Consider the following 72089-nt stretch of genomic DNA (forward strand, 5'->3'; position numbering starts at 1 on the left):
TCCTCCAGACGGTTCAGACAATCTAAGCATGGGGTTTAAGAGTGGTATGAGTACGAGCGTACTCAACAAGTTCATTTTAGATAAGAGGTGTTTTATGCACTAGCTACAATACTAGACCAGAAAGTCTAATACCAATGCAAGTTTTGATAAACATTTCTTCAAGAGATTGTTTTTATTTCAAAGAGCTATGTCCGTCAGCCTTCACCGGTTTACTAGAACTTCATGGAGCTCCTTTCCGGCCGCGTTCGCAGCTCCTCAATCCCGAACGAGGGAGTGACAGGTCACAGTTCTTTACACTCTGCAGAGGTGTGTTGCTTTACCCATAAGAGATCTTAACCTTGGTGCCAACCGGGCAGCTTTCCCGTCCACACTTCCTTTGGTGTGAGGCCCGGTATAAGGTCTAGCCAATCATGTTCCTCCGCTACCTCGCACACCCACCCTTTGTTGCATACCCCGACCCTGGGTCCTCGTCGGTCCTCTTATACCACTTAAGGATGGACCCCGACCACGACAACAGTTTGGGACTCGTTAACCAAACTCCTTCGCCGGTAGCTGCAACCCATCATAGACCACTTACCGTGGGGAATTAGAATGGGATCCCCACCCCACCGCTTGCCCAACCTGGGTCAAGTGTCTACGGTAAGCGCATCCGTTGATGTACGAGAGGTGGAAATACTTTTGACTACTCCGTCCCACTCGCATCTTATGGTTAACACGGGTATTACGGCACAAGAATCACTGGCGACATTTGTTGTTTAATCCTAGATGGATATAAACCCGTGCAATGGAACCTCCACCATATCAACACAATCCATGGTTCCATTGCCCACCACATAGTCATATTCATAGTTGTGAAAGTAGTGGTTTTGATTTTTATGCAATAGTGATAACCATAATACTTTGCAAGTAATTTGATAGAAATACTCAAATGACATGAGCAAGTGATGAACTTGCCTGAACACTGCAAAGTTCTCAGCTTGGAAGGTATGGACTGACCCTTGTCCTCTTGTTCTGAAAATAGTATCATTGTCCGATAAGGGCAATGGTTAAAGAAGCAATTATGCATGATTCCATTTTTAGGGTTTGTTCCCCCCTTCCGATATCGTTATTATTTCATGTAAGAGGTTAATACTAAGAATAATTTGGGGATACATGATTTAAAGTAAAATCCAACCTTGAAATGTTGTCAAGGTGTTTTTAGAGTCCAAATGAATTTATGGACTTATTTTCATTATTGAAAATAACATATGTGATTTAAATGATTATTAATTCATCAAATTTGAACTTATTCTAGTTTATCTCCAAAAAATCCATTTCATATTTTATTATGATAGAGAATTTTATTCTGAGTGGTTTTCATATTTTTCATTATTTTTTTAGAGTTGTTAATAATTTGTTATGTATTTTCAAAGTTTCGCCTTATTTGGAATTTGTGAAATTCCCAAAATGTCCCCTGGGCCCAATTGTCGGGTGGCAGGCCGGTTTGGCTAAACCGGCTCGGGTCCAACCGACCCGAGCGGTCGGTCGCACACCCCCGCACCTCGCGCCGCTTCTCCAAACCCTAATCCTCTCCCGTGCTCTCGGCGACCCGTGGTCGCCGCCGCCGCGCCGAATTAATCCGGCCTACTCGGCCACCGCCGGCGGTGAGATGGGTATCAATCGAACCGCCGTTCGACGGCGCTTCGATTGATCCGCGTCGATCTGCTTTTCCCCGCCGCCGCCGTTCTTCCTCAACGCCCCGGTGACATGGCCGCGGGCGAATCGCCGCGCTCTCGTCGTTGCCGACGAGCCTGACGCCTTGGCGTGGCCGTGTGCCCCGCCGTGGTGCTGCTGGGGTCCCCGCGCCCGACGATCGCCTGGCTTGGCCATGGCTCCGGCACCGTCGTTCGCCCGACGCGTGCCGCCGTGGCCGCCATGGCTGCGCTGTTCTCCTCGACTCCGGGTAAGTGCGCCTCCTTTCCTGCTCCTCCCGTGCACGACCTTCTTCCACCTCTAGACCTGCTTTGTGGTGTGCTTGCCTACGCAAGCACCGCTGTGTTCTTCTGCAGCCGCCATGTTTGCCTGCTCTGTTATGCTATGCCGCTGCGCTATGCGTGTGCTACTGCGCAAGATTGCTAAGTCGTATGCCCGTGAAAGCTTGCTTTACTTGCTAGAGTTCTTCCCTGGGCCTCTGCTCTTGGTTCTAGGCTTGCCTGACATCAAATGTGTTCATATATACTACTCTGGCTTGATTGCAGTGTGCAACTCTTGCAAATTTGCAAGAGCCAGTGCACCTGGGTGCTCTTCAGTGTGCTATAATTCATGGACATGCTCCCTTGAGCATGCTTTTGGTCTAGACAGTACCCTCTCTTGATGATAAGTTACTGCATACAATTATTTGTCATATTTTTGATTGTCTGCTATGCCATTGTTCCTGTTCTGTGGCCATTTAATTTATATGGTTAAAGTGTTGATGCTAGGCTTGGTTCTAGCATGCTTGATCAAGTCCTCGATGATCTTATGATCATCGCTGCTTGGTGAATGACTGCTGTTTCTTTCTTGTGTCTAGCTGATGCTCTCCTGATGTCAGTGTAACACAGTGGCTTGTGTTGTACTCCTTGGTGTTTGCTCAAGCCCCTGCTACTATCTGCAATGATCCACTGGATCATCTGCATGGCCTGGTGCATAGCTTACTTCTCTGTTTCATTTATCTGTGTAGCTTTGATTCATTAAGTAGATAAATGATGTGAACTGCTCTGCAGTGATGATCATATGAATGAATTAGTTAAGCTAGAGGGATGCCAATCACATATTGGGGACCCTAGCTTCATTTGAACCCTTCTGGGTAATGATATATGTGCTGGTTTGATGGTTTGATTGCTTAAGTGGTAGAGGTTGCCTCAACAGCCATTCTTGACTGTTCAGGAAGCTCCCACATCTTGTTGGCTTGCTGTGATTACTAGATGCTTACTGGTTGATCCAGATTTGGACTTCCAGTGGCTCTTTGCTGTTGACAAACTTAAATAGACATATATTGTCTATCAGTCTGATGGAATCAATAGCTATAGGTGTTGAGTATGTGGCCAGGCTAATGTGTCTTCATCTGCTGCTGGATTTCTTCAGTTATGCAATAAATGTCATAGCTGTTGTTCCCTTTAGATGCTTAACCAGTGGCCTCTCTACTCTTGCTTGCACCATATGGCTTAGTAGCCAGATGATGACACAAACAGGGTACTCACACCCTTTTGCTTCTGTGTGTTTGATGCACATGCTTATTTATGAACAAAACCATCTGGTTTGTTCATGTTGAGTTATATACCTCACTCCAGCTCCTAGATTTTGATGTTGGTGTAGAGGTTTTTCTTCAGTGTTGATCTGATGTTTGAGTTGCTTGCTCTGCTCCTCCTGATGAGCTTGTGAAGCTTGGTTTATTTTCTGGTGATTGGGAATAGATGAAACAGCTCTAGCTGTTCACCTGTTCTTGGTGTTCTTGGCTGTTCTTGGTGAACTTACCACTGCTGCTGTCGATGGATGAGCAAATGGCTAGGGTTTGAGCATCGAAAAGGTTATATATGGTGCCGCTATGCTCTCCCCGGTCGACAGCTTGTGTCTGGTCACTTTGGTGACTCACTGATGCTGTGTGTGTGTTGTGCCACATGCACAAGCAGTGCCTGGGTGTTGAGCATGCACACCTGATGTGTGTGCTGCTTGGGTGTCTGTGTGAACCAGATCCTGTGCATCTGGCTTGGAAAGGATCAGCTCGGCAGAGTTGATCATATCTGCTCATTTTCCTTTGTTTCTAACCTGCCAAGTGGCTATGCCACTTGGCATAACTCTTCTCTTGTTGTGAATATGTGCAGGGATCATCCATTGAGCAAAATGGACAAGGAATTCATCAAATACAAGATCAAATGAAGATGACCTTGTAGAATTTAGACTAGGATTATTATCTTGTAATTTTTCTTTATTTTCATTTCTTCTATTCTGCCCATTTATGTAATGTGTTGTATTATTCTTTTATTTTACTTATGAATATTGTAATGACATTGTAATTTGTGTGATGATTAATAAAGCTCAAGGTTTCTCTCAAATGAGCTTACTTAGTTGTTATATTCTTAATTATCTTGATTAATGATAATTGTTTATTAAATTATCTCAAGTTTAAATTATGTGATATTCTTTTGAGGTTTGAATTTGAAATTCAAATTCAACTTTGGTTTGAATTTAATGATACAACTTAATTTAGAATTCAATCATGCAACTTAAGTTGTAATGCAATACTCTCCTCTCTTCTCAAAACCCTAATTTAGTTAGGTGCGTTACAAGTTTGTCGCACTCTCGAAACCCTAACCCTGTAAGGTGTCGAGAGAGAAACTTGTCCCCCTTCGATGCAGTTTTTGTTTAAAAGCGCGAAATTTCCCCAGAATTTACTATGCAATGCACATCCCTTTCTAAAATCTACCCCTCGATCGTCTCTAAACCTGGGACATTACAGCGTGCCTCCTTATTTTCCACGGTGTTCTTGTGTGCACAAAATTATCATGAAAGTGATAAAAAAAACCTAACATAAAGACAAATTTAAAATAATTAAATTTCAAATGATTAGTGGTCATACCGGGGAACATAGATGTAAAATAATGGAGAGACGACAGCTTGAACACGACGTTGCACACCAATCTTTCCCTTCATCTTATGCAATGTTATCAAAATAAGATCGCTATGCCCAAATATAGAATAAAAACATTAATAGAGATGGAGTTAACTATGGTTAGATATTGCCACACACACATTAACATATACACGGTACTAAATAGATCAAGCTAGCTAACTGCAATAGATAAATATTATATACACAATAACATATAGATCTAACAATCAAATCTTGGGATACCAAATAACATATAGTTTAAGCTTAAGCTAAGAGTGCTTACACAACATATCTTGACACACGCAACTAACATATACACAATACTATATAGATCAGGCTAGCTAACCGTAATACACTAGCATATACAAAATAATTCTTCTCGATCTTAAACCACTAGCTTGTTTTTTCTAAGTCCTAATCCACGGGATCTCCAATCACAAAGGTAGGATTACTACTATGGTGTAACATCTACGGGTCTTAAACCCATCTTTCTTGATGCATTTTCTATCACATTATATGATAGCCCCTTTGTAAAGGGATATACGTACCAAGTTTTTTCTGAATATACGTAAGAGTTATTACTCCAAAGTTTCGCAATTTGCTGATAGACTTCAAACGTCTCTTTACGTGTCTTGATGACATCGCGTTATCCTTAGAATTATCCACTTTAAAAATTACAGTTTGATTGTCATAATTCAAACTCCAATCACAAACATCTATTAACTTTAGCTTACTCATCACTACCGAATCCTTATGTCTGCGGCCATCACAGCGAGGTGGTGAAATGCGACATGGAATTTGCTTGATTTGGGGGCTGCATAAACTCCCTTGGAGATTCTCTGTCTCGGATGAGGGTGTCCTTGCTTTGAGTTGATTGTTACAACAATGATGGCCGTGAGCCGTGGGTATCTTGTGATCCTGGTCGGTGGTTTGTTCCGTTTTGTGCTCATCCAAAAAAGGGTTCATGGCTTTGGATGGTGACAAGTGATCCGGGTTAAGCCAAACAAATGTTGTTTCGTTTTGTTTAGGAGGAGTGCACTCCAGGTGATAGGGGATGATCATTGCGTGCGTGTGTTTTCGCTTAGTAGTATGATTTTTGGTGATGGGTATTGCTTGATGTGAGTGAGGTGGCCACATGAATGTGTCGCCTTGTCCTATGTGCATGGCACGGCAGGAGGGCATGGTGTGGCATGGGCTGCTCCTCTGCCTGGGGAGCGATGCCGTGCCGTTGTGGAACAGGACGCATGCGGTGACCCAGCATACCACTGCATGTTGTAGTATACAAGTCGTTGATATGATCTTTGCGAAGGGACTTCTTCACAATTTGCCATATCCCTCAGAGTGGTACAACAGAAACATTGCAGGTCATAACACTCCATACTTTATTACAAACATTTTCTTAACAATTTGGTATTCTCACAGGTCCTATGAGAACACCCTAAGATACTACTTAAGTACGATTACAACTCATAACAAATATAAAGAGCTCAACAACTTATTTAGGTAATTCTACGTTGCTCGGCTCTATGATGCTAAGGTATGTCACTACTCCTCCACCTCCGTGTCATCTGGTCCGTAGACTATTCCATAGTCTACGCCTTCCACTCCGTCGGTAAGATCAGGTTCTTCGTAGACCAGCTCGTAACTTCCTTCTGGTGCTCCATCGTTGATAGCCTCCACTTCCGGATTACAGTCTAGCAAGGGTGTCGAAAGAAAGTGAGTACAGAGGTACTCAGCAAGTTCTAAAAGAATAAAAAGGTGTTTGATGCACTAGCTACGACCATTGATCAGGAAATCGCAGGTCAATGCATGTTTTTGAAATCATTTCTTCAAAAGGTTGCTTTTATTATGAAAACTATGCCCGTCAGTCTTCACAGGTTGACCAGAACTTCACGGAGTTCCTTTCCTGCCGCGTTCGCAGTTCCCTTCCCGGAACAAGGAGTGACAGCCACAATTTGATACACTGTGCAGAGGTGCGTTACTTTTCTCACAAGAGATCTCACCCTTTATGCCATCCGCAGGGACTTGCCCCCGTTCACACTTCCTTTGGTGTGAGGCCAGGTATAAAGATCCAAGCCCACACCGCCTTCTCCGCGACTGCAAACCCACCCTTTTGTCCAACCGTACACCTCCAGTAGACTTCCCCCGATAATACGGCTTTACTCATGGTGTACTCCGGACAATCCTTCATAGAAGGTAGAGATTAACATCACTAATGGATGGGGATTTAAAAGGATTTCCCAACCTATTGCGGCAGTGCCTCCAACACCCCACCGTCTCTACCAATCCGTTGGCGTGCAGAAGGGAAAAGATACGACTGGCTTCCCCAGAGCCATTATAGATCTCATGGTTAACGCGGTTTGTACGGCGCTAGAATCACTGGACGGCATTGGTAATTTAATCCTAGGGTGATATAACCCATTGCAATGGAACCTCCACCATATCAACACATACCATGGTTCCATTGCCATCCACATAGTCATATTCATAGTTGGAAAGTAACATTTTATTTGTGATGCAGGAATGATAAGTATATAGCTTTGCATTAAAGTAGTAGAAAATAATCAAGTTGACATGAGCAAGGGTGAACTTGCCTGTGGACTGCGAGATAGTGTAGTTCAATGCAGTTGATGGAACCTGGACCTCGGGTTCTGTAAGAAGCGTCATTGTCCGGTAAGGACAATGTTATAAAATCCAAATAATGCAATCATGGATGATTATTTTATGTTGAATCCCTTTACCCCAATGCGTTATTACAATTTAGGTTGTATTTAAGATTTATGTCTTTGACAGTAATTTACAATTGATTTAAAAGTGTTAATCATTGTAATTCAAAAAAGTACATAATTCAAAGTAAAATCATTTACTTGGTAATTCCTTTGATCATTCCAAAAATAAATGAATATTATAGAGTTACCTCTATAGTTTTTGGAATAAAAGGGAATATAGTATTTTTCTGAGAAAAATACCTTTTTTCAAAAGAAATGACTTGGATTAGTAGAATTTTATTTTGAAATGTTTGAAAATAAGTATTTGAACTTATTTGAGATTTTTCCTTGAATTTTAATTACAAGGAAATAATAATTTTAAATTCCAAGTTATTATTTAAATCCTGAAAATTCATAATTTTGAATTTGTTTCATAAATTCCATTTCATATTTTATTCTTGTTAAGATTTATTTTTCATCCATAAATCCGATTTTTATTGTATTTTTTAGAGTTGTTTATGATTTATTAAAATTTGGTAAAGTTTTGGTCTTTTATTGAATGTAAAAAGACCAAAATACCCCCTGGACTCATATTGGGCTCAGCCCAATAACTTAAACCCAGGGACGGCCCAATAAGGCTGGTCCCCTTTTGGGTTCGGTGGCGCCGAAGCGGCCCACCTCACTCACTCTCACTCGGCCCTCTCACTCACTCGATCTAACCCTAACCTCTGGCGACTCCCGTGGCGATGGCGTCGCCGCCATGGCCGCCGCCCTGCTCCGGCCATCGCCGTGCTCCTCCGCCGTAGCCACCTACCGATCCTGAACCGCCGCGAGCAGATCTATCGATCTGTCCGCGCAGTTTTCCCCTCCTCGTCTTCTCCTGGCGAATCGCCTCCGATCTGGATCTCGGGAAGAATCGCCTCGACGAACTCCGGCGAGATCTCGTCCCCGCCGACGATGGTACGTGCCTGGGGTTGACCTGGCGCGGGTGCTGCTTGCAGTACTCGTGCCGTCGCCTCAGGTGCTGCTACGGTGGTGCTGGTTCGTGTCTGGTTCGCCGGCGTAACGTCGGCGCCTACCCTGGACTTGCAGCTGTTAGGGCCGCGCGAGCACTGCCTCGCCATGCCCTAGCCTCTGCCTCCAGGCGCAAGTAAGTGTTACATCTCCACCTTCTCCTCTGTGCGCCTCCCCTTGTTACTGTGCTTCTTCCTCCTCATGCTATGTTGCTCTCGGGTGGTCTTGTGATCATCTAGAGCCATGTTATGGCTGCGCAATCTCCCTGTGCTTATGTCTACTGCAAGCTCATAGCCCAATTACCATTTACTGGTACTGGCACATGCTGCTTTGCTTGCTGTTCTTGCTGTGCTTGCTTCTCTGCTGCTTCTAGCATGCTCTACACTTGCCATGCCCTGTTGTACTTGCTCCAGAGCTAACTATGCCATGCTATGCTTGGTTATGACTTGCTTATGCTTACTGGTCTATCATGCTTGCTTGTCTAGGTGTACTTGTGATGCATCTGTGACACTTGTGTGTGTGCCAGTGGTGCCTGTGATATGCTTCAGTGCTTACTCTGCAAGCCAATGATCCATTGGATCATTCCTTGCTTGTTGGCTAACTTCCCTGTGTAGCTTGGCTTGCTATAATTGACCCATTTGATCAATTGATTGTTAGTGATAGCTTACTGGCTAATACTGTGGCTAAATGATTCAATTATCTTGTGATGCTGATGCTCAAGCATCACTGTGCTGTTGCTTACTTGTGTTGTTGCTCATCTTAGCTATCTAGACTTGCTCTAGTGGCTATAGATTAACTGTGTTGCTTAATAGTATGCTACTGTCAGTGCTTAACATGGATCTGTGATAAATTCATGTTTGTATTAATTAAATTATGATGAACTGCTTATGTAGTGATGATTGGATTACTTGCTTGTGTCTGAATTTGATATTCATGATTCTTTTGCAAGCAATTACAGTCTGAATCCATTTCTGGATAGTGATGCTTTGTATTTGGCTTTCTCTTAATTGGTGCTAAGTGTGATGTGACCTCAGTAGCCTTGCTACTGACTGGTTGCTCACATGGTTGGTTGGATCTTGTTGGCTACTCATCTTTGCTTGCATATTTGGGAATCATAGTAACTATGAATGCCAATATGCTTGCCTGTGAAGAAATCTAGGGTTTCTGATGGTTGTATGCTTAGGATTTACTGTGTAGTCTTAGCTGCTAATCCTTGCAATCTACTGGTGCTATCTATGCATCAAATCTGGCTAGTGTGTGCATCTGTGCATATGTGCTAGTTTCTGTGTATAAGATCTGTACCTAGATGCCTTCTATTTTAGTGGCTTTTGACTGGCAGTAATCCTTGGTGAAAACCAAGTGATGATCTACCCCTATGAGCATCTGCTCATCCCATGCTTATTTCATGCATATGATGGATTAGATCCATTTGATCTTCTCCAGGAACTAGGTATACCTTGTTCCAGCTCCTAGAAAGAAATGTTTTGTTGATGCAGACTTGTGGTTTGTGTCACAGCCCTTCACCTCCAGATCTTGGATGATCTTCTCAGGTCACCATGATTTCTGGTGGTTAAGTGGGTGTGTGTGTTGGTTCTGTTCTTGCTCAAGAACTGGATGAACTGAGCTTGTTCTTGCTTCACCCTTACCTGGTGAATCTTATCTGGTCGACTGGTTATGATTTCTAGGGTTTGTGTCCCTTTTATATGAACCCTGCTTCTATCCTTGCATTGACACACAAGCCTGGCTTGCTTGGTGACTAAGCTGATGCATTGCCTTGCTGTGGCCTGCCCAGCACACATGAGCTGTGTGCTCTCATATGCTGAAACTTGAGCCCCTGGTGGTGCTCAGGTTTGGTCTCTTCTTGCCCTTATCTTGTCTTGTCCAGGTTTTGGAAAAGCACAAGTGTCTTGTGACAGTTTCTTGTCCAAACTGAACTTTGTGTTATTCTGCTAACTGTCCAAACTGAATATGATTACACTTGTATTCTGGTTAGGATTTGTTCTTTGTTTTGCAGGTTTTGAAGATGAATATGACCATGAAGATATACTCCAAGTCATTTAGTCTAGGTTTTAGTTTAGGAGCAATATTGTAATCTTCATTTATTTCTGTTTATTATTCATCCATTCTTGTATCAAGAATATTGTAAAGACTTTGTAATCTGTGTTGTGATATTAATAAAGCTCAAGTTTTTGTTTATGAGCTTTTACTTTATGTAATATTTATATTCTGAATTAAATATTGTATTTATTATTCACTTTGAAATTCAAAGTTGTTTGAATTCCTAAGTTGTGTTTTAAATTATGAATTCTATTTTTATATTGTTCAATGCTTATTGTTAAATGTATTAACACTTGTCAAATGAAATTAATTCCCCAAATCAACAAGATACAAAAGAGATCATGTCGAAATTTCCCTAACTCACATTGCCTAACCCTAAGTGCAAAATGAGAGAGAACCTCGATCCCTCTTAGGTTTAGTTGCAATAAGGCGCGAAAATTTCCCCCGTTTTGCAATGAAATGCACATCCCATTTCTAAATCTACCCTTCGTTGTTCCTATGTTCTGGGTTATTACAGCCTCTCCCCCTTAATAGAAACTTCGTCCCGAAGTTAAGATTGGTACCTGAACATCTCGGGGTAAGACTTCCTGAGTTCTTCTTCTGTCTCCCAAGTGGCTTCTCGCTCAGGATGATGTTGACATTGCACTTTACAATATTTGATTGCCCTGTTTCTTAACTTCTTCCATTGTACTTCTAAGATCTTTTCAGGCCTTTCCACATATGTTAGATCAGATTGCAATTCTATTTCCTCATATGTGATAGGATCATCTGGTGCTTTCAAACACTTTCTGAGTTGTGATACATGAAATACATTATGAACTTGACTTAGTTGTGCCGGTAACTCCAACTCAAAAGCTCTTCCTCGATTCTGACTAAGTATCTTAAATGGTCCTATATATCGAGGACTTAACTTTCCCTTCACTCCGAACCTCTTAAGTCCTTTCATTGGGCTAACCTTTAAATATACCATGTCTCCCACTTTCGGTTCCCAATCTCCTCTTTAAGTCTGCGTAACTCTTCTAACGACTCTGAGCTATTTTGAGTCTATCCCGGATCACCTCGATGACGTCTTGTCTCCCCTTGATGTAGTCCGGTGTAAACTCCTTGTTTTCTCCGGTTTCAAACCAACAAATTGGTGATCTACACTTCCTCCCGTACAATGCTTCGTACGGTGCCATCTGAATGCTACTCTGATAACTATTGTTATATGAGAACTCTGCTAAAGGTAAATGGTCCTCCCATGAGCCTCCAAAGTTCAGAGCACAAGCTCTAAGCATGTCTTCTAGTATCTGATTGGTTCTTTCGGTTTGTCCTCCGGTTTGTGGATGATATGCTGTACTGAAATCCAACTTGGATCCCAAAGATTCTTGAAGTTGTTTCCAGAATGCTGATGTGAAAATTGAACCTCTATCTGAGACTATCTTCTTTGGTACTCCATGCTTACTCACAATCTCCTTCACATATATATCCACAAGCCTTTCTGCAGTATCTTTTGTGTTTACAGCTATGAAATGAGCACTCTTGGTAAGTCTGTCCACTATTACCCATATCATATCCTTCCTCTTACTAGTCATTGGTAAACCCGTAACAAAATCCATTCCTATTTCATCCCATTTCCATTCCGGTATCTCTAATGGTTTGAGTAATCCCGCAGGACTCTGATGCTCTGCCTTTACTCGTTGACATGTATGACATTCTGAGACATATTGTGCTATTTCTCTTTTCATGTTGTTCCACCAGAACATCTCCTTCAAATCCATATACATCTTAGTACTTCCCGGATGTATTGAATAAGGGGTTTCATGTGCTTCCTTTAATATGATTGACTTCACTTCTGGATCATCTGGTACACAGATCCTTTTCTGGAAGTATAATGAATCAAAATCCCCTAGATGGAATTCAGATGGTCTTCCTTCTCCAATCCTTTTGATTTCCTCTTGGATGAACAAATCATCCGCTTGCTTTTGGATAATCTCATATTTCAAGTCTGAGTATATCTCATCCATAATCCTCATGGTTGCTATACTTCCTTTGGCATCACCTTGAATAAACAGAATCTGAGCATCTTCTAACTCTTTCCGAAGTTCCTTTGGAATTTCCCATTCCGTAGGTTGATTCTCCGTACTCTTCCTACTTAGGGCATCTGCTACAACATTAGCTTTGCCTGGTGTATAGTTGATCTTAAGATCATAATCCTTAATCAACTCTAACCATCTCTTCTGTCTCATGTTTAATTCTTTCTGAGTGAAGAAATATTTCAAACTTTTGTGATCGGTGTATAACTCACACTTGGATCCATATAAAAATTATCTCCAACTCTTCAAAGCATACACAACTGCCGCTAACTCTAGATCATGTACTGGGTAGTTATGTTCATGTGGTTTTAACTGTCTTGATCCATAAGCTATTACCTTCCGATCTTGCATAAGAACACATCCAAGTCCATTCTTGGAAGCATCACAATACACCGTATAATCCTTTCCAGGTTCAGGAACTGCTAACACCGGTGCTGTGGTTAACTTATCTTTGAGTGTTTGGAAACTGGCTTCACACTCATCAGTCCACACAAATGGAGTATTTTTCTTGAGTAACTTGGTCATTGGTCCTGCAATCTTCGAAAATCCCTCTATGAATCTCCGATAGTAGCCAGCCATACCAAGGAATCCTCGTATTTCCTTAGCATTTTTAGGTGATTTCCATTCCAATACGGACTGAACCTTGCTTGGATTCACCGCTATGCCTTCTTTGGTTATGACATGTCCAAGAAATTCAACACTATCTAACCAAAATTTGCACTTGCTGAACTTCGCATATAGCTGATGTTCCCTCAAAGTCTCCAAAACTATCTTCAAATGCTTGGCATGTTCCTCTTTATCTTTGGAATAGATTAGAATATCATCTATGAACACTATCACAAACTTGTCCAAGTACTTCATGAATATCTTGTTCATCAAATTCATGAAAATTGCTGGTGCATTTGTTAGTCCAAATGGTACAACCAAGTATTCATGGTGTCCATACCTGGATACAAACGCTGTTTTTGGTACATCTTCCTTCTTGATCTTGATTTGATGGTATCCCGACCTTAAATCTATCTTCGAGAAGACTCCTGCTCCTTGAACTTGATCAAAAAGATCTTGAATTCTAGGTAAAGGATACTTGTTCTTGATAGTTACATTGTTCAAATTTCTGTAATCTCCACACATTCTCTTTCCTCCATCTCTTTTATCCACGAAAATAACTGGTGTACCCCATGGTGACACACTTTCTTGAATAAATCCCTTCTGTTCCAGCTCATCTATCTGAGCTTTCAGTTCCACTAACTCCTTTGGTCCCATCTTATATGGTGGTTGTGCTATTGGTGCTGTGCCTGGAATCAGATCGATTGTGAATTCTATCTCTCTATCGGGTGGCATTCCAGGTAGTTCCTTAGGAAATACATCCTTAAATTCCTTCACTACAGGAATATCCTCAATTCTTACTTCCTTCAGGCTATTTAGTTCCAATCCGATCTCCAACTCACTGTACTTATCTCCTTGGAACACTATTCGACCACCGATGGAGTTGCGAAGTGATACTGTTTTGTCTCCACAGTTAATCACCGCTCCATTTTCTGTCAACCAATCCATCCCTAGGATGACTGATATGTCCTTCATGGGTATGATGAATAGGTCCGTGAAATACACACAGTCACATATGGTTATGACTTGTGCTTCTTTCACGTGGGTTACTAAGATCGTTCCCCCCGCGGATAGAACAGTTATAGGGGTTTCTAACTTAGAACATCTAAGCCCGAATTTTTCCACAAATTCCAATGCAAGAAATGATGTGGTTGCTCCAGTATCAAATAATACTTTGCCAGGATGAGTAAGAATGCTTAGCGTACCTAAGACTGTTTGATCCGACTCTTCCGCTTGTTCCAAAGATGTGCAATTCAGCTTTCCATAAGGCTTTCCTTTCTTGTTGTTGTAGTTGTAGTTGCGGTTGTTGTTGTTGTTGTTGTTGTTGTTGTTGTTGTTGTTGCGATTGTTGTTGTTGTTGTTTCCACCTCGTCCTCCAGAGCTCTGTCCGCTTCAGGACGCCTTGTTTGGACAATCCGGTTTGATGTGTCCATCCTTCCCACAACCATAACAAATGATTCTGGGTTTCTGACAATCTTTCTGCACATGCCCTCTCAGGCCACAATTGTTGCAGATGATCTGGTTAATTGGGTTCTGATTCTGACCTCCCCGGTTGTATTGATTACCAGTAGTAGGTCGATATCGGGGTTTGAAACTCCGATCAGGTATTGGTTTACTGATTGGGTACTTCCTTGGCTCTATACGAGCCCTCTTCCTCCTGTCCTCCTGGACTTGCCTGTAGTCATCCTCGAAAGTGATTGCCGAGTCAATCAGTTCCTGAAATTCGGCAGTCCGTGCCAACCTCAGTTGCATCTTCATGTATGGATTCATGCCTTTCATGAACCGTTTCTTCCGCTTCTCCTCTGTATCTACATCCTCAGGTGCATACCTGGATAACCTATTGAAATCCCGAACATACTGCATGATTGGTGCAGTATTCTGTCTCAACTCTTCAAACTCCCTCTTCTTCAGCTCCACCACGCTGTCCGGAACATGAGCATCCCGAAACTTCTTCTTGAACTCCTCCCAGGTGAATACCTTATCTGGAGGTTTTACTGCTACAAGGTTCTCCCACCATGATGTTGCTGGTCCTGACAACAGATAAGTGGTATATCTAATCTTCTCCTCATCGTTGCAACCAACGGTCCTCAGCTTCCTTTCCGTATCCATAAGCCAATCCTCAGCATCCATTGGTTCTGGAGCTGATGTAAATGGTAGTGGTCTTGCATTTTGGAAGTCCGATAGTGTTACTCCCTTGCCTTCATTACCCCAATCATTAATGACATGGGTAAAGAAATCTTGCATTTCTTGCTCTGGCTTTCCTGGTAACGCCTCCTATCTTCCTCCATTGACCTCATATACTGTTGGAAGTCTGGGTGCAACATTGGGTGTGGTGGTGGTGGTGCGTTCTCTGCTCTAGCTGCTGCATCTGCCTCCTCTTTCTCTCTGGCTTCCCGCTCTCTGCGAGCCTCTTCGGTTTCTACTAACGCCATTTCCCCCTAGTCCTGTAACAAAGAGCGATTACTCATAATTACACCATGCGAATGTTTTCTGAGCTCAACTCATTGCCCAGAACTAGTCACACAATAAAATCAAGAAGCAAATCCAAAACAAACATTTATTATGTATATACACCGTATAATACATAACACACTCACAAACTTATATTACATGTGGTATATATAAACCACTTATTTGGCTCAAAGCCCAAGCCAACGGGAATTTAAAATACGTTCTATTACAATACCACCTAGATTACTTTATTCTTCCTTGGAGCTCTACTCCTCATCGTCTTCATTCGCCTCCGCATACATTCCTGGGGTCCATCCGGTACAGCGACTTGTCTTTCGGACACCATCCGGAACAAAGGTCCTTCCAGTAGGTATGTAATCTGAATCGGACGAAGTGCCGAGACAGAGATCAGTCATGCCTAAGTAGCTAGACAATGACTCGTACATATCCCCAGTAGGATACATACCTCCTTCTTCCGTCATCCATGAAGGATTTCTATTCACCTGACCTCTCATCTTCTTCTTCTTCTTTTTCTTGGTTCCAGAACTCTCACCTACTTCGTACTGTGATGGTTTAGATAATCCCATCTCCAAATCTAAAGAAATGGAATCAGTACCTTTCTCTTCCTGCCCGTAGTGTTGGTTAACCCCACCACTCTCATCTCCTGTATCACATGGAATTGGCTCCTCCTCATCACCGAAAGGTTCCCCGAAATGCCAACCCGTCGAGTTTTCGATCGGCGACTCCGAGCAATTTATGTTCCATGAGTGGTCTCCCCCATATCCCGTATCATACGATGCTGACACGTGTGGATAGTGCGGGACAAAGTTGGGTGTAAGTGGATCTTTCTTGGGCAACTGGTCACTCAAATCTACATAGCTGTCTAGACTAAAGAACGGTGTAGTATGTTGTGGTTGTGCCCTCAAATCATGCATCCGAGCTTGGACTTTATCAGGGTCCGTGAACTCAGCTAGCATGTGGTCAATCTCACCTCTCATCTTCATGTGTAAAAGGTACATCGTAGTCAATAAAGACTTACAGCTATCCATGTGCTTTGTCTTTGCGGCTTCAGGACTTCGTATTGCTAACACCAAATGATTAAGAGTGGGATCCTCATCTTCCTCGGCATGAGGTATATGAGAAAACTCTGAACATAGGAGTTCTACTGACTTGTGCTGCCTTATCTCAAGGATTGCCTTGAATAGGCCCATATGGTAGGCTGTGGTGATAGTTTTGGCTTCTCCGTATGGCATTATACGACTCATCAGCAGTTTTTCCGGTAGTTGGACCGATACTCTGCACTTGGCTAGGATTTCCCCATCATAGTAGGTATACTTGATAACAGGTATCCGTGGATCACAATGAAGTTCCTTCAGCATCCCACACAGGAGAGCTGTTATTGGTCCATCATAATCACCAAGCCAACCCTCAACCTTCCTCATAGTCCTCTTAGGAAACATGTACGCCATTATGGCTGTATACAAAAGCAGAATATTAGTAGTGATAATGCATCATAATAGCTATAGTAAAGAATTATCGCACTAAAATATATGGTTTTGCTATTCTCAAGTGAATAATCACCATACTTCTAGAGAATCCTTTACTATTTCTACTAGACTCCTACAGGTTTCTTCCCTATACTAGGTTTTTCCAACCTAAGGTCGCAACATTTGCTCTGATACCAGCTGCGGTGACCCAGCATACCACTGCATGTTGTAGTATACAAGTCGTTGATATGATCTTTGCGAAGGGACTTCTTCACAATTTGCCATATCCCTCAGAGTGGTACAACAGAAACATTGCAGGTCATAACACTCCATACTTTATTACAAACATTTTCTTAACAAGTTGGTATTCTCACAGGTCCTATGAGAACACCCTAAGATACTACTTAAGTACGATTACAACTCATAACAAATATAAAGAGCTCAACAACTTATTTAGGTAATTCTACGTTGCTCGGCTCTATGATGCTAAGGTATGTCACTACTCCTCCACCTCCGTGTCATCTGGTCCGTAGACTATTCCATAGTCTACGCCTTCCACTCCGTCGGTAAGATCAGGTTCTTCGTAGACCAGCTCGTAACTTCCTTCTGGTGCTCCATCGTTGATAGCCTCCACTTCCAGATTACAGTCTAGCAAGGGTGTCGAAAGAAAGTGAGTACAGAGGTACTCAGCAAGTTCTAAAAGAATAAAAAGGTGTTTGATGCACTAGCTACGACTATTGATCAGGAAATCGCAGGTCAATGCATGTTTTTGAAATCATTTCTTCAAAAGGTTGCTTTTATTATGAAAACTATGCCCGTCAGTCTTCACAGGTTGACCAGAACTTCACGGAGTTCCTTTCCTGCCGCGTTCGCAGTTCCCTTCCCGGAACAAGGAGTGACAGCCACAATTTGATACACTCTGCAGAGGTGCGTTACTTTTCCCACAAGAGATCTCACCCTTTATGCCATCCGCAGGGACTTGCCCCCGTTCACACTTCCTTTGGTGTGAGGCCAGGTATAAAGATCCAAGCCCACACCGCCTTCTCCGCGACTGCAAACCCACCCTTTTGTCCAACCGTACACCTCCAGTAGACTTCCCCCGATAATACGGCTTTACTCATGGTGTACTCCGGACAATCCTTCATAGATGGTAGAGATTAACATCACTAATGGATGGGGATTTAAAAGGATTTCCCAACCTATTGCGGCAGTGCCTCCAACACCCCACCGTCTCTACCAATCCGTTGGCGTGCAGAAGGGAAAAGATACGACTGGCTTCCCCAGAGCCATTATAGATCTCATGGTCAACGCGGTTTGTACGGCGCTAGAATCACTGGACGGCATTGGTAATTTAATCCTAGGGTGATATAACCCATTGCAATGGAACCTCCACCATATCAACACATACCATGTGACATAGGCATCCCAAATGGGCCTGCCGAAGATGGTACCCGGGGTTTACTGGAGGCCCAATACCCGAAGAATAAGAAGATTCGGGAGCCCAAGATCTATTAAGGAAAGATAGAGTTGTAATAGGAAGTGTTATTTGTAATATGGCGGGATGAGTTAGAAACCGTCCCGGACTCTATAAACTTGTATAGCACGAATCCCTCGGCTCCACCTCCTATATAAAGGGGGAGTCGAGGGACGACGAATCAATCGAATCATTGTCTACAAACCCTAGTTTTCATAATCGTCGAGTACTTTTCGGCTGAAACCTTCGAGATCTACTTACCCTCTACTTCCAACTAAACCCTAGCCTACAATCCATAGGCATTGACAAGTTGATACCTTGTCAATTGGCGCCGTCTGTGGGAACTAGAGGCGTAAGGATCTGATCTCGATGGCACGCTCAAGATCTTTGACATCATCAACCGCAAGCAACACAATGGATCGAGGTAAACAGATCGCTGCTGGTCTTGTCGATTTTGTTCCTCACCCACCCTCCCGTTTGGATGCATATGCGTATCTGGCGGAGCCCATGGAGGTGACGTTCGGAAGGTTCCACTTTCGCGTCGAGAAGGAAGGATCGTATCGTGTCGAGATTCCGATTTCGTCGGGATCGTCGGCGGTCGATTCTGATTTTTTAAGCTATGCATCATCAACCGAGTCAGGAGAAGAAGAAACTTCGGCGACACGATACGTCAGCACCAGAGCAAGAGAGAAGCTCGCCAAGATCTTCAACGACATGTCGTTTGAGTCATCTGCGGACTCATATATAAGCGATGGCTCAAGCGATGTCGACAGTTACGACTTCATCGACAAATCTCTCACAGTGGGCAAGGTCTTCATCAATCTCAACGATGATGTCACCAAACCCAACGTAGATCTGAGTACAAAGTATCATCAGATTTACGCCATTGAAGATCAAGAGGAGACATACGAGGCTTTCGACGATGCCTGGGAAATCCATACGTCGATCCCTCCAATCTGCGACAAGGCCTGGGCAACAAATACGTCGGGCCAGAGCCGCGAGATAGAGTTCAACTTTCACAAGCAGCGTGGGACAGAGCCGCGAGAGCTATGAACGGCACAGAACCAATGGCTACCACAGCCACACCAGAAGAATTGCAAGCATATCAATATAGGCTCGCACGAGCTGCCAGGGAATTGGAAAAACAGACAGCTGAGTTGAACAGGAGGAAGGAGGCAGCTTCTGCATCCAGCAGGAGAAGGGCAGACCTAAGTCGACAATCGAGAACCACGGGTGATAGCCACAGGGAGGCGCGGAACAGAGCAAGATCAAGGCTGCAACATATACCCGAAGCAGAAAGAGAGCACTTGGTCCAAAACCTCGACATGTCCTTTATGTCGATAGATACAAGAGGAAACATCATCCCTAAGACACCAGAGGCTAGGTATATGGCGACACATGCTTTTATCCTTGCATCTAAACCACCTCCAGGTGATCCAAGGGAAACACTATACAATATGGCGGTAGCAGGAGTTGGAGCTATGGGGACAGCGTTTGTATCAACGCCTCCCGAAGGAGCGGCAAGGCAAAATAGTCCACGACCCGTAGCAGCAACAGCGGTAGCACCCGAAGGGCCAAGTGGAGCAAGAGACATAGCAGCACAAGCAAGAGTCGACAGAGCGCGGCAAAGCAGAAGGGATCATCGGCAATCTCCGGAGCTGACCGACGAAGATATGTGTGGCTTGCCATGCTTTACGAGGAGAGTCCGGAAAACTCGAGTCCCCTCAGGATTCAAGTTACCCGATAATTTCAAGAAGTTCGACGGCCTTCAAGATCCAGAGGATTGGCTAGTCGACTATCTGGAGACGGTGAAGCTCACAGGAGGAACTAGGGCAACAGCCATGCAAAGCATCCAGGTGCATTTGAGTGGAGCTGCACGATCTTGGATAAAGATACTCGCTCCAGGGTCCATCGACAGCTGGGAAAGTTTCGAGGATGTGTTCGTCAAGAACTTCAGATCCACGTGCAAAAAACCCGCGTCGTTAGAGGAGTTGAGAGCATGTCGACAAAAGCCAGATGAGCCAATGAGAAAGTACATCCAAAGGTCGAATATCATCAAAAACTCGGCAGAAAATATATCTGACGAGAGAGCAATAGATGCGTTTGTCGCAGGAGTCAGGCGTGGAGATTTTGTCGAGGACTTGGGAAGGACCAATCCAAAGACAGTATCCGCGTTAATGGAGATAGCAAATAAATGGGCAGATGGAGAAGACGCTGTCCACAACAAACGGCACAGGTCGCCAGAGGAGGACCGTGGTCGAAACTATCAACCAAGGCGAAGATTTCCTCGGCAGTACCAGAACTACGACGCTCCAGGACAAATTTCGGCAGGATTTCGGACAAATACAGGAGGAAGCAATAGAGATGATTACCAGAGAAGCAATGAACAGCGAGGTGATAACAGGGATGATTCACGCAACAGGCAAAATAGCGGGCCTAGGTTCCCAAGGCCTTTCGTGTCCCCTGAAGAGATGATGAATGGACCGTGCCAGATGCATTTTTTCCTCGACAGCAACGGTAAAAGACAGTCAGGGCACTTGCAGAAAGACTGTCGAAATTTTCAAGCAATGTTGCGGTATGCAGAGAACGCTAATGCGCGGGCAGCACAGAGAAATCCTCGAGAACCCAGAAGCGAGATTCACTTGCCGCCTCCTCCAGCGATTACAGACGACAATCGGCATCAGCTCAGAATAGCGGTGGCACCTGCACCACCACCTTATGTTGATCCTAACTCCAATGGAGCAGTGTCGATGATTCAGAAAGGAAGGCCGTCCAATAGAGCTCAGAAAGTAATCTCACGACAGGTGTTTATGGCAGAGAAAATGCCTCCACCAACAGTTGAGTACCTTAATTGGTCAGGACAAGATATCGGCTTCACAATAGCAGATCATCCGCAGCAAGTTCCTCGACCAGGGCAGTCAGCACTTATTCTCGCGCGATTATCGCAGGATTTGATGTCTCTCGAGTGTTCATAGACGGCGGCAGCAGCTTAAACCTTATGTACGCAGATACATTGAGGAAGATGAACATATCCTTAGCAAACTTGAAACCAACAGACACAAGGTTCCACGGCATCACACCGGAGAAACCAAGTTATCCACTGGGAAAGATCAATCTCGACGTTCAGTTTGGGACCCGAGAAAATTATAGAATCGAGAGGCTCGAATTTGAAGTCGTGGATTTTCCGTCGCAATACCACGCTCTGTTGGGACGACCAGCATATGCTAGATTTATGGCGGTGCCACACTATACATACCTGTTGTGGAGGATGCCTGGACCAAAGGGACCAATCACAGTCAAAGGAAGCTTTGCCTTAGCCGATAAGTGCGACAAGGATTTTCACCGGTTGTCAGAAACCTTCGGGATGCAAGCTGAGTACTTGGCATCAAAAAGCATGACTGATTACGACGTACTGCCAGACGTTGGAAGGCCAAACAAAGAATCAACTTTCAGTACCGAGAAAAATTCAAAAGAGGTGCAGATTCACCCGATAGACCCGAAAAAGACGACATCTATCGCAAACGACATGGATATCGCATAGGAAAGCGCGCTCGTCGAGTTCCTCCGTGAAACCTTTGGAAAATCTTCGCATGGTGTCCAGCTGACATGCCAGGAGTACCCAGGAACTTGCCGAGCACCACCTAAACTTGGATCCACTAGCGAGACCAATCAAACAACCTTTGCGGCGTTTTGAACCAAACCGCAAAGCCATGTTGTCAGAAATCAATCGACTACAAGAAGCTGGTTTTATCAAAGAGATATTCACAGAAGCCACATGGGTAGCAAATCCTGTCTTTGGTGCCGAAGAAAAACACTAAGGTCCTTCGCATGTGCGTCGACTTTACGTGTCTCAATAAACATTGTCCAAAGGATCACTTTCCCCTCCCGAGGATCGATCAAATTATCGACTCCACGGCTGGATGTGAACGTCTTTCCTTCCTGGATGCATATTCTGGTTATAACCAGATCAGATTGAAAGAAGAAGATGAAGTAAAGACCGCGTTTATTACACCTTACGGCGTGTTTTGCTACAGAACAATGCCCTTTGGTCTAAAAAATGCGGGAGCAACATATCAGAGGATGATGCAGAAGTGTTTGGCGACACAGATTGGGAAGAACGTGCAAGTATACATTGATGATGTCGTCATAACATCAAAAAAGGGGGCAACGCTGATCGAGGATCTCAAGGAAACCTTCGACAACCTTGATAAGTTCTGTCTCAAATTGAACCCGACGAAGTGTTCTTTCGGCGTCCCAGCAGGAGAACTTCTGGGATTCCTAGTCTCAGCAAGAGGGATTGAAGCAAATCCCGATAAAATACAAGCTATCGTAACAATGAGGAAGCCAACAAAGTTGAAAGAAATACAACAGCTAACTGGGCGAGTCGCAGCTTTGAGCAGATTCGTCGCGAGGTTGGGAGAAAAAGCGCTGCCGTTCTACGCTTTGATAAAACAAGGAGATAAATTCCAGTGGAACGAAGAAGCCGACAGAGCTTTCGAGGATTTGAAGCGCACAATTTCGACACCACCAATTTTGGTGGCGCCAAAAGAAAGGGAACCTCTCCTGCTGTATATCGCAGCCACGCCCCAAGTGGTGAGCATGGTGCTAGTTGTCGAAAGGGAAGAAGAAGGAAAACTCCACGGCGTGCAGAGGCCAGTATACTTCGTCAGCGAAGTTTTATCGCCCTCAAAACAAAGGTATCCTCAGTACCAAAACATAGCATATGGAGTGTTCACGACAGCACGAAAATTGCGCCACTATTTTTCGGCACACCCGATCATAGTGGTCAATGAAGCTCCTTTGTCAAATATATTGAACAACCCAGAAGCTACGGGTCGTGTCTCCCTTTGGGGAATAGAACTTTCCCCTCGGGACATCACGTATGAAAAAAGAAAAGCAATCAAGTCGCAAATACTGCCGGACTTCATCGCAGAGTGGATGGAGTTGCAAAACACAGGACCCCCAGACTTATCGAGAACCTGGACCATGAACTTTGATGGGTCCAAGAGACTAGAAGGGGCTGGCGCAGGAGTAGTACTCATATCACCTGAAGGCGACAAGTTGAAGTACATCCTTCGGATGACGTTCCCTAACGCATCTAACAATGAAGCAGAATATGAGGCTCTCATACACGGGATGAAGATGGCGAAAGCCTGCGGTGCAACTCGACTAAAAATCTTTGGCGACTCACAGTTGGTGGCTTAGCAAGTTATGAACCAATGTGATGCAATCAATGATAGCATGATGGCATACAAGGAGGTGTACAACGAGCTCGAGAAGTTGTTCGATGGATGCGAAGTAAATCATATTAGTAGATTGAGCAACGACGAAGCCGACGTTCTTGCAAACATCGGGTCGCAATGCCTTGCAGTCCCGCCAGGTGTATTCTGGGAAGAGATAACAGAAAGATCCACTAAGTCGACAAAATCAAAAAAGAAGGAGAAAAAATCCTCGGGGGCTACCAAGGAAAAGCAAGAGGAAGAAGAAGAAGATCAGGACCTGGTCATGGTGATACAGATACCGTGGATGCAGCCGTACATATCATACATCCTCAGGAAAGAAATACCCGACGATCCAGTCGAGGCAAGGCGAGTAATTCGACGCTCCAAAGCTTTCACGGTGGTCAAGGGAGAATTGTATAAGCGAAGTATTTCAGGCGTCTTGCAAAGGTGCGTCACACCCGAAGAAGGAAGAATAATTCTGAAGGATGTACACGAAGGAATATGTGGCCACCACGCAAGTAGTCGAGCTATCGCAGCCAAGGTCTTTCGGGCAGGATTCTACTGGTTGACAGCAATTGAGGACGCCAAGGACATAGTAAGAACTTGCGACGCGTGTCAAAGGTTTGCCGCAAAACCTCACTCTCCAGCAGCAGAGCTAGCACCAATACCATTGTCATGGCCCTTTGCTCAATGGGGACTTGATATGGTGGGCAAGTTGCACAAATCCTGGCCAGGAGGAAAGGAGTACATGCTGGTAGCTGTCGATAAGTTTACAAAGTGGATAGAAGCGAAGCCGATAAATTCACCAGACGGAGCATCCGCAGTAAAATTCGTAAAAGGCCTCGTCTTCAGATTTGGAGTGCCCCACAGCATCGTCACAGACAACGGCAGTAACTTCACATCCCATGAATTCAAAGATTATTGCGAAGAGGTGGGCATTAAGCTGAACTTTGCGTCAGTTGCACATCCTCAAACCAATGGGCAAGTCGAGAAAGCCAATGGCATCATCTGCAATGGCATCAAGAAGCGCTTGTTAGGACCACTGGAAAAAGCTCGACATACTTGGCCAGAAGAACTACCAAGCGTGTTGTGGAGCATCCGAACAACACCAAACACAGCAACGCAGGAAACTCCATTTTTCCTGGTTCATGGAGCAGAGGCAGTACTACCAATCGAGATAGAGCACAACTCTCCACGTGTCGCTGAATATGATGAAGAAACGTCGAGAAGAGCGCTAGAAGACGACGTCGACGCACTTGATGAAGCTCGAGATGAAGTACTATCTCGGGTAACCAAATATCAACAGGACTTGAAGAATTACCACAGTCGACGTTTGCGGCCAAGATCTTTTCAGGTGGGAGACCTAGTTCTTCGACTCACGCAAAAAAGTCATGAAAAACTCGAGTCACCATGGCTTGGCCCTTACATTGTCACGGAAGTAATCGGAGGAGGAGCATACAGGATAAAGGACAAGAAGACGAGGGTGGAGGAGCCAAACCCTGGAACGTGGCGCAACTTAGGCGGTTCTACGCCTAGAGTCGAAATATAGTCCTTGTAAAACTTCAATGTACTGAAACGCCCGCGAGTTTTCAGACGCACTCTTTTCCTTTTTCGGGGCACCGAGTGGGGCCGGAGAAGGTTTTTAATGAGGCGGGCTCGCGGTGCTGCAATATAATAAAGATAGTGGCAATATAACTTTTCTTCTTTATCGACATTATCAAAGTCTTTGCTCCGACGAATTTCAATATAGTTCATCGACAAAAGAAAAGCCTTGTCTTGGTATTCAAATACCTCGTGAGTCAATAAAAATACAAAATAGTACTCAATAAAAAGCTCGGGGGCTCATATTCGCCATAAATATATAAATGCCTTGGTTCAAAACCTCGCAAATATACAAATACAGTAAAGAGTCACCGAAACACTCGGGGGCTAGACAAACAGAGAAATATAATGATTGCTTTACAATATAATCATGGATTACAAAGAAGAAATATCTACAAGAGGAAAATAACTAGTCTTGATTCAATATGTCATCAAGAGTAACTCTGTTTTCTTCAGGGGCAGCACCAAGAAAATCGGCATAATGGCCATCGGCAAAAAAGTCAGCATCCATCCGAAGAAGGTCCTCAATCATTTCTTCGGCTATAGGCGTAACCTTCGTGTTAATCCTGTCAACACCAACTCTTCGACGTTTTACCTTTTGATGAACTTTCGCGACAACTTGGGTAAGGTCAAGATTCGAGTGACAGATCTGGAGCATGATAAGAGCAAATCTGGCGCCAGCTACCAGTTGAGCTTTGACAAAATCATGGATACTGCGAGCATCCTTGAACCTTTCCATCAATTCAGGAAGAGTTTTTGGTTGGACGTTCCGAGGAAACATGGAGTTGTAAACCATGGACAAGGTCTTGGTACAGAAGTCAAGGAAATCGCGAGTTTGAGAGGTGCGATCTTGAAATCTGACAATTTGGCGAGTCCTCTCTGGGGTAGCCCAAAACAAAGAACCATGGTCCAGGGAAAGATTAACAAGGAGGTTCGTCCTGGCATTTACCCTTTCTTCCTCGGCAGCAGCATCAGTAAAGGCACCTATCAAAACAATGAAGTGGAAACCTTTAAGAGACAATAGCATGAAGATGAAAGATATCAAAGGATGAAACAAGCATACCCGACATATCTGCACTGGCTTCATTCATTAATTCGAGCATGAAATTTTCTCGAATAGTCGCCTTTTCAGCCTCGGAAGCAGCAATTTCCTTAGCAGCCATGGCCTCGCGAGCTTGCTGAAGAGCAACCTTTTCGGCTTCAGATGACTTACGAGATTGCTCCATCATCACAAGTGTTTGCTTCTTCGCATACTGAAGTTGCTGTCGAAGTTCATCCAGTTCTTGCGACAAGGTATCGTCGACAGGTGCAGCATCAGCAAAAGCTCTCCTCGCGCGAGAAGAAGAAGGCGAAACATTGGAAGGAGCGGAAGATGGAGTATAGTTATCAAATATCAACTGAAATTTAAACAAGACAACATCAAACAACAAGCAAAGATAGAGTTTTCATTAATCTCTTGGAATAATTACAAAGGCATTACAGTGGAGCTAAGGAAGTACATGTCGCCAAATGACTACTTTGGCGACAAGAGCAAAAGAAACAGAAAGAAAAACAGAGGCATGCAACTAGACCTCCGGCCTTGACGAGCTAGGAGTCGACAATGGCTTAATCCCGAGATAGGCCAAGATCTTCTTTGTGTTGGGCTTGGCTGCCTTAATCAGCGACTTCCACCTTGATTGCTCTATCTGCTCGGTGTCGCCAACTTTCATCCAGTCAATAGTCTGTCGACTGTCAGCAACCAACGCGACAGTGTTCTCAACGGCAACCTTCATATTTTCTTGGCGCATCTTCAGTCCAAGGTCTTCCGGTGTATTGAACATCTTGGCAAGGTTGAGGAAAGTTGCAGGCTCCTCTTTCTTCGGGAAGAAGTAGGGGAACAATGCCGACAATACTGCGCTAGCATTCGACACACCTTCACGAATCTCGGACCCATGAAGCTCCAGATAGGAAAGTGCGTCAAGGACAGGATCATCGACAGGATTCGTCAGATCAAAATCCTGGTTTGTTTGAGCTGTCAAGGAAACAAAGCATTAGTGAAAAGACAAGAAACAACGATTCTCATAAAAATAGAAGGGATCAGCAAAATTACTGAAAGTGCGGCGGCTTTGAGTTTTCAGACGCTTGAGAATTCCTTCTTCACGAGAAGCTTGCGCAGCTTTGTGCTCATCTAAGGCAGCTGTCGCATCCTCAAGTTTTTTCTGCAGTTCCTCGACACCAGCAGCTTTCGCCTTGGCTTCATCAGCTTCGGCCTTGGCTTTGCTAGCAGCGAGTTCGGTTTTCTTGCGAGCCGCTTCACTTTGCTCAAGTTTTCGAGCAAGTGCGTCGGCGCGTTCGTTGACCTCTGCAAGTTTCTCTGTCGAGATATGGAAAAGAGAGAGAAGAAAGATCAAAAATCGCGACAAGCAACAGGAGTAAAAAATCAAGGAAAAACAGCAAGTATAAAAGTCGTTACCTTCGGTTCTATTAGCATATTCACGGTACCCAATAAATTGGGAACCGATGCGGAGAAGATCCTTGATCATAGGCTATTCAAGGTGAACACAGCAAGAGAAACATTGGCATGAAAAAAAGAAAAGGTGTGAAAAAAAAAAATAAGGAAAATATAGATGTCGACAAGCTTACATCATCTAAGAGCAGAGTCGACGAACTGCCCAACTGAGGGGCAGGTTCAACAATCTTTTCAACCCTTGTCCTTTTTGGTGAAGGGGCAAGGGGGCTTGATGGTGGAGTAGTGGTGACGACATTTTGTTGAGGAGGCGAGGTTTCTTCTCCTTCAACTAGCGTGTCTGAGGCAAGTACAGTACGTGACGTGCTTGTCCGAGGAGCCACGTCAGTAGTTGGAACTTCTTCCTCGTCATCACTATTGATCAAAAAATCGGCAGCATAAAAAGCAAGACAAGATAAATATTTCGAGTACAAAAATAGGGAGAAATAAAGACGACTTACGAGCTGACGAGGGATTCAACATAAGGATCGTAAGCTGCCTTCGGAGAAGGAACAACTTCTTCAGCCTTAGAGGTGCCAGAATCCTCGGCATCAGTCCTTTTCCTTTTGTTCCTTGGAGAAACAGCAGGAGGAAGGGATTGCGTCGATTCACTGGCTTCAGACTCAACTTCTTTTTCATGAGAAGCCGCAGATTTGTGAGAACCCGCGACTTCACTTTCAGGAATAGAAGAACCTTGAGTATCTTCGGCAACGATGGCCTGTTCTTCGACTTCTCCACCCTCCGGAAGAGGAGGAAGGGAAGTCATAGTAGGATGGTTCTGTAAAAAATAGTGACCAAAGGAAAATTAAAGAGATGACAATATAATGAGATGCAGAGAAAGTGCGAAACAAGATAAAAACTCGGGAAGACAAAATACCTCGGGGAGTGGATTGGCGGCGCTGTACGGTTCCACGCGACAAGAGGAAGGAATTGGGTCTTTACCCAGGCGAGAAAGTCTTCGAATCAACTTCTCCAAGTCCTTGGTGGAAAGATCACCGGAGATTCTGTTGGCGTCATTTTTACCAGAATACGTCCAAAGGGGATTTTTGCGAGCCTGAAGAGGCTGCACTCTAATCCTAAGGAAGTAGGCAGTGATTTGAACACCAGACAGCTCTTTGCCTCGAGTGTTTTGAAGCTGACGAATACGAGACATGAGTGCCTCTGTCGCTTTTTTCTCTTCCTCGGAAGCTTCGGCATCCCAGGAGCGGCGGCGCTGAATTCTGGCACTTCCGTCGAAAGGAACTATGTTGTGCTCAACGGAGTTGGCGCTTTCTTCGTGAATGTAGAGCCACTTTTTGCGCCATCCTTGGACAGAATCAGGAAATTTGACGTCGAAATAGTCGACATCAGTACGAACACAGATAACAACGCCACCTATGTTATAAGTGACGTTGTGGGAGCCATTGCGGCGGAGGCAGAAAATGCGTTTCCACAGAGCCCAATTGGGAGGGATTCCGAGGAAGCATTCGCAAAGTGTGATGAAAATAGAAATGTGAAGGATGGAATTGGGGGTCAAGCTGTGCAGTTGAATCCCATAAACGAAAAGAAGGCCGCGGAGGAAATCGTGAATTGGGGCCGAAAGGCCGCGGATTAGGTGATCAACAAAACTAACCCGATACTCCATTGGAGGCTTGGGGTAGCTTTCTTCGCTGGGAAAGCGGATGGCGTCCTCCTTCTTCATGAGGCCAAGCCTCTTCAGCATGTTGGTGTCTTGGTTGGAGATTTTGGATCTCTCCCACTCAAGATCCTCGGCGGCCATCTTGGATTCCGGAGTGCTGTGGCGAGTCAGACGCGCGCGCGGTGGCATCAACGGCAATGGGCGAGCAATGTATGTGAGTGCGGAAGATCGAGAGAGAGTTGGGCGAGGGGAAGTTTTGCGAAGAGGAACAGTGAGCGGCGCAAGCGAGGGATGAACGGAGGTTGAAGAAAGGTTTATATAAGAATCAGGTGAAGCAGTGTGCCGTTGGATGAAGAAATCGTGTGGTGAGAATAGATCTTCTAGAAACAAGGGTAAAAAAGGTATTTTTACAGAGATAGGCGTTACCGTACGTGCGCCAGAAAAAGCGGAGGACGTGTGTCTCCCACTTGCACGACGTGTCAACATGGTGGAAGCAATGGACCCACAGGGCAGAAAAATCACGACTATTCAACAGGGATGAAGTAAATTTGATTAAGGGAAGCATGTCGACAAGAAGAATAAAAGAAGATTGGCGACAGGAAGAATTATTCAATACTTCGGGAGCCTTTGATCAAATACAAGTTTTTGCCCAAATGCTCGGGGGCTACTTCGACAAAAAGTAAAATTTTGAGTATGGCAGTATAGAAATTGCGGGAGCCTACAACCAAGCACAAGTCCTTGGCTGTAGCCTCGGGGGCTACTCCCATCGGGAGCGCTGTTCGCGCACCCGAGAGATAAAAAAAAAAAGAAGAAAGAGATCATATTGGGAAATAATGACAATATAGCGACAAGGTGGACTAAAATGTTGAGCCTACAACCAAGCACAAGTTCTTGGTTGTAGCCTCGGGGGCTACTCCCATCGGGAACGCTGTTCGCGTGCCCGATGAAATTAACAAAGGAAAAATAGAAAAGCAAGAGAGTATATTTCGAGTTATAGTTAACTCTACATATACTCCCATCGGGAGAGCAACATAAGTCATATTTGACTCGATAAAATGTGCCATTCCAACAGCCGGAAAAAGCACTCGACAATATATTCTCAGAACGCCGAAGTTGCGATCAATTTCTGAATGCCGCAAATTTGCGAAGGTAAGACCCCAGATCTGTTCTGCTGGGCGTGGCATCGCCAAAGACTGCGCTCTGCTACCTTTATCCGTATCAACAGATACGAAGAAAAATCCTAACGGACGCGTTAGGTACCCGATAAATTTGACTGGAACTCGACAGAATGGTAAGACCTTAAGCGGCACCTGTCGAAGTTTACACCAGTATCCCGAGATCATGTCCAGGGACGTGATTTTGAAGTAGGTTTTTGCGGATTGCCACTAGAGCAGTTAACTAGTACCTGATCCGTCAGATGAACTAGCCCCAACTACCATTATCCCTGTACAATATAGAATTTTATGTGAAGAAGTATGAAAAAGTTAAAGCTTTCGAATAAAAATAAACAGTCGAGATTTTCCTTGATTCTACGATTCAAGCAAAATCTCGGGGGCTACTGACATAGGCATCCCAAATGGGCCTACCGAAGATGGTACCCGGGGTTTACTGGAGGCCCAATACCCGAAGAATAAGAAGATTCGGGAGCCCAAGATCTATTAAGGAAAGATAGAGTTGTAATAGGAAGTGTTATTTGTAATATGGCGGGATGAGTTAGAAACCGTCCCGGACTCTATAAACTTGTATAGCACGAATCCCTCGGCTCCACCTCCTATATAAAGGGGGAGTCGAGGGACGACGAATCAATCGAATCATTGTCTACAAACCCTAGTTTTCATAATCGTCGAGTACTTTTCGGCTGAAACCTTCGAGATCTACTTACCCTCTACTTCCAACTAAACCCTAGCCTACAATCCATAGGCATTGACAAGTTGATACCTTGTCACCATGGTTCCATTGCCATCCACATAGTCATATTCATAGTTGGAAAGTAACATTTTATTTGTGATGCAGGAATGATAAGTATATAGCTTTGCATTAAAGTAGTAGAAAATAATCAAGTTGACATGAGCAAGGGTGAACTTGCATGTGGACTGCGAGATAGTGCAGTTCAATGCAGTTGATGGAACCTGGACCTCGGGTTCTGTAAGAAGCATCATTGTCCGGTAAGGACAATGTTATAAAATCCAAATAATGCAATCATGGATGGATTATTTTATGTTGAATCCCTTTACCCCAATGAGTTATTACAATTTAGGTTGTATTTAAGATTTATGTCTTTGACAGTAATTTACAATTGATTTAAAAGTGTTAATCATTGTAATTCACAAAAGTACATAATTCAAAGTAAAATCATTTACTTGGTAATTCCTTTGATCATTCCAAAAATAAATGAATATTATAGAGTTACCTCTATAGTTTTTGGAATAAAAGGGAATATAGTATTTTTCTGAGAAAAATACCCTTTTTCAAAAGAAATGACTTGGATTAGTAGAATTTTATTTTGAAATGTTTGAAAATAAGTATTTGAACTTATTTGAGATTTTTCCTTGAATTTTAATTACAAGGAAATAATAATTTTAAATTCCAAGTTATTATTTAAATCCTGAAAATTCATAATTTTGAATTTGTTTCATAAATTCCATTTCATATTTTATTCTTGTTAAGATTTATTTTTCATCCATAAATCCAATTTTTATTGGATTTTTTAGAGTTGTTTATGATTTATTAAAATTTGGTAAAGTTTTGGTCTTTTATTGAATGTAAAAAGACCAAAATACCCCCTGGACTCATATTGGGCCCAGCCCAATAACTTAAACCCAGGGACGGCCCAATAAGGCTGGTCCCCTTTTGGGTTCGGTGGCACCGAAGCGGCCCACCTCACTCACTCTCACGTGGCCCTCTCACTCACTCGATCTAACCCTAACCTCTGGCGACTCCCGTGGCGATGGCGTCGCCGCCATGGCCGCCGCCCTGCTTCGGCCATCGCCGTGCTCCTCCGCCGTAGCCACCTACCGATCCTGAACCGCCGCGAGCAGATCTATCGATCTGTCCGCGTAGTTTTCCCCTCCTCGTCTTCTCCTGGCGAATCGCCTCCGATCTGGATCTCGGGAAGAATCGCCTCGACGAACTCCGGCGAGATCTCGTCCCCGCCGACGATGGTACGTGCACAGGGTTGACTGGCGCGGGTGCTGCTTGCAGTACTCGTGCCGTCGCCTCAGGTGCTGCTACGGTGGTGCTGGTTCGTGTCTGGTTCGCCGGCGTAACGTCGGCGCCTACCCTGGACTTGCAGCTGTTAGGGCCGCGCGAGCACTGCCTCGCCATGCCCTAGCCTCTGCCTCCAGGCGCAAGTAAGTGTTACATCTCCACCTTCTCCTCTGTGCGCCTCCCCTTGTTACTGTGCTTCTTCCTCCTCATGCTATGTTGCTCTCGGGTGGTCTTGTGATCATCTAGAGCCATGTTATGGCTGCGCAATCTCCCTGTGCTTATGTCTACTGCAAGCTCATAGCCCAATTACCATTTCTTGATCTTGGCACATCTTTGCTTTGCTTCTTTGTTCTTGCTGTGCTTGCTTCTCTGCTGCTTCTAGCATGCTCTACACTTGCCATGCCCTGTTGTACTTGCTCCAGAGCTAACTATGCCATGCTATGCTTGGTTATGACTTGCTTATGCTTACTGGTCTATCATGCTTGCTTGTCTAGGTATACTTGTGATGCATCTGTGACACTTGTGTGTGTGCCAGTGGTGCCTGTGATATGCTTCAGTGCTTACTCTGCAAGCCAATGATCCATTGGATCATTCCTTGCTTGTTGGCTAACTTCCCTGTGTAGCTTGGCTTGCTATAATTGACCCATTTGATCAATTGATTGTTAGTGATAGCTTACTGGCTAATACTGTGGCTAAATGATTCAATTATCTTGTGATGCTGATGCTCAAGCATCACTGTGCTGTTGCTTACTTGTGCTGTTGCTCATCTTAGCTATCTAGACTTGCTCTAGTGGCTATAGATTAACTGTGTTGCTTAATAGTATGCTACTGTCAGTGCTTAACATGGATCTGTGATAAATTCATGTTTGTATTAATTAAATTATGATGAACTGCTTATGCAGTGATGATTGGATTACTTGCTTGTGTCTGAATTTGATATTCATGATTCTTTTGCAAGCAATTACAGTCTGAATCCATTTCTGGATAGTGATGCTTTGTATTTGGCTTTCTCTTAATTGGTGCTAAGTGTGATGTGACCTCAGTAGCCTTGCTACTGACTGGTTGCTCACATGGTTGGTTGGATCTTGTTGGCTACTCATCTTTGCTTGCATATTTGGGAATCATAGTAACTATGAATGCCAATATGCTTGCCTGTGAAGAAATCTAGGGTTTCTGATGGTTGTATGCTTAGGATTTACTGTGTAGTCTTAGCTGCTAATCCTTGCAATCTACTGGTGCTATCTATGCATCAAATCTGGCTAGTGTGTGCATCTGTGCATATGTGCTAGTTTCTGTGTATAAGATCTGTACCTAGATGCCTTCTATTTTAGTGGCTTTTGACTGGCAGTAATCCTTGGTGAAAACCAAGTGATGATCTACCCCTATGAGCATCTGCTCATCCCATGCTTATTTCATGCATATGATGGATTAGATCCATTTGATCTTCTCCAGGAACTAGGTATACCTTGTTCCAGCTCCTAGAAAGAAATGTTTTGTTGATGCAGACTTGTGGTTTGTGTCACAGCCCTTCACCTCCAGATCTTGGATGATCTTCTCAGGTCACCATGATTTCTGGTGGTTAAGTGGGTGTGTGTGTTGGTTCTGTTCTTGCTCAAGAACTGGATGAACTGAGCTTGTTCTTGCTTCACCCTTACCTGGTGAATCTTATCTGGTCGACTGGTTATGATTTCTAGGGTTTGTGTCCCTTTTATATGAACCCTGCTTCTATCCTTGCATTGACACACAAGCCTGGCTTGCTTGGTGACTAAGCTGATGCATTGCCTTGCTGTGGCCTGCCCAGCACACATGAGCTGTGTGCTCTCATATGCTGAAACTTGAGCCCCTGGTGGTGCTCAGGTTTGGTCTGCTGCTGCCCTTATCTTGTGCTGTCCAGGTTTTGGACAAGCACAAGTGTACTGTGACAGTTTCACTATCCAAACTGAACTTTGTGTTATTCTGCTAACTGTCCAAACTGAATATGATTACACTTGTATTCTGGTTAGGATTTGTTCTTTGTTTTGCAGGTTTTGAAGATGAATATGACCATGAAGATATACTCCAAGTCATTTAGTCTAGGTTTTAGTTTAGGAGCAATATTGTAATCTTCATTTATTTCTGTTTATTATTCATCCATTCTTGTATCAAGAATATTGTAAAGACTTTGTAATCTGTGTTGTGATATTAATAAAGCTCAAGTTTTTGTTTATGAGCTTTTACTTTATGTAATATTTATATTCTGAATTAAATATTGTATTTATTATTCACTTTGAAATTCAAAGTTGTTTGAATTCCTAAGTTGTGTTTTAAATTATGAATTCTATTTTTATATTGTTCAATGCTTATTGTTAAATGTATTAACACTTGTCAAATGAAATTAATTCCCCAAATCAACAAGATACAAAAGAGATCATGTCGAAATTTCCCTAACTCACATTGCCTAACCCTAAGTGCAAAATGAGAGAGAACCTCGATCCCTCTTAGGTTTAGTTGCAATAAGGCGCGAAAATTTCCCCCGTTTTGCAATGAAATGCACATCCCATTTCTAAATCTACCCTTCGTTGTTCCTATGTTCTGGGTTATTACAACGCAGCTACTCCAGCGGCGCCCATCGTTCTCGTGCTCCCGGTCATGTCGTCCATCGACTGTAGCCTCCTTCTGTGTTTTGTGCTCGAGACATGCTAGCATGCTCCTATATTAGTTATGAAAGTTTACCAACAATGGGGTTGGTAGAGGTGTTGCCGGCATCTTCGGCAAAAGAATGCATGTCGCGTGCTTGCTCATTGGAAGTCGTACCCTTGGGCCTGATGAGGCATATGTAAGCTCGACATTGGTGTAGGAAGAGTGCCTCAAGATTTTTCCAGAGATATTCCTCTTACACGCAAGTCAACAAATGATTCATAAAAGCCGGTCGATATTTGTTTACTCGGTCTCATTTAACAAATCCTGCATTCACATGATTGTTGTATTGCAGGGGTAATGATCATGTGATCTTTTATTTTGCCAACTCCGACTAGACCAATACACACCTTTTTGTTCAACATATGAGAGATGAACACAAAGAACATATATAATCGTATTACTGAAGTAGCAAACACCATCCTGGCGTAACTTGATCGTCACACATGCGAGATCATCCGGATATTTTAGCCACAAGATCTAATGAAAATGCTAATATTCTACGACTTTCAACTAATTACGAAAACTTGCACTCGTTAGAACTTCTATTCCTCATACAAGCATTTCGAGTTATACGGTGTAGGTGATCGAATTCCGGTATGATTTACTAAAATCTAGAAACGGCCACTAAATTAAAATTTTGCCCATCAGTTACCATGAAATTAAGCCACTTCCAATCAAAACAGTGGATTTAATAATAGCTTCAGCTACCAATGCCGGTTAGTAATTAATCTATTTGAATAGTGAAACTTCGGAACGATTGCCCTCAAATGACATATGTTTGATATCAGAAGGAGGGAGTGGTTCATAATGTTTTAATTTATTATTAAGCATTGTGTCATGCATGTTTCATGCGGAATGGTGAATCATCATATATTCTGCTTGGAAACCCACAAGGTGATACTTTGTGTTTTAGGTCATCAATATGCGGCCCTAGGGACCTAAACATGATAGTTTTCTTCGTTGAGACACTATTTTTGTATTTGGAAAGAATACGAACAAGAATGCAGGAAATCTTATAACCTCGGACCTACCGCTCTACCAAGCTCATAATCAGGGAATGTGAACTAGACAGTATATAGGCATGAAAGGTACCAAGAATTACTATCAGTGTTAGAATGTGTCTTCTTTGAATGTGATGGACGCCATGCACTCCTCATGTTTGACCAACCCAGCACTCTTTCACTTTCAGGAAGATGTGATGTGCCTCTGAACCTCAAGGTCTTGTTTATCACTTAAGTTTTTGTTTAGAATCATCTGAGGTTCGTGAGTTCATGCAATGCTTTGAGACTATAACACCTCATGTTTTGTTCCTGCAATACTTCGAGGTTCAGTCAGTTAAGTGTATCATTTTGTTTTAGTTGAGTTGTTGTCTCTGGGTGTGAAGAGGTGTAAAGGGATAAGATAATTTTTGCACCGAATTTGTTTCCGAATCTGTTTTGAAGAGAATCTATATCTGGTTAGAAGGAATTCGACGGATAAAGATATCTGATTCCAAACTTGACACCAGATATGGTATAGGATATGCAATGCCAAATAGCACCAGGATATCCATAACTAAAAAATATTTATCCAATAATCTAATTTTCATCTAAAATATCGAAACTAATTAAGCATATTTAGTAGCTAATGCTTTGTCGTTAAACAATAGCCCATAATTCTGTCACAAATGGAGTCCAAAGTTGTTAGCATATTGGGTAAGTGCAGCATGCGTCGATACTATTCTAGCCCTGATCTCTCTGTTATTGCATCCATATGAACCTACTTTGCTCATGTGGTTGTGTTATGTTTATTCAGTCTCTCTTGGTATTTACTTTATGAGTGTTTTGTCAAACTTGTTCTATCAAATATTTTTGGTTGTATAGTTTGCTACCTACTCATGCACGCACAAACCCAGTTAAGTTTATTTCCAGCCCAAGTCCACTCCTTTCCCGTTTTGAATCCGCAGAGCCGGCAAGAGGTGGTGGATGCGGAGAACCAGGGGATTGAGGAGGCGGCAACGATGGCAGAGGTCGAGGTGGTGGCGGCGAGGGACAAAACCCGTTGTGTAGCATACATGGAGACGACGGTGGCGAGGGAAAGATCCTGCTGGGATGCTGCTGAGGTGGCGATGGAAAGATCTTGTTGGGATGTTGCTGAGGCGGCGAGGTAGCACCAGAAGGAGGTGGAGGAGACGTACATAGTCCGTGAGGCAGCCAACAGGGTGGGCTTCGCGCGCCGGGGCTATCATCACTGTGTTGCCTTGGAGCGGCGCTGGGCGTAGAGGAAGCAATAGCGCTCCAACTGCACTATGACGAGGCCGGCCCCTACGACCACACCGGGACGGAAGTCAGCAACGAGTAGACGTGGTTGTGGTAGGGAGCAAGACCACGAGTATTTTAGGTTAAAATCGCCAAATTATGTGTCACTTACTTGCGGGACCTTGACAGACACGTGTGGAGAGCCGAGCGGTCCACGGCGCGTCCGCACGACCATATTTCTAGCCAAAATTTGGGCAAGGATTGCGTCGATCCGTGTGACATCCTGGCCCATGGCTTAATAGGATTTATCGAATATTCATGCCAATAAGTTGTAACTTCTTTTTTAGAAGTTCATCTCCAAGAAACTCCGAGGTTAAACGTGCTTGTCATGTAGAGGATGGGTGTCCGACCGGATAATCTTACTAGGGTACACAAGAGTGAGCACAATTTGTTCCCGTGCATCTAATTTGTGTGAAGATTTGGAAAATGAAGAGGATTTTGTTGGGGATGAGTTAAATAAGTTTACTCCTATCATTACTAAACATAAGAAAAGACGGAAAAAATCCTATGATAAGAATAATGTTAGGAGGAGTAACCGTATTCGTGTTAAAACTACGAAATCTTAATGCATAATTTAAAAGGAATTACCTGGAACAGTGAAGGTTTTAAGGATCCCGGAAAACATCTTTTTGTTAAAGAAGCTATTAGGGAGTATGACCTGGATTTTTTTGCTCTATTAGAGACAGGCCGGTCGAATTTTTCAATACCTTTCCTTAGAGATTTGTCGGCGGGAAAGGAGTTCGCTTGGTTTTGCTTACCTCCGCAGGGACGTTCGGGGGGTATTTTGGTAGGAATAAATACTGCTACGTTGAAAGTGAATAGAGTTGATAGTGGAGATTTTTGTGTTAAGTTGGCTGTTAAATCAAAGATGGATGGATTTGAATGGTTATTTGTGCCGGTGTATGGGGCGGCACGGGACAAGTTCAAACATGATTTTCTTGCGGAGTTAGTAAGGATGTGTGACTCTGAGACTCTCCCAATGTTGCTAGCAGGGGATTTTAATATTTTAAGGAGACCACGGGATAAAAGTAATGATAACTTCAATCCTAGGTGGCCTTTTGTTTTTAACGCTATAATTGAAAATCTGAATTTAAGAGAGATTGCGCTGTCAGGAAGACAATTTACTTGGGCAAGTAGAAGAGACAATCCAACGTATGAAAAATTGGATAGAGTCCTAACTAGTGTTGAATGGGAGCAAAAATTTCCAATGGTATCTGTCCGGGCTTTGACTAGGGCAGGTTCGGATCATACCCCTTTGCTCATTGACGCTGGTCGTCAAGCTCATGTAGGAAACAAGGTTCGTTTTACTTTCGAGCTATCTTGGTTAGAGCAGGAGGGTTTCCATGAGATGATTGCAACTGAATGGGCTGCTGGACTTATTGGGAAGACTCCTATACAAACCTGGCAAAATAAAATAAGACACTTACGTCGTTTTTTACGGGGTTGGGCAAAAAAATTAAGTGGAAAATACAAAAAAGAAAAGGAATGTCTGTTAGCTATTATTGACGCTTTGGATATTAAGGCAGAATCCGCTCCTCTATCTCCAAATGAGAGGAATGATCTGAAAACAGCCAACGAAAAATTAAACAAGCTTAGGCGTGATGAAGAAATAATGGGCACAAAGGGCTAAGGTGAAATATATCCAGGAAGGAGGAGATAATACTAAGTATTTTCATCTAATAGCAAATGGGAAACATCGGAAAAAGAAAAATTTTCAGTTAGAACAAGACGAGGGTACTATTGTTGGTGATGATAATCTAAAGATTTACATAACTGAATATTACAAAAAATTGTTTGGCAACCCAGATCCAAGTTCTGTCACTTTGGATGAAAACAGAACTGATGATATTCCACAACTGTCGGCAAATGAATTTTTTTTATTAATTATGAATTACTCAATGGAGGAAATTCATAAAGCTATCTTTCAAATGGAGCATAATAAATCGCCTGGACCCGATGGATTTTCGGCTGAATTTTATCAGCACTTTTGGGAAGTCATTAAATTAGACTTGATGGCACTTTTTGAGTGCTTTCAGAAAGGAGATTTGGATTTGTATAAACTCAACTTTGGAGTTATCACATTGCTCCCAAAAAAAGAAAACGCCACCCAAATTCAACAATATAGACCCATCTGCTTACTGAATGTTAGTTTCAAATTTTTTACTAAAGTTGCGACGAATCGAATTTCAGAAGTAGGTCAGAAAGTTATCAAACCGACACAGACTGCGTTTATACCAGGAAGACGTATCTTAGAAGGAGTGGTGGTCTTACACGAGACGATACATGAATTACATAGGAAAAGGCTTGATGGGGTTCTTTTCAAAATTGATTTCGAGAAGGCTTATGATAAGGTAAAATGGCCTTTTTTGCAACAAGTCCTTCGGATGAAAGGCTTTGATCCTATTTGGTGTGAGAGGATTAGACAATATGTGCAAGGGGGGAGTGTAGGTATTCGAGTTAATGATGATATTGGACATTTTTTTCAAACTAGGAAAGGTTTGCGCCAAGGTGATCCGTTGTCCCCGATACTATTTAATATTATTGCCGATATGTTGGCTATCCTTATTTCTCGGGCTAAGGAAGAAGGGAAAGTTGGAAGCTTGTTACCACATCTGATTGACGGGGGGATTTCTATATTGCAATATGCGGATGATACGATATTATTTATGGAACATGATATAGCTAAAGCAATTAATATGAAGCTTATTCTCTCTATCTTTGAACAACTATCAGGCCTTAAAATAAATTTTCATAAAAGTGAAATTTTTTGCTTCGGTAAGGCTCAGGATATGGAGCATCAATATAGAAATATTTTTGGGTGCGAAACTGGACCCTTACCTTTCAGATATTTGGGTATTCCTATACACTATAGGGCACTCCGAAATGCTGAGTGGAACCCTGTTGAGACTCGTTTTGCATCTAAGCTAAGCTGTTGGCGTGGGAAAATGCTTTCATACGGTGATAGACTAGTTTTAATCAATTCGGTTCTAACAAGTCTCCCAATGTTCATGTTATCCTTCCTCGAAATCCCAGTTGGGGTGAGGAAAAGGTTAGATTACTATAGATCAAAAAATTTCTGGCAATCAGATGAGACTAAAAAGAAATATCGACTTTCTAGGTGGAATATTTTGTGTAGACCTAAAGATCAGGGGGGATTAGGGATCGAAGTACTTGAGTTAAAAAACAAATGTTTACTCAGTAAATGGCTGTTTAAATTGCTTTCGGAAGAGGGTATGTGGCAGCAACTGTTGTATAATAAATATCTCAAGAATAAAACTCTTTCATAAGCTGAAACAAAACCTACTTATTCACAATTTTGGAAAGGACTTATGCGGGTAAAGGAGGATTTCTTTAATCGAGGTTTTTTTAAGGTGGGTAATGGTATGACAGTTAGGTTCTGGGAGGATGTTTGGCTAGCGGATGCCCCACTGTGTCAAAAGTACCCAGCTTTATACAACATTGTTCAACATAAAAATGTCCTTGTTTCAACGGTTATGGCGCATACACCTTTGAATATCACCTTTAGGAGAGGTTTAAGTGACAACAACTGGTTACAATGGCTGAATCTATGCCAACAGCTAATGACAATTTCTTTAAATAGTGAACCTGATGTGTTTTGTTGGAAACTTACAGATTCCGGGCTGTTCTCAGTTAAGTATATGTATCTTGATATGATGAACGGACATGCTATTTATCTTCGGAAATATTTGTAGAAATTAAAGATTCCCCTGAAAATTAAAATTTTTATGTGGTTCCTTAGTAACAAAGTGCTCCTTACGAAGGATAATCTTGCTAAAAGAAAGTGGAATGGGTGTCAAAAATGTTGTTTTTGTGATTCCACTGAAACTGTTAACCATCTGTTTATTACTTGCCCGTTTGTAAAAAATTATTTAGCGTATGGTTTATTTTACTTACAATATTTCTCCACCAGCTAATGTTACTATTATGTTTGGTAAATGGCTCAATGGGGTGCGTAAGGAGGATAAACACAAAATTCGTGTGGGAATATCTGCTATATGCTGGTCTGTATGGAGGACGAGGAATGATATCATTTTTAACAAACAAAATGGAACTAATTTTTTGCAGGTTATCCGACGCGCTGCTCATTGGATTCACCAATGGGTCTTACTTCTCCCTATGGAACAACGGGAGGATATGGTTACTGGATGCAACCGGATGCTGGTGGTTGCTCAGGACTTCTTTTTCCGGGCTACTGGATGGCGACACATTAATAGATTAGCAAATGGATAGACTGTCTTTGTGTTGCATTTTTCTTTTCTATGGTTGATTCATGTATCGACCTTAGCTTTTCCATGAGTGTAATACTGAACCTTCTGTATTTGTTTTCCGTACTTTTAGTTCAATAAAGTTAGCCGTGTGCATCTATTGATGCAGAGGCTGGGGCGATGCTCTCATATCGAAAAAAAACAAGAGTGAGCACAAAGTGTGCAAGAGAACACTAGTGTTGGTGTGTGGGGCTAATATAGAGATCCTAGAAAGCTTCAATTTAAGGATGGGTGATCGGTCGAGAAGTCTTACCGGATGTGCACGAGTAACCATAAAGTGTGCATGATGGGTGATCGATCAGAAAATTCTAGTGTTTCATTTGAAAAGAATACGTAAACGCTAAGGAAATCGCACAACCTCGAACGGTCGAACCTACCGCTCGACCAAGCTCATAATCAAAGGATGCTAAGCTATTGACCTACCGTAGTACCCCTGACTTCATTTCTATGCTACCGTCCAAGTCATATATAAGGACAAGCTTCGTTAGTAGCTAATATTGAATGGTGTGTTCACCGTTTTACATCTTTATCTAGAACTAGGACAAAACCCGTACGTTGCTACGGCGTTATTATTTACACATGCTAGATCTGGATTTAATTATTTATTTATACAAATTATATGATGCTTTCTATTTTTAGAGGAGTACACGACTTTTGACTACTGGATTAGGCAATTAGCACAAGAATAAATATGTATAAAACACAACACTTTGCTGCTATTTGGTTTAAAGGAGGGTTGATATATATGGCAGCAGAGTTGATGTTCGAACTGGATTGATGTCGTACATGTAGTGAACTTAAATGCTTTAAATAGCTGATATTTGGTTGTCCCTATTGTATCCATCGAGATGATTTGCACTTTTTTTTTTGAAACACCCCTATATTATTCCTAGAGATTGGAATTACACGCTCACGAGTCACGTCCATCGGTTGTTTGTAACAGTTTGTCTAGCTGGGCTAGCTACTGAGCCTTGGTGCTGAGCTTCCTATTTTGTACAGATCCTGCAATTAGGGGCCGTAGACTTGGAGACGTTGTTGTGGACGGGCAACGTCGAAGGATTGCCGAAGACCATGCTGGGATGCTGCGCATTTGGATGCGGCTGCTTGTCCCGACGGCCGCCGTTCTCCCGCTGTCCGCCGCAGTGCTCTCCAGCCTCGGCGGCAAGGTTCTGGGGCAGGTGCATGTCCCCTCTGATGCCCTTCTCCGGCCGACCGGCACGTGTGTGCCTGTATCACACGCTGCGGCAAGCTTGCGCGTGTGCCCGATAGTGCCTTTGGCATCTACAAAGGCACAAACCACAAACACCAGTTTTCTTTTTACAGATCCAAGTCAAGCCTTGACGCCCTGCTGCAGTCCCCGCCGCTCCTGGAGCCTGGTGCTGCTCGGCGTGGTTAACGGATGGCCGCTGTCTGGCACGATGGTAGAGCAGGTTGTCCATCCCCGATGTTGGTGAGAAGGTCTGCTCCAGCGCCGTCTTAGGCGCGCTGCTGCCGGCGGCTATCATGGGGCTCGTCGTCAAGTTCTCTTGGGCCACAGAGCGATGGCTGGTCTGGGAGTTTTTTTCCTGGCGGCTACCATGGGGCTCGTTGTCATGAACATCTCCTCGGAGGTTACAGAGCTAGGGCTGGTCCGGGAGTTAGTTGCCACAGACCCGGCGCGTGTGCAGGGTGAACGGCGGCGGCGACGGAAGCGGTGTGAGAGGTTGGATCTCGTGCACCTCGGTGACCTCCTAGTCGACATCCGCCACCAACAACAAATTGTTCTGATCAGTTCCCAGGTCCGCCGCCGGCTGCCGTGACCCTGCTTCTTCGACCGATGAGCGATGATCCGTCGATATCTGTGGTCGATAGTCTCCTTGATAGTCTCACGTAACTCGATCTCGGTGACGATGTATATATATGGCAAACCAGGGGCCGCGGGAGTTAGAATCGTGCACGCTAGGAAGCATATACCCTGAGGGGAGTCGTTTTCTTTCACGAGAGGCTAAACAAACTTTCCTTGTAGAACGGGTTCGAACGAAGAGCGATGTTGTCCACGTATAGGAACAAGGATAGAGCGATGGACGAAAACGTATTAGGCTGGACGAAACGGACCGAACCGCGGAAACATTAGCTCCTTTATTATTAGGTATTGAAATGTCCAATCTCGTCGAGTTCAACATTTGTATGCATACAACACTAGGGATATGAACTAGATATGGAAGGCACCAGTAATTACACGCCCATCACCAGAAGTAGAACACGTTTACTTTGGATGTGACCGGCGTCATGTATTCCTCATGTTTGACCGTTCCAGATTCCAGTGACGGTCAAGAAGATGAGTGTCTAAACCTGAAGGTGTCCTTACAGTTTGGTGTACCATTTCATTTTAGTTAGAAGTGCTGCCGCTGTTTGGGCCGCGGGCCTTTAGTGAGTGAGTCAGTATATAACAGTCACCAGCACTCAGATGTGATCGATGAACTGAATGAAATATTCCCAGTTTTCTTCTTCCTCTCCAAGCTCTGTTTATCCTCGAATCTTGAGGATAAACTCTGTGAATGCATGGTAGCCAGCCAGATCACTCTGTCCCACGGATATCACATGCAGCCCGGTGTTGTGATTGCTGAAAATAGTCATGTGATCGTCCAGGGTAGTATATTTTGAAGAGGAAAAGTCAGCGCACTGGTGGAAAAACAGGCTTCCGGTGAGCCCCATAAGTCGCGAAGCTATAGGAACCGCGACTAATGGGACCTTTAGTCGCGGTTCGGGAGGCGAACCGCGACCAAAGGCCTGGGCCCAGGGCGCTCGGTGGCCAGCCGGTGCACGTGGGGGGCTTTAGTCGCGGTTGGCCAGGCCAACCGCGACTAAAGGTGCCCGAAGGCCTTTAGTCCCGGTTGGCCAGGCCAACCGGGACTAAAGCCCCTCCCCTATATATACCCATCCAGCAGCCAACACTTAGCCATTTGGAGCCATTCTCTTCACAAACTTCACAAGTGGGTGTTAGGTTTGCTTTTGGTTCCTCTTATGCACATAAGGTGTTTGATGAAATGCCCCAAGAGCATGAAACAAACATGATATGAAGTGTTGGAGCCACACTTGAGCTTTCTCATTTATTTTTTCCTCCTCGATCGCGGTTAGCAACTTGAACCTTTGATGTGTTGTTGATAAAATATGCATGTGTGTGTAGTTCATTGTTTAATTTATATTGTTTGTAGCTAGTTAGTTTAACAAATGCATGATGGTTAATTATATATTTTATATTATAATAATGCAGATGAATCGACAATGGATGTACGGTAACCGACTCTCCGGCGAGTTCAGTACGGGTTTGAAAGATTTCCTCGTAGTGGCTAATGCGAACAAGCAGGGGGGTTTTGTTATATGTCCATGTGTTAACTGTAAGAATCAGAAGGGTTACTCTTCCTCAAGAGATGTTCACATGCACCTGCTTCGGCACAGTTTCATGCCAAGCTATAATTGTTGGACCAAGCATGGAGAAAGAGGGGTTATAATGGAAGAAGATGAAGAAGGGGATGATTTCATCGATGAAAGCTATCTTGCTCATTTCGGTGATACTTTCATGGAGGATGCTGAAGGTGAAGGGGAAGGTGAAGAAGAGGCACGTGATGATCCCGTTGATGATTTTGGTCGGACCATTGCTGATGCACGGAGACGCTGCGAAACTGAAAAAGAGAGGGAGAATTTGGATCGCATGTTAGAGGATCACAGGAAGGCGCTGTACCCCAGATGCGATGATGGTCTGAAAAACCTGGGCTGCACACTGGATTTGCTGAAATGGAAGGCACAGGCAGGTGTAGCTGACTCGGCATTTGAAAACTTGCTGAAAATGTTGAAGAATATGTTTCCAAAGAATAACGAGTTGCCCGCCAGTACGTACGAAGCAAAGAAGGTTGTCTGCCCTCTAGGTTTAGAGGTTCTGAAGATACATGCATGCATCAAAGACTGCATCCTCTACCGCGGTGAATACGAGAATTTGAATGAATGCCCGGTATGCACTGCATTGCGTTATAAGATCAGAGGCGATGACCCTGGTGACGATGTTGAGGGCCAGAAACCCAGGAAGAGGGTTCCCGCAAAGGTGATGTGGTATGCTCCTATAATACCACGGTTGAAACGTCTGTTCAGGAACAAAGAGCATGCCAAGTTGTTGCGATGGCACAAAGAGGACCGTAAGTCGGAAGGGAGCTGACGGGCACGTAGCCATGTGGAAGAAGAAATCTATATTCTGGGAACTAGAATATTGGAAAGTCCTAGAAGTCCGCTCTACAATCGACGTGATGCACGTTACGAAGAATATTTGCGTGAACATCCTAAGCTTCTTGGGCGTGTATGGGAAGTCAAATGATACAAAGGAAGCACGGCAGGACCAGCAAAGTTTGAAAGACCCTGATGACCGGCATCCGGAACGGTTTCAAGGTCGTGCCAGCTACGCTCTGACCAAAGAAGAGAAGGTCATCTTTTTTGAATGCCTGAGCAGTATGAAGGTCCCGTCAGATTCTCGTCCAATATAAAGGGAATAATACACATGGCGGCGAAAAAGTTCCAAAACCGGAAGTCTCACGACTGCCACGTGATTATGACGCAATTGCTTCCGATTGCTTTGAGGGGGCTCCTGCCGGAAAATGTTCGAGTAGCCATTGTGAAGCTATGTGCATTCCTCAATGCAATCTCTCAGAAGGTAATCAATCCAGAAGTTCTACCACGGTTACAGAACGATGTGATCCAATGTCTTGTCAGTTTCGAGTTGGTGTTCCCGCCATCCTTCTTCAATATTATGACGCACCTCCTGGTTCACCTAGTCGATGAGATTTCCATTCTCGGTCCTGTATTTCTACACAATATGTTCCCCTTCGAGAGGTTCATGGGAGTATTAAAGAAATATGTTCGTAACCGTGCTAGGCCAGAAGGAAGCATCGCCAAGGGCTATGGAAATGAGGAGGTAATTGAGTTTTGTGTTGACTTTGTTCCTGACCTTAAGCCGATTGGTCTTCCTCAATCGCGGCACGATGGGAGACTAAGTGGAAAAGGCACGATCGGAAGGAAATCAACGATATGTATGGACGGCCATTCTCTCGATCGAAGCACACCACACGATTCTGACCAAATCCAGCTTGGTGGCTCCGTACTTTGAGAAACACAAGAATATTTTACGCTCGGACAACCCTGGGAAGCCTGAATCCTGGATTAGGAAGGCCCACATGGAGACTTTCGGCAGTTGGTTGAGAAAACATTTAATGCATGACAATAAGGTTGTAGATCAGCTGTACATGTTGGCCAAGACACCATCTTCGACTATAACGACTTTCCAAGGGTACGAGATAAATGGAAATACATTTTACACGATCGCCCAAGATAAAAAGAGCACCAACCAAAACAGTGGTGTCCGCTTTGATGCAGCAACCGAGAATGGGCAAAAGGTCACATATTATGGTTACATAGAGGAGATATAGGAACTTGACTATGGACCCTCCTTTAGGGTCCCTTTGTTCCGGTGCAAATGGTTCAAGCTAACAGGAGGTGGGGTAAAGGTGGACCAGCAATACGGAATGACAATGGTGGATTTCAACAATCTTGGTTACCTTGACGAACCATTCGTCCTAGCGAAAGATGTCGCTCAGGTTTTCTATGTGAAGGACATGAGTAGCAAACCGAGGAAACGGAAAGATAAGAAAACGATCAGTACATCATGCGATGATCCAAAGTGCCACATTGTACTTTCAGGGAAAAGAAACATCGTGGGAGTGGAGGACAAGACAGACATGTCAGAAGATTATAATATGTTTGCTGAAATTCCGCCCTTCAAAGTGAACACCGACCCAAGCATTAAGTTAAATGATGAGGATGCTCCATGGATACGGCACAATCGTAAGCAAGCAGGGACACAAGGGAAGAAATGATGTGTAATAATTTATTGTACCAAACTTTGTTGAATGAATCATGTGAATTATATTACCCGTGATGTGTTTGGTGTCCATTTTCGAATGATTCAATTGACTCGAGATAGCACTGATGATACATGAAATTTGGAGTGACTAAGTCATACTCCTGCATACATGAAATTTGGAGTGACTAAGTCATACTCCTGCATACAGGAAATTTGGAGTGACTAAGTCATACTCCTGCATACATGAAATTTGGAGTGATTTAGTCATACTCCTGCCTAGGCGTATAATATGCATACTCGTAGTCTTCATAGCCGCCGCCGTTGTACTGGTAGTCGTCGCCTTCTAAGTTGCCGGCGTCGTCGTCGCTGCTGTCGTCGCTGTCGTCGGGCGGCGCTCGTGGCTCGAACTGAGGGTAGCGCAGGCGGGGGATATCGCCGGCCGTGATGTAGTCCATGACGCTCTGCAGAGTCCGGCCGTACCATCATAGCCGACGGCCGGCCTCGTGGAAGTTTCCAGGAGGCAGACCGTCCTCCTCATACCTGGCGAGCGCCCTCTCACGCCGATTGATGAAGAAGGCGTCCCAAGTATGCTGGTTATCGGGATGCCAGCGGGGATTCATCCGCTGCTCCGGCGTGAGGTCGAGGTAGTAGTGGTTCGTGATGGCCGCCCGGCGCACAGTACCCTGAGGGACGGGAGGGACCGGCACGCCACCGGCGCTTAGGCTCCAGCCGGCAGGGACGCGGTAGCCCGGTGGGCAAGGGTAGTTCGAGGCGCAAAGCTCCTCCACCTGCTGGTAGGTTAGAGTGGGTGCGGTGGAAGCCATGAGAGAGTGATGAGAGATTGTAGAGATGTGATAATGCTGGCCAAGCCGGGCTACCTATATGTAGTGACAAATGGCGGGAAAAATGGGAGCGGGAAGACAGGAGGCGGGAAGAAAGAGGTGGGAAGAAAGTGGCGGGAAGAAAGAGGCGGGAAGAAAGTGGCGGGAAGAAAGAATTTTTTGATATATTATTTTTCTGATTTTTTTGATATATTATTTGTATTTTTAAGAATTTGAATTGAATTAGTTTTATTTTTTTGATTTTTTTGATATATTATTTGTATTTTTAAGATTTAGAAATGAATTAGTTTTATTTTCCTGAATTTTTTCATATATTATTTGTATTTTTAACATTTAGAAATGAATTAGTTTTAATTTTCTGAATTTTTTGATATAATATTTGTATTTTTAAGATTTTGAATTGAATTAGTTTTATTTTTCTGAATTTATTGATATATTATATGTATTTTTCAGATTTTGAAATGAATTAGTTTTATTTTTCTTTACTTTTTGATATATTATTTGTAATTTGAAAAAGAAAAGTAATTTGAAAAAGAAAAGTAATTTGAAAAAGAAAAGTAATTTGAAAAAATACCTTTAGTCGCAGTTGGCCTAGCCAACCGCGACTAAAGGGTATTTTTCCGCGGGAAACGAAAACCCGGCGAAAAATGACCTTTGGTCGCGGTTGGGGTCGCCAACCGCGACTAAAGGTTCCCCTTTAGTCGCGGTTGGCGACCCCAACCGCGACCAAAGGTCGCCCACTATAAATTCCGCGCCCGAACCGCCGCTGCCCCCATCTCGTCTTCTCCGATCTTCTCCGCGCACGAAGACTTCTCTTCGACGCCGTTAGGCTGCCCGCCGCCCTCGCCATTGCGCGCCGCTGCCGCCGCCACACGCCACCGTCGACCGCCTCAAGATTGTCGCCGTCGTCCGCCGCGCATCCTCTCGGCCCCCTTCTCACTTTCGATCTCCACGCGCCGCCACCGTATTGCCGCAGCGCTGTCGCCGCCGTTGCTCTCGGGCGCCGCGCCGTACCGCGTTGCGCCGCCCGCCGCCACTGGCGTTGCGCCGCTGCGCTGCTGGCGCCCGCTGCCGCTGCCGGCGCCCGCTGCCCGCCGCCACACGCCGCTGCCGCGCGCGCGCGTTTGGCAAAGGGAACGACGACGAAGAACAGAGAGGGAGAGAGAAAGGCCAGGGGCGCCGCCTAGCCCACTTTTTTTTTGTTTTTTTGTTTTTTTACTTTGTAACTAAGTTGTTTTAATTAAAAACTAGTAAAAATGCCAACTAGTAAATTATGTGAAGAACTAAAAAATTGAACTTCACAAAAACTTTAATTAACTTAACAAAAAAATTGAACAAGAAATAACTTAACAAAATTTAACAAAAATAACTTAACAAAATAACTTAACAAAAGTTTGTCAAAAAAATGAACTAAATTTTCACTTTTGTATTTTTTCACTTTTAAAAGAACTCAAAAAAATGAACTAAATTTTCACTTTTGTATTTTATCACTTTTAAAAGAACTCAAAAAAATGCACCGCCCCCCTCGCCGCCCCTACGTATATGCGGGTTTTTTTTGTTCGCGGCGAGGGGGCGGCGCCACCGCCACCGCCGCCCCCCTTTCGCCACCGCCACCGCGCGCCCACCTTCCGCCGCCCCCCTTTCGCCACCGCGACCCCGCATATATGCATGTGTTGTGTCTCGACTCCGCCGCCGTAGGTCCCTAGCCATCGTCAACCCGGCCATTGCCGCTTCAGTCAAGGAACGCACGCGCGCGCACACTATATAATCCTTGTCATATCGGAACTCGTCACGCCTCGACGACGAGATTCTCGTCCGGTAGACATATCCGAGAAAACTCTCTCTAAGTTGAAAAAATGTATACTCTCACACACTAAACAAACGCCCCGTCTCGCGCTCTACCGCGACACCCTCTCCCACCCTTTCCTCGCCCCCTCCTTTTGCCACCGCCCTTTCGCCACCGCCACCGCCCCCCTTCTTCACTTAATTAATTTGTTTACTCCATGCATGGTATGTGGCTAATCGATGAGTTATGCATGACTGTGCATGTATCGTGTCCGCAGGTTCCACTGGATTCTTATGGTAATTCAATTTCACACCTCCTCAGTTCTCGTCCACGACTCTCTGAATATGGATCCGGCGCTTTGGGCCGACATGAGAAAAATGATGCAAAAGTAATTATTTTCATTCATTTGCGCTCTATATCGATCGGCCTATTTCGTTCATCATTTCCTAATATCAAGTAACTAATTAATAACTCTCTTGTTCATTTAATTTTCTTTGCCTCGTAGGGTTTGGAGACGGTTCGTAGATACCAAGGTCGGTGAATTCAAAAAAGAGCTACATTTTAAAATGGCAGTGCGGACGACTGGGGATATTCAGCCACCGGGGACCAATCTATGTGGATACTATGTTTGTGAGAGGATCCGGAGATACTGCAATGAGCGGGACCAGAAGTGTGAGAACAACATCATGAGGAATAACCTCCGGAAGACGCTTAGTCCAGAAGCTCGCTTCCGACCACTTCAAGAGGAACTAGCTGGATGGTTGGCGAGGGAAGTCATCGATCCTAGAGGAGAACACCATTACGATGACGTAGAACTTCATATGCACTAAATTATGGATGGAAACTTGTTCAAAATCGTACATGGTCATCCGATATTGAATATATATTGTATATTCCTCTTGAATTCTTTTTGGTTCTAATTTCAAATTTGTTTGAAATTGTACATTCATATGCATGTATGTAGTGCCGTAGAATATGTGAAACTCCTTCAAAATTAAAACCCAAAAGAAATAAAACAATACAAATTAAAAAGAAACCAGATTTAGGGGGAGGGGGGCTAAACCCTAAACCCTGCGGAGGCCTTTAGTCGCGGTTGGCCAGAAGAACCGCGACTAAAGGTCCTCCGCCCTGGCGCTCGCCTGCGGCCCACGTGGACGGGTCCTTTAGTCGCGCTACTTTGGTCGTGGTTGCGCAACCGCGACTAATGGCAGTTGCGAACCGCGACCAAAGGCCCTCTTTCCACCAGTGGCGCTTGGTCCAAGCACATACTTCACACTCATGCTTGAGTTGGAGGCTGCATAAACCCCCATGGCGATCTTGTGACGGCTGTGCGTGTCTCAGACGAGGAGTGCTTTGAATTGATGCTATAATAATGTTGTCTGTGGGTATCTTGTGATCCTCGTTCCGTGGCCTATACCCTGTGTTCTCATAAAAAAAAAGCACATCAATGGTGACAAGTGATACGAGTTATTCCAAACAAACAAATGATGTTTGTTTAGGTGGAGTGCAATGCAGGCCATAAGAAATGATAATTGCGTGCATGTTGCTTGTGTGTTTTGGGTGCAATATGTTGCTACTTGTTGAGATACATATCTTGTATATCTGAATGTGTATCCTCTGTAGTTATTGTATAGCGATACATATCCTTGTATTTACTATTGGGCCCGCCTCCTTCTTTGTATAGTCGAGGACGTGGCCTATATATGTACCGCCACATGCATCCGATCAATATATCGAGCATTGCATCTCATTCTACATGGTATCAGAGCCAAGAGGTCTTGAGTTCAAGACCCGGCTGGCGCAATATAAAATAAAAATATTGCAGCCCACTTTAGGTCCACGTTTAGGCCTGAGGGAGCCACACGTGAGGGGGAGTGTTGAAGTATAGATGCATTGCCTAATCTCTTCCATCAGATCGGTCTTTTGGTTGCATTGGTTAGAGCATGCAGTTCTACATGGTATCAGACACCTCCTAGATCCTAAACCCTAGCCGCGCGCCGCCTCTCCTCCCCGTGCGCCGCACCCCCCTCCCCCAACCCCTAAACCCTAGCAGCGCCGCCTCTCCTCCCTCTCCAGCCGTGCGCCGCCTCCCCTTCTTCATCATGTCAACCCCTAGCTCCAATCCCTTCGCCGACTCCTCCATCCCCGACCCCGGCCAACTTCGCGCGTCGCCATCACCGACCATGTCCCCGTCAAGCTGTCCACCACCGCCGCCAACTACCTCGCCTGGAAGACGTACTTCTACCTCCTCTTCCGCGAGTACAACCTGCGCGATCACATCGACGGCACCGCCGACCTCCTCGCCTACGACGCCGACTGGCTGGCCATCGACGCCACCATCATCCGCTGGCTCTTCCTCACCGTCTCGCCGGACATCTTCAAGACCGTCGTTCGGGAAGGCGATGATGCCCGCACAGTGTGGGGGAAGATCAACGGCCTCTTCACCAATAACAAGCTCCAACGTGTTGTCTTTTTGCAGCAGGAATTCTTCGGCACACCCCAGGGCGATCAAACCTTGGACGCCTACTGCCTGCGCCTCAAGGCAATCTCCGACGAGCTCCAGGACCTTGGGTTCCGGATTGGCGACGAGCTTCTCCTCTCCACCCTCACCGCCGGCCTCAGCGAGGACCTCGGCAACGCCGCCTCCAACCTCACCGACATGACCAACCCTACGTTCGAGCGGGCGGTCGACTACCTCCGGCTGGAGGAACGCCGGCTGAAGGGTGTGCGCACCCGGGCGGTTCACACCGCTCTATGGGCAAGCGGCAACAGCGTTCTTCCTCATGGCGGAGGAGCTCCACCGGCGCCCACCCCCGCCCCTCCACACTCTGCGCCTCAGCCGCAACAGCACCAAGGAGGAGGGGGCGGTGGCCGCGGCCGTCGCCGTGGCCGTGGTGGTGGTCGCCGTGGCGGTGGCCACAACGGCGGCCCTGGCATCGTCGGTCCGCGCCCCGGGTACTCACACCCCACCCCGCCGTGGGCAGGCGGACACAACCCCTGGACGGGGGTCGTGCACGCCTACACCATGCCCGTTCCGCGCTCCCCCGTCCCCGGCACCGTCGGCCCCCGTCCGCTGACGCACCAGGCCTTCATCGCCGCACCACCGCAGGCTCCCGCCGGCCTGCCCTACGCTCCCGTCTATGGCGGCATGATGCCGCAGGCCCCGGCGGCCCACTGGGACCCCGCGTTGTACACCGCCCTTCAGCACGCCCCCTCGCCGGGCGCTTACTCTGGCGGTGGAGACTGGTTCATGGACACCGGAGCCTCCGCACACATGGCTGCTCACCCGGGTAACCTTTCCACTTCATCTCCGACATCCACTTCCTCTCGCATCATCGTCGGTAACGGTGCTGGTCTTCCCATCTCTCATATTGGCTCCACTCATTTTCCTTCTAATTCCACACCATTGTCTCTTAATAATGTCTTAGTTTCACCACATCTTGTTCAGAATTTAGTTTCCGTCAAAACTCTTTCTCGCGATAACTTTGTAACTGTGGAATTTGACGAGTTTGGTTTTTCTGTAAAGGACGCCCGTACCCGGATGGTTTTGCACCGCTGTGAGAGTCCCGGCGACCTGTACCCCGTTCAGCCGTCTCCCTCCACTCACGCTGCACCTCGGGCGCTCTCTGTAGGATAACGTTGCATAGAAAACAAAAATTTTCCTACCGCGAACACGCAATCCAAGCCAAGATGCAATCTAGAAGACGGTAGCAACGAGGGGGTATCGAGTCTCACCCTTGAAGAGATTCCAAAGCCTACAAGAGGAGGCTCTTGTTGCTGCGGTAGACGATCACTTGCCGCTTGCAAAAGCGCGTAGAAGATCTTGATCACGATCGGTTCCGGCGCCACGAACGGGCAGCACCTCCGTACTCGGTCACACGTTCGGTTGTTGATGAAGACGACGTCCACCTCCCCGTTCCAGCGGGCAGCGGAAGTAGTAGCTCCTCTTGAATCCGACAGCACGACGGCGTGGTGTCGGTGGCGGTGAAGAAGTCCGGCGGAGCTTCGCTAAGCTACGCGGGAGATATGGAGGAGAGGGGGGCGGCTAGGGTTTGGGAGGGGGTGGCCGGCCACTTCAATGGGGCGGCCAGCTTGTGGTCTTGGGGTGGCCGGCCCCCTCCCTTGGCCCCTCATTATATAGGTGGATCCCCAAGGGTTGGTGTCCAAGTCTTCGAATAAGACCCGAACCAAAAACCTTCCATAAGAGAGGGAAAACTAGCCCATCTAGGACTCCCACCAAAAGTGGGGTTTCCACCTCCCATATGGGGGGGTGGCCGGCCCCCTAAGGGGGAGTCCACTTGGGACTCCTCCCCCACTAGGGTTGGCCGGCCATGGAGGTGGAGTCCCATGTGGACTCCACCTTCCTTGGTGGTTTCTTCCGGACTTTTCTAGAACCTTCTAGAACCTTCCATAGAACCTTCCGCGACATTTTAATTCACATAAAATGACATCCTATATATGAATCTTATTCTCCGGACCATTCCGGAACTCCTCGTGATGTCCGGGATCTCATCCGGGACTCCGAACAAATATTCGAACTCCATTCCATATTCAAGTACTACCATTTCAACATCCAACTTTAAGTGTGTCACCCTACGGTTCGTGAACTATGCGGACATGGTTGAGTACTCACTCCGACCAATAACCAATAGCGGGATCTGGAGATCCATAATGGCTCCCACATATTCAACGATGACATTAGTGATCGAATGAACCATTCACATACATTACCAATTCCCTTTGTCTCGCGATATTTTACTTGTCCGAGGTTTGATCTTCGGTATCACTCTATACCTTGTTCAACCTCGTCTCCTGACAAGTACTCTTTACTCGTACCGTGATATGTGGTCTCTTATGAACTCATTCATATGCTTGCAAGACATTTAGATGACATTCCACCGAGAGGGCCCAGAGTATATCTATCCGTCATCGGGATGGACAAATCCCACTGTTGATCCATATGCCTCAACTCATACTTTCCGGATACTTAATCCCACATTTATAGCCACCCATTTACGCAGTGGTGTTTGGTGTAATCAAAGTACCTTTCCGGTATAAGTGATTTACATGATCTCATGGTCATAAGGATTAGGTAACTATGTATCGAAAGCTTATAGCAAATAACTTAATGACGAGATCTTATGCTATGCTTAATTGGGTGTGTCCATTATATCATTCATACAATGACATAACCTTGTTATTAATAACATCCAATGTTCATGATTATGAAACTAATCATCCATTAATCAACAAGCTAGTTTAAGAGGCATACTAGAGACTTCTTGTTTGTCTACATATCACACATGTACTAATGTTTCGGTTAATACAATTCTAGCATGATATATAAACATGTATCATAAACATAAAGATATAAATAATAACCACTTTATTATTGCCTCTAGGGCATATCTCCTTCAGTCTCCCACTTGCACTAGAGTCAATAATCTAGATTACATTGTAATATACCTAACACCCATGGCATTCTGGTGTTGGTCATGCTTTGCCCTAGGGAGAGCTTTAGTCAACGGATCTGCTACATTCAGATCAGTGTGTACTTTGCAAATCTTTACTTCTCCATCTTCGATGTACTCGCGAATCGAGTGGTAACGCAGCTTGATATGCTTCAGCCTCTTGTGTGACCTTGGCTCTTGTGCATTGGCGATGGCACCCATATTATCACAGTAAATGATTAATGGGTCCAATGCACTAGGAACCACACCGAGCTCTACAATGAACCTCTTCATCCATACCGCTTCTGAGGAAGCCTCTGAAGCCGCTATGTACTCTGATTCTGTTGAAGACTTCGCCACCGTGCACTGCTTCGAGCTTGCCCAGCTTACTGCAGCACCATTCAATATAAACACGTACCCAGATTGTGACTTAGAGTCATCAGGATCGTTGTTCCAACTTGCATCGGTGTAACCGTTTACAACGAGTTCTTGGTCACCTCCATAACAAAGAAACATATCCTTAGTTCTTTTCAAGTACTTCAGGATATTCTTGACCGCTGTCCAGTGTTCCATTCCTGGATCACTTTGATATCTGCTAGTCAAACTAACAGCATGTGCTATATCCGGTCTAGTACATAGCATGGCATACATGATAGATCCTACTGCCGAGGCATAGGGGATATTATTCATCCTTTCTCTTTCTTCTGCCGTAGCCGGTCCTTGAGTCTTACTCAATACCTTGCCTGGTAACATAGGTAAGAACCCTTTCTTACTTTCGTCCATTCTAAACTTCTTTAGAATCTTGTCCAGATATGTACTCTGTGATAGCCCTATTAGGCGTCTTGATCTATCTCTATAAATCTTGATGCCTAATATATACGATGCTTCACCAAGGTCTTTCATTGAAAAACTATTATTCAAATAACCTTTAACACTGCTTAATAGTTCTATATCATTCCCGATCAATAATATGTCATCTACATATAATATCAGGAATGCTACAGAGCTCCCACTCACTTTCTTGTAAATACAGGCCTCTCCATGACACTGTATAAACCCGAAGTCTTTGATCACCTTATCAAAGCGTCGGTTCCAACTTCTTGATGCTTGCTGCAGTCCATAGATTGAACGCTGAAGTTTGCATACTTTGTCAGCATTTTTAGGATCGACAAAACCTTTGGGTTGTACCATATACAACTCTTCCTCAATGTCTCCATTAAGGAACGCCGTTTTGACATCCATCTGCCAAATCTCATAATCGAAAAATGCAGCTATTGCTAACAAAATCCTCACAGATTTTAGCTTCGCTACAGGTGAGAAAGTCTCATCGTAGTCAACTCCTTGAATTTGTCGGAAACCCTTTGCGACAAGTCGAGCTTTATAGACAGTAATATTACCATCAGCATCTGTTTTTCTTTTGAAGATCCATTTATTCTCGACAGCCTTTCGGCTATCAGGTAAGTCTACCAAAGTCCATACTTTGTTATCATACATGGATCCCATTTCGGATTTCATGGCTTCTTGCCATTTGTTGGAATCTGGGCTCATCATCGCTTCTTCATACGTCGCAGGGTCCTCATCATTGTTATCCACAATCATGACATTTAGACAAGGATCATACCAATCAGGAGTGGCACGTTCCCAGTAGTTTCCTCGTTCGAAGTTTCATGATCATTATCATTAGCTTCCTCTGTTGCCGGTGTAGGCGGTACAGGTACAACTTCCGGTACTGCGCTACTCTGATCAACGAGTATAGATTCATCAATCTCATCGAGTTCTACTTTTCTTCCAGTCACTTCTTTAGTGAGAAATTCTTTCTCAAGAAAGGTTCCGTTCTTAGCAACAAAGATTTTGCCTTCGGATCTGTGATAGAAAGTGTACCCTATAGTTTCCTTAGGGTATCCTATGAAGACGCATTTCTCCGCTTTGGGTTCTAGCTTGTCCGGTTGTAACTTCTTTACATAGGCTTCGCAACCTCAAACTTTCAGGAACGACAGCTTAGGTTTCTTATTAAACCATAATTCATACGGTGTCGTTTCTACGGATTTTGATGGTGCTCTATTTAAAGTGAATGCGGCTGTCTCTAATGCATAACTCCAAAATGATAACGGCAAATCAGTAAGAGACATCATAGAACGAACCATATCTAAGAGAGTTCGATTACGACGTTCGGACACACCGTTACGTTGAGGTGTTCCCGGCGGTGTCAATTGTGAAAGTATTCCGCATTTCTTTAAATGCATGCCAAACTCATAACTCAGATATTCACCTCCACGATCAGATCGTAGAAATTTAATCTTCTTGTTACGTTGATTTTCTACTTCACTTTGAAATTCCTTAAACTTCTCGAAAGTTTCGGATTTATGTTTCATGAAATAGATATACCCATATCTACTCAGATCATCTCGTGAAGGTTAGAACATAACGATAACCACCGCGCGATGCTACGCTCATTGGTCCGCACACATCGGTATGTATGATTTCCAATAAGTCAAAGAGCTCGCTCCATCATACCAGAAAATGGAGTCTTTGTCTTTTTTCCAAATATACATGCTTCGCATCTATCTTGTGAGTCTAAGTCAAGTGATTCAAGTAATCCATCAAGATGGAGTTTCTTCATGCGTTTCACTCCAATATGACCAAGACGACAAAGGCCACATATAAGTAGAATTATCATTCAGCTTTAATTCGCTTAGCATCAACGTTAAGTATATGCGTATCACAACTATCGCCATCTAACCCAAATAAGCCAGTCTTTTGTGGTGCTCGACCATAAAAGATATTATTCATAAAAATAGAACAACCATTATTCTCAGACTTGAATGAATAACCGTCTTGCATTAAACAAGATCCAGGATATAATGTTCATGCTCAACGCAGGTACATAATAGCAATTATTTAGGCTTAAAACTAATCCCGAAGGTAGATGTAGAGGAAGTGTGCCGACTGCGATCACATTGACCTTGGATCCGTTTCCAACGCGCATCGTCACTTCATCCTTCAGCAGTTGTCGTTTATTCTTTAGTTCCTGTTTGAGTTACAAATATGAGCAACCGAACCAGTATCAAATACCCGTGTACTAGAACGAGAACCGTTGAAATGAACATCTATAACATGTATATCAGATATACCTTCTTTCTTCTTCTTGACAAGGCCGCTCTTCAGATCAGCCAGATACTTGGAGCAATTACGCTTCCAGTGTCCCTTCTCCTTGCAGAATAGCACTCAGCATCGTGCTTAGGGCCGTTCTTAGGTTTCATAGGAGGCGTGGCAGCTTTCTTGCCACCCTTCTTGAATTTTCCCTTAGACTTGCCCCTGTTTCTTGAAACTGGTGGTCTTGTTGACCATCAACACTTGGTGCTCTTTCTTGATCTCAATCTCAGCAGCTTTTAGCATGCCAAAGAGTTCAGGTAACTCCTTGTTCATGTTCGCATATTGTAGTTCATCACAAAGTTCTTGTAACTTGGTGGCGTGATTGAAGGACACGATTAATCCCCTACCGTTAGGAATCACTATTCCCAAGTCACTGAGTTTCTTCGCATGCCCGGTCATGGCGAGCATGTGCTCACTAACGGAGCTGCCTTCTTCCATCATGCAGCTGAAGAAATGTTTCGATGCTTCATAGCATTCCACGGCCGCATGAGTCTCGAATATAGCTTTCAGCTCATTCATCAACTCATGAGGATCATGGTGCTCAAAACGTTTTTGAAGATCGGATTCCAGACCGCACAGATGGCACACCGAACTTGAGAGTACCGAGTTTTCCGAGTTGCGTAAACAGCTTTTACTTCATCGGTTTCATCTTCTGCGGGAGGGTCACCTAGCGGTGCATCAAGCACAAATTGCAGATTTCCGCCAGAGAGGAAGATCCTCACATGACGGAACCGATCGGTGAAGTTGCTACCGTTGCTCTTAAGTTTCTCTTTCTCTAGGAACTGATTAAAATTGATTGGGGACGTCATCTCTACAACATATATTTGCAATAGTTTAGACTAAGTTTATGACAAATTGAGTTCAAATTTTAATTCAACATAATTAAAAACCTAAGTGAACTCCCACTCAAAACAATATCCCTCGCTTTGTCTTAGTGATCACACGAACCAAATCCACCGCACCTAAACCCGATCATCACGAGAAAAGGTGTGATTTCAATGGCGAACACTCAAAGTGTTCATCATATCAACCATATGATTCATGCTCTACCTTTCGGTATCACGTGTTCCGAGACCATGTCCGTACATGCTAGGCTCGTCAAGGCCACCTTAGTATCCGCATGTGCAAAACTGTCTTGCACCCGTTGTATGTACTTATTGAATCTATCACACCCGATCATCACGAGATGCTTCAAACGACAAGACTTGGTAACGGTGCTACTAAGGATGAACACTTTATTATCTTGAGATTTTAGTGAGGGATCATCTTATAATGCTACCGTCGCGATCTAAGCAAAATAAGATGCATAAAAGGATTAACATCACATGCAGTTCATATGTGATATGATATGGCCCTTTTGTCTTTGCGCCTTTGATCTTCATCTCCAAAGCACGGACATGATCTCCATCATCTTTGGGCATGATCTCCATCATCGTCGGCGTAGCGTCAAGGTCAATGGCGCCGTCTTCATGATTGTCCTCCATGTAGCAACTATTACAACTACTTTGAAATACTACTCAACATGAAATTTAAAGACAACCATAAGGCTCTGCCGGTTGCCACAATACAATAATGATCATCTCATACATATTCATCATCATATTATGGCCATATCACATCACCAAACCCTGCAAAAACAAGTTAGACGTCTCTAATTTGGTTTGCATATTTTACGTGGTTTAGGGTTTTCGAGAGAGATCTAATCTACCTACGAACATGAACCACAACGTTGATACTAATGTTTTTATAGAAGAGTAAATTGAATCTTCACTATAGTAGGAGAGACAGACACCCGCAAAGCCTCTTATGCAATACAAGTTGCATGTCGAACGAGGAACAAGTCTCATGAACGCGGTCATGTAAAGTTAGTCCGAGCCGCTTCATCCCACTATGCCACAAAGATGCAAAGTACTCAAACTAAAGATAACAAGAGCATCAACGCCCACAAACCATTGTGTTCTACTCGTGCAACCATCTATGCATAGACACGGCTCTGATACCACTGTAGGATAACGTTGCATAGAAAACAAAAATTTTCCTACCGCGAACACGCAATCCAAGCCAAGATGCAATCTAGAAGACGGTAGCAACGGGGGGGTATCGAGTCTCACCCTTGAAGAGATTCCAAAGCCTACAAGAGGAGGCTCTTGTTGCTGCGGTAGACGATCACTTGCCGCTTGCAAAAGCGCGTAGAAGATCTTGATCACGATCGGTTCCGGCGCCACGAACGGGCAGCACCTCCGTACTCGGTCACACGTTCGGTTGTTGATGAAGACGACGTCCACCTCCCCGTTCCAGCGGGCAGCAGAAGTAGTAGCTCCTCTTGAATCCGACAGCACGACGGTGTGGTGTCGGTGGCGGTGAAGAAGTCCGGCGGAGCTTCGCTAAGCTACGCGGGAGATATGGAGGAGAGGGGGGCGGCTAGGGTTTGGGAGGGGGTGGCCGGCCACTTCAATGGGGCGGCCAGCTTGTGGTCTTGGGGTGGCCGGCCCCCTCCCTTGGCCCCTCATTATATAGGTGGATCCCCAAGGGTTGGTGTCCAAGTCTTCGAATAAGACCCGAACCAAAAACCTTCCATAAGAGAGGGAAAACTAGCCCATCTAGGACTCCCACCAAAAGTGGGGTTTCCACCTCCCATATGGGGGGGTGGCCGGCCCCCTAAGGGGGAGTCCACTTGGGACTCCTCCCCCACTAGGGTTGGCCGGCCATGGAGGTGGAGTCCCATGTGGACTCCACCTTCCTTGGTGGTTTCTTCCGGACTTTTCTAGAACCTTCTAGAACCTTCCATAGAACCTTCCGCGACATTTTAATTCACATAAAATGACATCCTATATATGAATCTTATTCTCCGCACCATTCCGGAACTCCTCGTGATGTCCGGGATCTCATCCGGGACTCCGAACAAATATTCGAACTCCATTCCATATTCAAGTACTACCATTTCAACATCCAACTTTAAGTGTGTCACCCTACGGTTCGTGAACTATGCGGACATGGTTGAGTACTCACTCCGACCAATAACCAATAGCGGGATCTGGAGATCCATAATGGCTCCCACATATTCAACGATGACATTAGTGATCGAATGAACCATTCACATACATTACCAATTCCCTTTGTCTCGCGATATTTTACTTGTCCGAGGTTTGATCTTCGGTATCACTCTATACCTTGTTCAACCTCGTCTCCTGACAAGTACTCTTTACTCGTACCATGATATGTGGTCTCTTATGAACTCATTCATATGCTTGCAAGACATTTAGACGACATTCCACTGAGAGGGCCCAGAGTATATCTATCCGTCATCGGGATGGACAAATCCCACTGTTGATCCATATGCCTCAACTCATACTTTCCGGATACTTAATCCCACCTTTATAGCCACCCATTTACGCAGTGGTGTTTGGTGTAATCAAAGTACCTTTCCGGTATAAGTGATTTACATGATCTCATGGTCATAAGGATTAGGTAACTATGTATCGAAAGCTTATAGCAAATAACTTAATGACGAGATCTTATGCTATGCTTAATTGGGTGTGTCCATTATATCATTCATATAATGACATAACCTTGTTATTAATAACATCCAATGTTCATGATTATGAAACTAATCATCCATTAATCAACAAGCTAGTTTAAGAGGCATACTAGAGACTTCTTGTTTGTCTACATATCACACATGTACTAATGTTTCGGTTAATACAATTCTAGCATGATATATAAACATTTATCATAAACATAAAGATATAAATAATAACCACTTTATTATTGCCTCTAGGGCATATCTCCTTCACTCTCTGCCGGCGTCGACCTTTGGCACGCTCGTCTTGGCCATCCCAGCTCCACCTCGCTCCGCCAAATAATGAGAGGCTTTTCTTTTTCATGTAATAAAATGGCGGCTCACTCATGTGACGCCTACCGACTAGGCAAACATGTTCGGCTTCCTTTTAGTACTTCATCCACAGTTGCATCTCTTCCTTTTCAATTACTTCATAGTGATGTATGGACGTCCCCTATACCGAGTAATTCTGGTTTTCTTTATTATCTTGTTATTCTCGATGATTTTTCTCACTTTGTCTGGACTTTTCCTCTTCGTAAGAAATCTGATGTCGCTTCAACACTCACCGCCTTTTATTCTTATGTATCTACACAGTTCGGTCGTCCCATCCTCGCCCTCCAAACTGACAACGGCAAGGAGTTCGACAACACCACCATCTGCACCCTCCTCTCCACCCACGGCACCATCTTCCGCCTAACTTGCCCATACACCTCCCAGCAGAACGGCCGCGCCGAGCGCGTCCTACGCACCCTTAATGACTGCGTCCGTACCCTCTTGTTCCACGCCCACATGCCCCCTCAGTTCTGGCCGGACGCCCTCTCCACCGCCACCCTCCTAGTCAACCTACGCCTGTGTCGCCCTCGCTGGAATTACACACCACATAACCTCCTGTTTAGCTCACCCCCCTCATACGACGGTCTCCGCATTTTTGGTTGTCGTTGTTTCCCTAGTACCGCTGCCACCACCCCTCATAAACTCGCACCTCGCTCCATTCCGTGTGTATTTCTCGGTTACCCGGCTAACACCAAAGGCTACCGTTGCTATGATCCGGTCTCTCACCGCGTCATCACGTCCCGGCACGTGTACTTTGATGAGCACTGTTTTCCCTTTGCACAGGAACAGGTGAGGACTTCTCCTCCCGCGACTGACAGTCCGCGACGTCGCGGTCCTACCTTGGTGGAGGTCCCTGGCTCGGTAGCGCCTCCGCGCGCTCCCTCTACTACAGCTACGACGCCTTCCGTGACGCCCTCGAGCCCTGCCTCGGGCTCACACGTGGCGCCCTCGAGCCCCGCCTCGGGCGTCGCCGCCTCGCCCCCGACACCGCCCGCGTCGCCCTCGAGCACTGCCTCGGGCACCGCCGTATCATCTGCGCCCTCGACCGCGTCGCCCTCGAGCCCCAGCTCGGGCGATGCTTCGCCTCCGGCCCCGCCTCCGCCTCCTCCGCCGCCGGCGACGGGCCCCCTCACGCGCGCCCGTGCGGGGATTCGCGTCCCGAGCACGCGGTACCCCTCGGACGAGTACGTCTGCACCGCGTCGACTTCCGCGGCTTCACCAGCCACGCCGTCGCCTATGCCCACCTCTGCCCGGGCTGCTCTCCGCGACCCGCAGTGGTTTGCGGCCATGCATGACGAGTTCGACGCCCTGCAGCAGAACCAGACATGGACGCTTGTTCCCCGCCCCCCTCACGCCAACGTCATCACCGGGAAGTGGGTCTTCAAGCATAAGTTCCATCCGGACGGTACCCTCGACCGCCACAAGGCGCGGTGGGTGGTTCGTGGTTTTCGCCAGCGCGCCGGCGTCGACTTCACCGACATCTTCGCTCCGGTTGTCAAGCCCGGGATGATCCGCACCGTTTTCAGCTCGCGGTCTCCCGCGCATGGCCCGTGCATCAGATGGACGTCTCCAACGCCTTTCTTCATGGCCATCTCGAGGAGCAGGTCTTCTGCCAGCAGCCCACTGGGTTCGTCGACAGCGCCCACCCCGACCATGTGTGCCTGCTCTCGCGCTCGTTATACGGGCTCAAGCAGGCCCCACGCGCCTGGTACCAGCGCATCGCAGCGTTTCTTCACCAACTCGGCTTCCGCTCCACCCGCTCCGATGCATCGCTGTTCGTGTACAACAACGGCGCCACCACCGCGTACCTGCTGCTCTACGTCGACGACATCATCTTAACGGCCAGCTCCACGGACCTACTGCGCCAGCTCACCGACCGTCTTCGCGCTGAGTTTGCCCTCAAGGACTTGGGGCCTCTGCACTACTTCCTCGGCATCGAGGTCGTACGTCGCACCGACGGCTTCTTCCTCCATCAGCGCAAGTACGCCCATGAGCTCCTGGACCGCGCCGGTATGCTTAATTGCAAACCCGCGGCCACGCCTGTCGACACGAAGTCCAAGCTTTCCGCCACAGACGGTTCCTTGGCCACGGACGCGTCATCTTACCGCTCCATCGTCGGTGCCCTGCAGTACCTCACCCTAACTCGCCCCGAGCTGCAGTATGCTGTTCAGCAGGTGTGCCTTCACATGCACGCTCCGCGGGATCCTCATTGGGCTGCGGTCAAGCGGATCCTCCGCTACATTCGTGGTACAATGGACTTCGGTCTCTCTCTCCACGCCTCCACCGCCACGGACATCGTCGCCTACTCGGACGCCGATTGGGCAGGCTGCCCTGATACGCGTCGCTCCACGTCTGGCTACTGCGTCTACTTCGGCCCTTCGCTCATCTCCTGGTCGTCTAAGCGACAGCCCACGGTTTCTCGCTCCAGCGCCGAAGCGGAGTACCGGGCTGTTGCTAACGCAGTTGCTGAGGTCTCCTGGATGCGGCAACTCCTCGTTGAGCTCTCATGTCCCGTCGCCAAAGCCACCGTGGTCTACTGCGACAATGTCTCCGCCGTCTACCTCTCCGCCAACCCGGTTCACCATCGCCGCACCAAGCATATTGAGCTGGACATCCACTTTGTTCGGGAACAGGTGGCGCTTGGACACATTCAAGTACTTCATGTGCCCACCTCCCAACAATTTGCGGATATCATGACCAAGGGTCTCCCTACAGCATCTTTTGAGGAGTTCCGGTCCAGTCTATGCGTTCGACCAGACGACGCTTCGACTGCGGGGGGGTGTTGAGATACATATCTTGTATATCTGGATGTGTATCCTCTGTAGTTATTGTATAGCGATACATATCCTTGTATTTACTATTGGGCCCGCCTCTTTCCTTGTATAGTCGAGGACGTGGCCTATATATGTACCGCCACATGCATCCGATCAATATATCGAGCATTGCATCTCATTCTACACTACTAAATATCGGAATGAAAACGGAGCCGTGGCATGGGGATGTATCACCGGTCGGCAAGAGAACGAGGCAAGTGTTTTGCTTGATATGAGGCGAGATGGCCACATGCAAACACGTACATGATCATGTCAGCATTGTGTGTGTCAATGTGTCATGTGTGGCGTCTGGTATGGACTGCTCCTCTATCCTATTAAGTCTTGGACCAAGATATCACACTCAGCGATGCCATCTCTTCATGTTCACTATTGTGGATCTGGAAGCAGCTATTTCGGTGGTGGCCGTCAGTCTCGTGCTCGCGGACTCGTGGTCCTGTCAACTCCTATGGACTGTGGTCTTGTTCTGTGCGTACTCCTACTTGCTGATTGCAACTCGAACTCCTATACCTGAGGCATATGCCAACTCGTGATTGGTGTAGATCGCAAGAGTTCCAAAAGAATTATGCACTTTTACCCTGGCTTGCATGATAGATATATTGCTCCTACACGCAAGTGAACGAACAATTCATCTAGGCACCACGTTATGTGTTTACTCGGTTTCATTTAACTAATCTTACATTCACATACTTGTAGTTTTGTGGAAACAAAATGGCAGTAATAGTCGTTCGATTTTTTTTGCCAACTCCAACTAAACTGATATACGGTTTTTGCTCCAACCCATAAAACATGAAAACGAGGAACATATATTCGTATAACTGAAGCAATGAGGGTCATCCAGGCATAACTCGTTCATCACTCATGCCAAATCATCAAGATTGTGTTACACATAATAAAATGATCATGGTAATAAAGACATTGTATTGTACGGTTTTCAAGTAAAATATGAAAACTTTCACGCATTAGAACTTGTACTCATAGATCGAATTGTAGAGTTATGAAATTCCAGTATGGAACCCCCCCCCCCCCCCCCCCCCCCCAACAAATAAAATTTATGCTATCACTTACCAAAAAATATGCCACTTTGAAACTTCATAATGATTGACCTCAAAAGAAGGGAGTGTTCCGTAATGTTTTTGTTTTTTTATTAAGTACTATTGCATAATATTCGCTTCATGTGGAATGGTTAATTGTTATATTCTGCTTCAAAACCCATGAGGGTGTTCTTTTATATTTCAAGCATGCGGTCCTATAGAAGTATAGAACTAAGCGTGCTAGTTTGCTTGTCAGGATACTATTTTTGTTTGGAAATAATATGGAAAAGCTCAAGAAATCTCATAACCTTAGAATTTGGGAAGAATGTGAAAAAGCTCCAGAAATATCATAACCTCGGACCTACTGCTCGACCAAGCTCATAATCAAAGGGTGCTAAACTATTGACCTACCGTGGTACCTATGACTTATAAAGGGCAAGCTTCCCTAAGCTAAAGGTAAATATGTTGCTCACCGTTTTACTTTTTTTTTTATCTAGAAACAATTCCAAATCTGGTTCGTACAACATTTGTATGTACGAGAGGGATATGGACTATGGAGTATATAGTATATAGGTATGTAAGGCATCGGGAATTACACGCGCATGAGCAGAATTAAAATACATTCTCTTTGGATGTGAACCATGAGTGTGGCATTTTGAAGCTCGGGCTAGCTATATGGAGCCTGTTTTTTCAAAAAAAATTGAAAATGGTATTTCATATTTTCAGAAAAATATGAAAACAAATTCTAGAGGTAGACAATGATATACTTGAGCACTGTGAGAAAAAAGCAATACGAAAAACTCAGTATTTTGAGCTGTGCAAAATTCACAAATCCGCGAATATGAAAAAGCGAACAGTGCAGATTTTGAAACCTCCAGCATTCGTCAGAATTTGTCTCTTTTTAGCCTCAAAATAATGTATTTCATCCTGAGATTTTGCACGGTGGTAGAGTACATCATTGGTTACATCTAGATTTTTTTCAGAATCTTTTGAAACTTTAAAATGTTAAATTCGAGTTTTCTAAAAAATAGGAACCATGTAGCTCGGACTACACTTGAAGTTTCCGTGTGTGAACCATGCCATGCATTCCACGTCCTTGATCAGGCCAGCAATTTGTGACTATCAGGAAGATGAGTCTTCGAGCCAGAAGGTTATCTCATCTACTACGAAGTGTAACATTTGGTTTCAGGTGAGCTGTTGTCGTTTTCAAGTGTAACATAAGCTAAAATCTTATTGGAGAATTGAATGAAGTATTTCCAGTCTTCTTCCTCTCCAAGCTCTATGGATGTTGCAGGCGGTGTTTTCATGGTGTATTCTCAAATAAAAAATAACCTTACATATACCGTTCCACCAAGCTCATAATCAAAGGATGCTTAGCTATTGACCTACCTTAGGACCTCTGACTTTATTTCAATCATCCTACCATCGACGTTTATAAGGAGCAAGCTTCCATAAGCTAAAGATGATGAATAGCATGTAGCTTTCGTTGGCGCATGGCGGGGAGCATGTTCACCGTCTTTTCTTTATCTAGGAAATATCATTCTCGTTTCACACAACATTTGTATGTATACTACTATACTAGGGATATGAACTAGATAGTATAGACATGGAAGGCACCAGGAATTAATTGCACGCACATCACCTAAATTAGAATACGTTCCTTTCGAATGTCGCTACGTAAGTGTTTGTCCAATCTACCACCCTGCAACTGCTGGGAAGATGAGTCTCTGGCCCTCAAGGTTGTTCTTCAGTTAAGTCTATCGTTTAGTTTCAGTTGAGTTGCTGCCAGTGTTTGGGCCGCGGGCCTCGAGTGAGTAAGTGGATTCTGACCTGTATGTGAGGATCCGTATATAATGGTCACCTACACGCAATTCTTACTGATGAATTGAACAACTACTCCGAGTCTTCTTCGTCCTCTCCAAGCTCCGCGAAATGCTGCAGTCAGTGTTTATCCTTGAATCCCGAGTTGTTGCATGACAGACAGATCATATTGCCCCACTATTGTTTCAGCCAGGTGTGGTGAGTTTCTGCAAATAGTCATGTCGCCGTTCAGGGTAGCATTTCTTGAAAAAGGGAAGTCAGCACTTGTTGGCCCAAGCAGACACTCTTGAAACTCCAGGGTCCTTCTACTCCCCTCTCACTATATATTGATGTCGCCGGCAGTGGTAAAAGGTGACATGGGAATTTACTTGATTTGGAGGCTGCATAAACTCCCATCATGCCATGGCGATCCTGTGACCGCTCCGTGTGTGCATTTTTGTTGTCTTGGATTGAGGAGTGCATTCAGTTGATGCCCGTGGTCGTTCGTATCTTGTGATCTTGGTGGGTGGTTTATTCCATTTTGTTTCCTCCAAAAAAGCCCCGGTGGGTTAGCTTGCTTTTGGATCTTTTTCGATAATGAGAATATTAATATCATGAAGATACCAATTACATCTAATTTCTGCAACAATATTATGTCGTATTGGTAATACAGACGCACACAACCAGAAAAAGAAAGAAAAATTACATAAAAGAAAATTCCAGCTAGAGTTACATATTCCTTGTAACAGTGGACCAAACGCCACTAAGACAACACCAGAAATCTATCATCTTCAAAAACAACGTCTTTAAAAAGGAAATAGTGCACAAACACCGTCAACTCCCTTATCAATGACCATATGTTTTCTTTCCAGAGAAAGTTCGGACTCACAAAACAATGCCTTCAATAAGGTCATTGCTAGCACAACTAATTAAGGTTAGACCTTGAGTTTTCACCCTGCAAATTTTGACACTGGTTCCTCTTGTATTGTCGTCCCTACTTGCCAATGCCGCTACTCCAAGTAACAAATCACCAAGCCAGAATCTCGTCACCACCCAGAACTCAAACCTCCATTGCTAGTCATCAATTCTGGCCTTCCATGCCATTCTCCACGTGTGACTTCATTGTGGAACAAAGACATGTCCCACGATGGCAACAAACTGCAGAGCTTCACAACACTCCCTCTGAAACCAAACGGCCAGAAAAACACGGTTGCGCGCGACTGAAACCCATCCACTCCGGTAAACTCCAAGCATGTCGTTTTTTTGGAATTCGTCGGCGTAGCCTTCCGAAATTCGATAGACCGTCCAAGATCAATGAAGACAGGCGTCAAGCAGTTCATCATCACAGTGTGAGATGGATCCAAGGAGTGGTCACCGCCATTATTCTACGAAACAGAAGAGCAGGCCCCCACCCCGCCGCCCGTCGATCAACCCCTCCGACGGAAGAGGAGGTAACCTAACATGAACCACACGCATGCGCCGCCTCCACACGCGTCTTTGAGCGACCGATGGCGGATCAAGGCGGGAGCCTCAAACTGCCAGCGTAACCTCCACTCCACGTGCGGGCGCCAAAGGGGAATCTGCCGCCACCACACGACATCATGCACCGGACCATCTGGCACGAGCAGACGGATTCCTCCCCGTGTGGATGCCGTGCAGAAGAGAAGACTGCCACCGCCGCACGGCCAGGGGCGCCGCCCTAGCTGACAACAACAAAGTGCCGCTGCGATACAAACCCTGGCAAAGGTGTCTGGCTTATTGCCATCGTGGCCCTTGTCAGCGTTCAGCGGCGCAGGAGAGGCCACCGGGTATTTGGCTGGAGGCGGTGCCATGGTTCGCCCTGGTGTCGCCCTGGGGGGATTTGGCTGGAGGCTTGCTTTTGGATGGTGACAAGTGATCCGGGTATGATCATTGCGTGCGTATGTGCTACGAAAGGAGTTGTGGCGTGGTGATGTGTCACCGATTTGGCAGGGAACGAGGCAAGTGTTTTCGTTGATGTGAGGCGAGATCATGCTGTGCGCGTGGCACGACAGGGTCTGCGGTGCATGGTGGGGACTGGGGAGCGATACTGTGTCATTGTGTTTACTGTTGTGGTTCGAGGACGTGGGCATAGTCTAGTGGTTGGGGTCGCTGTGGCGCACCCTGATGTCTACGGGTGCTTCTATTCTTGTAGACAGTGTTGGGCCTCCAAGAGCAGAGGTTTGTAGAACAGCAGCAAGTTTCCCTTAAGTGGATCACCCAAGGTTTATCGAACCCAGGGAGGAAGAGGTCAAAGATATCCCTCTCATGCAACCCTGCAACCACAAAGCAAGAAGTCTCTTGTGTCCCCAACACACCTAATAGGTGCACTAGTTCGGCGAAGAGATAGTGAAATACAAGTGGTATGAATGAATATGAGCAGTAGTAATGGCACCAGAAAAGTGCTTGCTGGCGTGCAGTTGATGGTAGTAATATTGCAGAAAGTAAACAAGCAGTAAAACAGTAAACAAGCGATGATTGCAGTATTTAGGAACAAGGCCTAGGGATCATACTTTCACTAGTGGACACTCTCAACATTGTAATCATAAAGGGATATAAATAAGCACTTCACTATGCTACTCTGAATTACTCTCTGGCAAGATAACGAACACTAATTCATCATGTAGGCAAACCTTAAAGATGCATTCCCAAGTACTAATGAACACCCCACGCTGTCACTTTGAGCATTCACAGGAGGTACTAACACACCACAATTTCATAGAGACATCCAACTCAAATCATAACTCAGTGAATAAGTATTCTGTGAAATATAGCCTAAGAGACCCACACGGTGCACACACTGTCACCTTTACACACGTGGGACAAGGAGTCTCCGGAGATCACATAAGTAAAATCCACTTGACTAGCATAATGACATCTAGATTACAAGCATCATCATATGAATCTCAATCATGTAAGGCAGCTCATGAGATTATTGTATTGAAGTACATAGGAGAGAGATTAACCACATAGCTACCGGTACAGCCCCGAGCCTCGATGGAGAACTACTCCCTCCTCATGGGAGACAGCAGCGTTGATGAAGATGGCGGTGGTGTTGATGGAGAAGCCTTCCGGGGGCACTTCCCCGTCCGGCGGCGTCTTTGGAACAGAGACTCCTGTCTCCCAGTCTTGGGCTCGCGATGGCGGCGGCTCTGGAAGGTTTTCTCTGGTTTCGTCGAACGTGGTAGGGTTTTCGCGACGGAGACTTTAAGTAGGCGGAAGGGCAAGGTCGGTGGAGTCCTGGTGGGGCCACACACTAGGCCGGCGCGGCCAGGGCTTGGGCCGCGCCGCCCTACTGTGTCCCCACCTCGTGGCCCCACTTCGTTTCCCCTTCGGACTTCTGGAAGCTTCGTGGAAAAATAGGACCCTGGGCGTTGATTTCGTCCGATTCCGAGAATATTTCCTTACTAGGATTTCTGAAACCAAAAACAGCAGAAAATAGCAACTGGCCCTTCGGCATCTCGTCAATAGGTTAGTTCCGGAAAACGCATAATAATGACATA

The sequence above is a fragment of the Lolium perenne genome, chromosome 4 (assembly GCF_019359855.2).
Source record: "Lolium perenne isolate Kyuss_39 chromosome 4, Kyuss_2.0, whole genome shotgun sequence".
Classification (NCBI taxonomy): Eukaryota; Viridiplantae; Streptophyta; class Magnoliopsida; order Poales; family Poaceae; genus Lolium; species Lolium perenne.